The 52071-nt window shown below is 34.5% G+C and overlaps 1 protein-coding gene and 1 pseudogene across 1 annotated transcript; both read right to left on the bottom strand.

The window, feature by feature from the left end:
- Positions 1-36142: 36142 nt before the first annotated feature.
- On the bottom strand, positions 36143-41464 carry LOC131646503 (transmembrane emp24 domain-containing protein p24delta8-like). The gene is made up of 4 exons (XM_058916528.1): positions 41235-41464; positions 40910-41125; positions 36490-36566; positions 36143-36386 (listed from the first exon to the last, which is right to left on the bottom strand). The coding sequence occupies exons 1-4, from the start codon at positions 41460-41462 to the stop codon at positions 36242-36244; spliced, it is 666 nt and encodes a 221-aa protein (XP_058772511.1). The 5' UTR covers positions 41463-41464; the 3' UTR covers positions 36143-36241.
- Positions 41465-47651: 6187 nt separating this feature from the next.
- On the bottom strand, positions 47652-49261 carry LOC131646502 (transmembrane emp24 domain-containing protein p24delta8-like; annotated as a pseudogene).
- Between the last annotated feature and the right edge of the window lie 2810 nt (positions 49262-52071).

Genomic DNA, 52071 nt, shown 5'->3' with positions numbered 1-52071 from the left:
ATTGGCTTACCTAAGATAAAGTTTGTCAAAGATAAACTATGTGATGCTTGTCAAAAGGGAAAGCAAACCAAATCGTCTTTCAAACCAAAGAATGTGGTGACTACAACAAGACCACTTCAATTGTTGCATATGGATTTATTTGGTCCATCAAGGACAAGAAGCTTCGGAGGTAATGTATACGCTTTAGTTATTGTTGATGATTATTCTAGATATTCTTGGACTTTGTTTCTTGTGCAGAAAAGTGATGCTTTTAAAGCCTTTAAGAAGTATGCAAAACAAATCCAAAATGAAAAATCATTAAAGATTGTATCCATAAGAAGTGATCATGGTGGAGAATTTCAAAATGCATCATTTGAAGAATTTTGTGAAGAACATGGTATCTCTCATAATTTTTCAGCACCAAGAACTCCACAACAAAATGGAGTAGTTGAAAGGAAAAATAGGTTTCTAGTGGAACTTGCAAGAACAATGCTTAGTGATGCAAATCTTCCTAAATATTTTTGGGCGGATGCGGTTAGTACGGCATGTTATGTTGGAAATCGAGTAATCATTAGACCTATCTTAAAGAAGACTCCATATGAACTCTTCAAAGGAAGAAAGCCAAACATCGCTCACTTTCACATTTTTGGATGCAAGTGCTTTGTTCTAAACAATGACAAAGACAATCTTGGTAAGTTTGATGAGAAATCCGACGAAGGTATATTTCTTGGTTATTCTCTTTCTAGTAAAGCATATAGAATTTATAATAAAAGAACTTTAACTATTGAAGAATCTATGCATGTATCTTTTGATGAGACTAACACTTCCAAAGAGGAAATAGTTGTTTGTGATGATGATGATCCTTTAGATTTACCCCCAGAAGAACCTTCAAATGATATAATTGTGAAGGCACCGGAAGTACAACAAGAAAGTGTTCAACAAGAAAATGTACAACAAGAATCAAACACCAATGATCTACCAAAAGAATGGAGAACTCATAGAGATCATCCTATTGATAAAGTTATTGGTGATATTAGTCAAGGAGTTGCAACAAGATTAAATCTCAAAGATGCTTGCTTACACATGGCTTTTGTTTCTCAAATTGAACCTTCCAAAGTTGATGAAGCCTTAGGAGACGATCAATGGATAAATGCAATGCAAGAAGAATTAAATCAATTCGAGAGAAATCAAGTTTGGGAACTTGTTCCTAGACCAAGTAATAAACACATCATAGGTACTCGATGGGTGTTTAAGAACAAACTTGATGAGAATGGTATAATTGTTCGAAACAAAGCAAGATTGGTGGCCCAAGGTTACAATCAAGAAGAAGGAATCGACTTTGAAGAAACATTTGCTCCGGTTGCAAGGTTAGAAGCTATTCGTCTTTTACTTGCTTATGCATGTTCATTAAATTTTCAGCTTTATCAAATGGACGTCAAGAGCGCATTCTTGAATGGCTACATCAATGAAGAAGTCTATGTCAAACAACCCCCGGGATTTGAAGACTTCAAGAATCCTTCACATGTCTTTAAGTTGAGAAAGGCTCTTTATGGATTAAAGCAAGCACCTAGAGCATGGTATGATAGACTTAGCAATTTTTTGTGTGAAAAAGGTTTCGAAAAGGGTAAGGTTGATAAAACTTTGTTCATTAAGAAAATCAAGAGTAACACTTTATTGGTTCAAGTCTATGTTGATGATATCATTTTTGGATCGACTAACAAAGAAATGTGTGAGGAATTCTCATTGATGATGCAAGGAGAATTCGAGATGTCTATGATGGGAAAGATGAACTACTTTCTTGGACTACAAATTAAGCAACTCAAAGATGGAATCTTTATCAATCAATCCAAATATTGTAAAGAACTATTAAAGAAGTTTGATATGGACAATTGTAAAGCAATGAATACTCCAATGGGCTCCGGTACATATGTTGATCAAGATGAATCCGGTACTCCAATTGATATTACCAAGTATCGAGGTATGATTGGTTCTTTATTGTATTTGACGGCAAGCCGTCCTGACATAATGTTTAGTGTTTGTCTTTGTGCTCGCTTCCAAGCAAATCCAAAGGAATCACATCTTATGGCGGTTAAAAGAATCATGAAGTATCTCAAAGGAACAACCAACGTTGGCTTATGGTATCCTAAAGGTAGTGTTTGCAATTTAATTGGTTATTCTGACGCGGATTATGCAGGATGTAAAACTGATCGTAAAAGCACAAGTGGTACTTGTCACATTCTTGGAAATGCATTAGTATCATGGGCTTGTAAAAAGCAAGCATGTGTTGCGCTTAGTACGGCCGAAGCAGAATACATAGCAGCGGGTAGTTGTTGTGCACAAATTCTTTGGCTTAAGCAACAACTTCGTGACTACGGACTTGATCTCGGATGTATTCCTCTTCGATGTGACAATACAAGTGCTATAAATATTACAAAGAATCCGGTCATGCATTCAAGAACCAAACACATAGACATTCGACATCATTTTCTTCGTGATCATGTGCTTAAAGGAGATGTTGAAGTCACTTTTGTGGATACTCATAATCAACTTGCGGATATCTTCACCAAGCCTCTCCCAAAAGAATCGTTTTACAAAATTCGACGAGAGCTTGGAATTTTAGACGAAGGTGATGTTTAAAATTTATTCGTCATTTTCACACATCAAAGGTACACGTTTCCAAAATTTTATAAGTTAAAAGTACCTTATAAATGTTCATTCATTATGACTTGGTAAATATGTATGATATGTATGCTTTATATTTCATAAAATAAAAGATTTTGGAAATTTTCAGTCCAGGAACCGGTTCCCATGAAGGGACGAACCGGTTCCCCATACTAATTTCCAGAGGCGTGTTTTCTTTGTGTCTCAGGAACCGGTTCCCATGTAGGGACGAACCGGTTCCCACGTACATTTTTCAGATTTTTGCTTATCTTGTTTGGCTGTACATGAAGGTATGTGTGGTCATTATTGTTTTGCCTTATTTTTTTTATATTATTTATTTTAGTTCAAATATATGTTATATCACTTCACACCACACATTTACACTCATTCACTCACATTTACTCTCATTCAACATTCATCTTCATCTTCTTCAACCTTCCACCTCCATTGTCAACCCAATTCAAAGCTCCACTATCTCACCATAACTATCAAAATTAAATACCCACTACCTCAAAACACTATATAATCCTCCACTCTTTCACACAATTCACTCAAATCCTTCTCCACTCACAAAATCCTAAAATCCCAACTTAAACCCTAACTTTCAACTCCTTTCAACAATGGCACCCAAAGTTTCAAGAAGTGCAAAGGGAAAGAACAAAATGGGAGAAACAAGTGAAGATCCTCAAGAGATCCAACCAACGGTCAAGAGTCGGAGACTCACATTCAAAATTCGGAGTCGAAAACTCCTTGCGGAAAAATACGGTAAACTACCCGATTTCCCTAATCACAGCTTCAATTTTTCGGGTAGACTAGCTAATGCAGGGGTCGCTAATTTTGTACTTGACCATGGTGATTATTATCCGGATTTGGTTAGAGAGTTTTACCACAATCTTAGGATAGTGACCGATGAATTTGATGATTTCACATTATTGTCAAAAGTTTCAAATAAGGATATATGCTTAGATGTTGAGGAATTTGGAAGAGTGTTAGGAATTCCATCTCAAGGCTTAGTGCTCCTTCAAGGGAACATACCGGAGGATTGGCAACCGTATAGTAAGATTGATGTCTTTGTGGATATGTGCCGACCAACTCAACGCGACACAGTTCGCCAACAGCTTGCTATCAAGTTTAATATGTTCGGTTCAAGCTTATCGGTGAGTGATAGGATGCTCCATCTTATCATTGCTTATGTTTTATTTCCAAAGAATTCTAACCATTCCAGGGTCAATGAGTTCGAGTTAATGGTTTTGCTTGCTCTAAGGCGTGGCATTGAAGTCAATTGGGCGCTTTCTATTATGCGCCACATGCAGCTTATGGCTTCCCTTAAAGGAGGCTTACCTTATGCAAGGGCCATCTCTCATATTGTTCGGAATGCTGGTGTTCTCCTCCAACGGGAACCAAAGAAAAATATGGATGAACAAGAGTGTGCTATCACCACCGCTACCGCTCTTAAAAATACAGGAATAGTTACGGATCGTGAAGGTAGATTCGTTTACAAAGTTGATTTTGAGCCAGCCGTGCCACAAGATCCTCAACCTCCCGAAGGTGGATACACAATGGATATGATGTTTGCCAAGCTTTGTTCTATTCAAACATCCATTGATAACAACAAGAGGGAGAATAACTATGAGCATAACCTTATGAGAAGACAAATGCGGGAAATTCAACGAACTCAAAGGCGTATCTTGGCTCATTATGAGGGAGAGGAAGGAAGTGAAGAAGAAGAAGAACAAGAGGATGATGATGAAGAACATATGGATGAAAGTGACTAAATTATGTGCTTTAATTTCTATGTAATGTTTTCTTTCTATTATTCGTTTTTACTTATGTTTTCTAGACAATGTTCCATTTATGTTCGTGATGTTTAGGACTATTTATGTTTTGTGTTGTAATCGTAAAAAACTACGTTTCGTATCGGTTAAATCATGTTATGTTTGTAGTATTTCATTTTTGTGTTATCTTTGTGGTATTTTACATTGTGTTATATTTCATATACTTTTTATCTTTTTCCCCATCCTTTTTGATAATAACAAAGGGGGAGAAGAATATGCATGTGTTTTTGTTGTTGTTTTTGTTTCAAAGAAAAATGCAGGCCATTGTTAAAATTATCAAATGAAACTCATCACCATAAATCAAGGAATCATGGATTTAGGGGGAGTCTCTAACATAGGGGGAGCCTTGCAATGTTCAACATAATTTCAAAGCACAAAACAACTTTTTCAAAACATTTTCAAGACTTGGTTGTCATCATCAAAAAGGGGGAGAATGTAAATGCAAGCTTCTCAAGCATAGTGTGTTTTGATGAAGACAATATGGACATCAAGCTTTTATAAAGGATGTGCAAAAAGAATTTCAAGTATCAAGCAAAAATACATCATTTCAAAGTCTTGAAGAAATTGTGAAGATTCAAGAATCAAGCTAAAGTATCAAAGGTATAAACAATACTCACTTTGACATATAATTGTTCACAAATATATTTCCATGCATATCATAAACATACTACAAAGTGTCATCCTTCAAAAGTTCATTTAAAACCTTTTTCTAAGTTAAAATTCAAAATAAAGGTTTTAGGAACCGGATTGTCCCTATGGGGGAACCGGTTCCCAGCATTCTCAGTTTTCAGCATTCTGTGTTTTACTATGGGGAACCGGGTTGTCCCTAGGCAGGAACCGGTTCCTCAGTTCAAAATTTGAATTTTTCTGCTGTAACGTTCAGCAGGAACCGGGTTGTCCCAGGCAGGAACCGGTTCCTACTGAACCAGTGTGTTTTTTCATTGCATGATCTTATTCAAACGAATCCATTTTCTTACCACTTGATCATTGTATTGTTTCATGGAAAAATAACCATTCAAAGAGGTGTTTGACACATTATAAATACTACATATTTCAAAATCATTATTCACCTTCTTCATTAACAATTCATACTCATAAATTTCATTATTTCCAAGTGTCCACAAACCAGAATTTTTATATGAAACTTTCTACACACATTTTCATAGAGAATTCATTTAAAGTTTCATGCATACATTATTGTGAACACTTATATTCATTTTGAGAATTGTTTATTTGAAGAAGAAGATCAATCCAAGATTGATAGTGCTATACAAACTTCATCTAAATCTCTTGTAAAAATTCAAAGAAAATTATCTCCTTACTATCCAGGATTGTTGGAAGTAAGTGGTGTGTTTGAAGAGGATTGTTCTTCATTCACATTAGTGTTGATTGATCTTAAAGGTGTTAAGAACCTTTGATCACCCTATAGGTTAGATAGTAGGCATAGGCTTGTACAATAATTCTAACTATAGTGAAATCTCTTTCGTGTTTGAAAGGGGACTGGAGTACTCTCGGATTGTGAGGGGAACCAGTATATATCGTTGCGTTCTTTACTTTTCTGCACTTTATTGCATTCATCACCATTACCAAAGAAAAGAAAAGAACCTTACAAAAACCTTCAAACACTTAACCAAAAATAAGTACAAGTATTCTCATAAGACCGATTAAATTTTTGAAAACCTAATTCACCCCCCCTCTTAGGCGCAATCTTATACTTACACGACTTGCTATAACCTCTACCAATACCAAACATGGTTTAAGAAGAGCTTACCATGAACTTTATCGCACACCTACCAAATATGTTTAGTCATACTTTCATATAGATGATCTATGATCGTCTCACTAAGTTTGTAAATTCCATCGCATTACCGACCATGATCTCAGCTAATGACCTTGAATCTCGCAGGATAAAGGTTAGCTAGGAGTGGCTAGAGATAGAAGCAGTTCCATTGAGGCAGAGCCACTCATGTAACACCCCTCTAAATAACCCGCAGCAATTAAACGAATCAATAAATCAGAGTAACATGTAGAGAGGTATCACAATTCAAAAATAACAAAATACACGTCACATAAGTCATGCATCATTGGAACACCTGAAATTCATAACTCATTATCCAAACCATGTTCTACGCAGCGGAAAAATACCACATCAAGTCTACATTATTACTAAATGTATCAGACTTCAACCAAAACAGATAAATATAGAGTTACAATCAAAACCACAAACAAACGTTCCCAGTGTTACAACTACCAGAGCAGGACACCTGACGCTAACTAAAAACACTGACTCATGAGCTAATCCTCACCGAGTCGAACAGCTGCTATCTTCAGTCTGAAAATGACAACATGTAAGGGTGAGTCTCGTCATAATTAACAAATGTTATAAGGTTATAAAGCAATAACACGTCACAGTTGCATCATTCACCCAATTGTTTCATAAACAGACAATCAAAACAAAACAAATAACAACCAACACATCATCAGCATTTACAATACTGGAATTCCTTCAATCATGTCGTAAATCATGCATATGAATGAACTGACACTATGCATGTGGTACCAACGTCATCCAATGGGTATAACCCATGACCGATCTATCATCATCCAGATACGGCCCTGCCAGCACAGATTCCACACAATGGGAATCATGCCCTTCACTGATCCAACACATCCCTTATGGATACAGTATCAACAATGCACATGAATGAATGCAACATATATAACATACTTACATCATCATCAACATCATCCTCAATAATCATCATCATCATTCAAGTATGTTCATATATATTAACATCATTCAACCACAATTCTATCATCATCATGTCGAAAACATGCACATATTTGCTACAATCATCATTATCATCAAGAAATAACAACATATATTATCATCATTCTAAAACCAGTCAAATCATCATCACATAGATCGTTTAATAACGTTCATTTAGCCCAAAACGGCACATCAATTGAACCAACGGTTAGAAAGTTATGCCTCTTTGAACTTTCTTAAAAATATCACAAAACATCAACAGCACGCGGCGCCATCACGCATTCGCGGCGCGGAACGAATCGAAACAACGCCTTCGCGGCGCGTACACATGTTCGCGGCGCGGAACGATTTGGAACAACGCCTTCGCGGCGCGGTCACCTGTTCGCGGCGCGTACTGAACTCAACAAGTCTTCCTGGCCTTACGCCTTCAGGTTCGCGGCGCGTCCCCTATGTACGCGGCGCGAACCGCGATTCTAAAAACCCCAATCTGCAGAGAAGACAGCATTCCATGTATCCCAAACATCCCAACACATACCAGTGCGAACATAGAGAATTAGAATGCACAAACAACACCAATTACGTCTCATAATACACCAAATATTCATCAATTGAGATTATAACAACACATACATCATAGATTCAGAACACAGGGGTCAAATATAATACAATTGACACAATCCCTAAACCTATCATATGACTCAATTGATCCGAATTCTACATCTATTCAGCATTATCAACCCCTAACCCGATAATAGATGATAATCAAGACAAGTCCCCCCTTACCTTAGATAATTCTGGATTCTTGGTCTCTCCCTCTATCGTTCTCCTTCGCGTTCTTCGTTCCTCGGACTTCTTTCTTTCACGCTCTTTCTTTGTTCCCAAATCCAATGTTTATGAAATAATAAAATTAGAAAAAGGTTTTACAGAATCACCCCTCCTTCTTCCTCTATTTCCACATATGGCCCAAAGCCAAAACCCCATTTATTTATTAATTCCACAATTTCTTTAATAATTCTAATTATTAATTCAATAATAAAATTAAATTAATATTAAAATTATACGGGCGTTACAACTCTCCCCCACTAAAAGAGTTTTCGTCCTCGAAAACATACCTCAAGCAAAGAGCTCCGGATATGAATCTTTCATCTGGCTCTCTAGCTCCCAGGTAACATTCCCTTCAGCTGGTCCTCCCCAAGCTACTCTGACTAAAGCTATTTCCTTGCCACGCAATTGCTTCAGTCTTCTATCTTCAATCCTCACAGGCAATGTTTCAACCGTTAAGTTGTCTTTTACCTGCACATCGTCTACTTGGATCACATGGGACGGATCTGAAATGTACTTCCTCAATTGAGACACGTGAAACACGTCGTGCAAGTTTGCAAGCATCGGCGGCAAAGCGACACGATATGCCAATTCTCCCACCTTTTCAGAAATTTGGAACGGTCCAATAAAACGCGGAGTCAACTTCCTTGACTTCAATGCCCGACCAATTCCTGTCATAGGAGTAACTCTCATAAACACATGATCTCCCTCTTGAAACTCAAGTGGCTTCCTTCTTTTATCATAGTAACTCTTCTGACGACTCTGAGAAGCTCTCATCTTCTCCTGAATCATCTTAATCTTCTCCGTAGTCTGTTGTACAATTTCTGGCCCAATCACAGCACTCTCACCAGATTCATACCAACACAACGGCGTCCTACATCTCCTACCATACAAAGCCTCAAACGGAGCCATACCAATACTCGAATGATAACTATTGTTGTAGGTAAACTCAATCAAAGGCAGATAACTATCCCAAGTACCTCCTTTCTCCAGCACACAAGCACGTAACAAATCTTCTAACGACTGTATTGTCCTCTCCGTCTGTCCATCCGTCTGCGGATGATAAGCAGAACTCAACCTCAGTTTAGTACCTAAAGCCTTCTGCAAACCTTCCCAGAACTTAGACGTAAACCTCGGATCTCTGTCTGACACGATACTTGAAGGAATACCGTGAAGACTAACTATCTTCTCGATATACAACTGAGCTAGCTTCTCCATCGGATAATCCATCCTCACCGGTATAAAATGTGCAGATTTCGTCAACCTGTCTACCACGACCCAGATAGCTTCACAATTCTTGCCAGTCCTCGGCAAACCCGACACAAAATCCATTGATATGCTATCCCACTTCCACTCAGGAATAAACATCGGTTGCATAAACCCAGACGGTTTCTGATGCTCAACCTTTGACTTCTGGCAAATTAAACAAGAGTACACAAACTCGGCAATTTCTTTCTTCATTCTCGGCCACCAAAACAACTTTTTCAAATCATGATACATCTTGGTAGCACCAGGATGAATACTCAACCCGCTACGGTGTCCTTCTTCTAAAATACGTTTCCGGAGTTCAACAACATCAGGGACACACACTCGATCACCAAACCTCAGTATACCATTTTCATCAATTCTAAATTCACCACCCTTGCCTTGATTAATCAAAGTCAACTTATCTATTAACTCAACATCATCTTTCTGACCCTCTCTGATCTCTTCAAGAATGCCACTAGTCAACTTCAACATACCCAATTTGACACTAGTAGGAGTACCTTCACATACCAAACTCAAGTCTCTGAATTGTTCAATCAAATCCAATTCCTTCACCATTAGCATAGACATATGCAAGGTTTTCCTACTCAATGCATCAGCAACAACGTTTGCCTTACCCGGATGGTAATTCAAACCAAAATCATAATCTTTCAGGAATTCTAACCATCTTCTCTGCCTCATATTCAACTCTTTCTGGTCAAAGAGATACTTCAGGCTCTTATGATCGCTGAATACCTCAAATCTCGAACCATACAAATAGTGTCGCCACAACTTCAAAACGAACACTACAGCTGCCAACTCCAAATCATGAGTCGGATAATTCCTCTCATGTACTTTAAGTTGTCTCGACGCATAAGCAACTACTTGCTGATTTTGCATTAACACACCACCTAAACCCATTAGTGATGCGTCACAATAAACCACAAATGATTCTGTCGGACTTGGCAAAATCAAGATAGGAGCACTAGTCAATCTCCTCTTGAGCTCTTGGAATCCTTCTTCACACTTTGCATCCCAAATAAAGGCTTGTCCCTTCCTGGTCAGTTTAGTTAACGGCAATGCTAACTTTGCAAATCCTTCAATAAACTTCCTGTAATAACCTGCAAGGCCAAGAAAACTACGAATCTCTGATACTGACTTCGGAGCTTCCCACTGAGACACGGCTTCTATCTTTGTAGGATCAACAGCAATACCATTCTTAGAAATCACATGCCCAAGAAAACTAACTTCTTCTAACCAGAATTCACACTTCGACAGTTTGGCAAAAAGTTGCTTCTCCTTCAACAGTTCTAACACAGTTCTGAGGTGTTCGGCATGTTCTTCCTCATTCTTAGAATATATCAGAATATCGTCGATAAATACCACCACAAACTTGTCGAGATAAGGATGAAATATTCTGTTCATATACTCCATAAAGACACCAGGTGCATTAGTAACTCCAAACGGCATTACAGAATACTCATAATGTCCATACCTCGTTCTAAAAGCAGTCTTCTGAATGTCATCATCTTTCACACGTATCTGGTGATACCCAGACCTCAAATCAATTTTACTAAATACCCGCGCTCCAACCAACTGATCCATCAAATCATCAATCCTCGGCAATGGATACCGATTCTTGATAGTAACCTTGTTCAATTGCCTGTAATCTACGCACAGCCTCATCGAACCCTCTTTCTTCTTTACTAGTAACACAGGCGCACCCCACGGAGAAACACTAGGACGAATAAACTTCTTCTCCAGCAATTCTTCTAACTGCTTCTTCAGTTCGGCTAGCTCAGACGGCGACATACGGTACGGTGCCATCGACACTGGACTGGTTCCCGGAATCAAATCAATAGAAAACTCCACTTCTCTTTCCGGTGGTAATTCATTTACATCTTCAGGAAAAACTTCTGGGAATTCACACACCACAGGTAATTCGCTACTAGCCACCTTTTCTTTCACATTCATCATTGCGAATAACATAAATACTGTTGCACCATCTCCGATAGCCTCATTCACCTGCCTAGCTGTCATTTCCAGATTATCAGCACAACCCTCTTCAGGAAAAGTTACCGTCTTCTCAAAACAGTTGATATGAACACGGTTGAACTCCAACCAGTTCATTCCCAGGATTACATCAAGTTCCTTCAACGGAAGGCACACTAAGTCCATTCCGAATTCTCTACCAAAAATATCAATCGGACAATTCAAGCATGCAGACGAAGTAGTTACTGAACCCGACGCAGGAGTGTCAATAATCATACTTCCATTGATGTCAGATATCTCAAGATTTAACCTCGTAGCACAGTCCAAAGAAATAAAAGAATGAGTTGCTCCAGTATCAATAATCGCAACTAAAGGTGTGCCATGAATAAAACACGTACCTTTAATCAATCTGTCCTCTGGAGTAGTCTCTGACCCGGTCAAAGCAAAAACTTTTCCTCCCGATTGGTTCTTCTTTGGCTTAGGACAATTGGGACTGATGTGACCCTCTTCACCACAGTTGTAACAAGTCACAACCCTCTTCCTACAATCAGCCGCGACATGACCCACTTCCTCACACTTGAAGCACTTCTTCTGGTTCAGCTTACACTCATTCCTACGATGTCCCACCTCACCACAATTGAAGCATCTGATACGAGCACTGGAATCTCCCCCACTGGGTTTCTTCCAATCAACAGGTTTACCTCTACCATATGGTTTACCTCTGTCCATAGGCTTCTTTCCTTTTCTGTCAACCAACTCGCGAGAGTGAGATGACTTCAGCTTGACGCTATCTTCCTCAAAAATTCTGCTACAATCCACCAGATCAACAAATCTCCGGATCCTCTGGTACCTGATACCCTGTTTGATCTCATCACGAAGGCCATTCTCAAACTTGACACATTTCGAGAATTCACTGGCCTCGTCGTTGTTGTAGTGCACATAGTACTTTGCCAGTTCCACAAACTTGGCAGCATACTCTGGTACAGTCATGTTACCTTGAACCAACTCCAAAAATTCTACTTCTTTTCTGCCCCTGACATCCTCAGGAAAATACCTCCTCAAAAACTCTCTTTTGAATATAGCCCAAGTAACCGCTGTACCGCCGGCATCCAGTTCAGCTTTTGTTGTCAACCACCAGTCATCAGCCTCTTCAGACAACATGTGAGTACCAAACCTCACCTTGAGATTCTCAGCACAATCTATGACTCGGAAAATCCTCTCGATCTCTTTGAGCCATTTCTGAGCACCCTCAGGATCGTGCGTGCCTTTGAACAATGGAGGATTGTTCCTCTGAAAATTCCCCAGTTGCCTATCAGCACCAATCCCTGCTCCTACAGTCCCTCCTCCAAGCACACCAGCAATCATGCCCAGAGCCTCAGCAAGAGCATCATCGTTTCTTCCTCCTCTTCCAGCCATTTGTTCTGCTTAAATGCAACAATCTAGTCAGAACAAAGCATCGACAAATAACTCGTATTAGTCGTATACACAGGGAAACTGACACTGACACTAAGACTCTGGTCACAACGACCGACTATGCTCTGATACCACTATTGTAACACCCCTCTAAATAACCCGCAGCAATTAAACGAATCAATAAATCAGAGTAACATGTAGAGAGGTATCACAATTCAAAAATAACAAAATACACGTCACATAAGTCATGCATCATTGGAACACCTGAAATTCATAACTCATTATCCAAACCATGTTCTACGCAGCGGAAAAATACCACATCAAGTCTACATTATTACTAAATGTATCAGACTTCAACCAAAACAGATAAATATAGAGTTACAATCAAAACCACAAACAAACGTTCCCAGTGTTACAACTACCAGAGCAGGACACCTGACGCTAACTAAAAACACTGACTCATGAGCTAATCCTCACCGAGTCGAACAGCTGCTATCTTCAGTCTGAAAATGACAACATGTAAGGGTGAGTCTCGTCATAATTAACAAATGTTATAAGGTTATAAAGCAATAACACGTCACAGTTGCATCATTCACCCAATTGTTTCATAAACAGACAATCAAAACAAAACAAATAACAACCAACACATCATCAGCATTTACAATACTGGAATTCCTTCAATCATGTCGTAAATCATGCATATGAATGAACTGACACTATGCATGTGGTACCAACGTCATCCAATGGGTATAACCCATGACCGATCTATCATCATCCAGATACGGCCCTGCCAGCACAGATTCCACACAATGGGAATCATGCCCTTCACTGATCCAACACATCCCTTATGGATACAGTATCAACAATGCACATGAATGAATGCAACATATATAACATACTTACATCATCATCAACATCATCCTCAATAATCATCATCATCATTCAAGTATGTTCATATATATTAACATCATTCAACCACAATTCTATCATCATCATGTCGAAAACATGCACATATTTGCTACAATCATCATTATCATCAAGAAATAACAACATATATTATCATCATTCTAAAACCAGTCAAATCATCATCACATAGATCGTTTAATAACGTTCATTTAGCCCAAAACGGCACATCAATTGAACCAACGGTTAGAAAGTTATGCCTCTTTGAACTTTCTTAAAAATATCACAAAACATCAACAGCACGCGGCGCCATCACGCATTCGCGGCGCGGAACGAATCGAAACAACGCCTTCGCGGCGCGTACACATGTTCGCGGCGCGGAACGATTTGGAACAACGCCTTCGCGGCGCGGTCACCTGTTCGCGGCGCGTACTGAACTCAACAAGTCTTCCTGGCCTTACGCCTTCAGGTTCGCGGCGCGTCCCCTATGTACGCGGCGCGAACCGCGATTCTAAAAACCCCAATCTGCAGAGAAGACAGCATTCCATGTATCCCAAACATCCCAACACATACCAGTGCGAACATAGAGAATTAGAATGCACAAACAACACCAATTACGTCTCATAATACACCAAATATTCATCAATTGAGATTATAACAACACATACATCATAGATTCAGAACACAGGGGTCAAATATAATACAATTGACACAATCCCTAAACCTATCATATGACTCAATTGATCCGAATTCTACATCTATTCAGCATTATCAACCCCTAACCCGATAATAGATGATAATCAAGACAAGTCCCCCCTTACCTTAGATAATTCTGGATTCTTGGTCTCTCCCTCTATCGTTCTCCTTCGCGTTCTTCGTTCCTCGGACTTCTTTCTTTCACGCTCTTTCTTTGTTCCCAAATCCAATGTTTATGAAATAATAAAATTAGAAAAAGGTTTTACAGAATCACCCCTCCTTCTTCCTCTATTTCCACATATGGCCCAAAGCCAAAACCCCATTTATTTATTAATTCCACAATTTCTTTAATAATTCTAATTATTAATTCAATAATAAAATTAAATTAATATTAAAATTATACGGGCGTTACAACTCAGATATCGCAGGATCCTTTTGACCATGCTCCAATGACTTTGCAGAGGAGTAGCCATGAATTGGAATGCCTTGTTGACACAATATGCAATGTCTGGTCTCGTGAGGGTGATGCATTGTAAAGCTCCCACAACTGATCTGTAGAGATAAGGATCTTCCAAAAAATCAGTACCTAACTTGCTTGGTTTACAACGACTGAGCATAGGAACAGGTACTTCATTTGCAGTTTCCATGTTTACTTTGGAGAGTATATCTTTTATATATTTTGTTTGTATCTGTAATACGGTGGGAGAACTGACTTTTTGAAATGTTGCGGATAGCAAGAGTCACCACCGACTTTTATTTTATCCAATTGGAAAAGCAAAAAGAACAGGAAAGACCTTTGAAAGATTTTGAGTTCGGGGGGGTAGGTTATACAAAGGGAAGGTGTAAATCACCCTTTGTGTCCATGGTTATCCATGGGCTCTTAATTGCTTAGCTCACTTGTTTGTTTGTTTGAAAAGTTTCAAGTGTCGTGTGTGAATAGTAAAAAGATTTGAATAAGGACTTTAGCTTGTAAATAAGCGTAGCCTTTTTGATTTGTTTTGAAAAGGAGGTGTGAAAAGCATTTTGAATTTTGAATTGAATGTGAGCAAGCATTTAAGAACACCTACCCTAAGATTGTCTTTCTTGTTCTTTGAGTCTTTCGGGTGAAAGGGTCTATCCACACCATAAGAGGGCAGGAAGTCTTTCAATTGGATGTTAAGGGTCATCGAGAAATTATCGTTCGCCACAAGACTGTCCCTACCATAAAGAGAGCAGGTAGTCTTGGAGAAGGATATAATAGTACTTTTAGGCAACAGTAAGGATACCTTAGCATTCGAAAGGGACTATCATCATTTATCGAGGCAACATCGAGGGACGAGATCATTTTATTCATAGGAAACTCGGAGGGACTATGATCTTTTATTCCGAGGGACTATGATGATTTGAATTCATAGGCAGCATATGCTAAGGTATCCCTACATCCGAGGGACTTGACTATATTTAGTATAATTAGAGGCAACAGGCAACATATAAGGCAACAAGGCAACCAGAGGGATTACCCTAAAGGTGTGTGGGTGCACAATCACGTGGTTAACTTCGATTACATTTATCTTGTAAAATTATTCATTCTAGATCCAGTTCATGGTTTGCACTCCCTAATTTACTAACCACAACAGTTATAAACAGTTTTAAAAAAATCTACGCTATTACAATAAACACCTGTTAATGCAGAAAAATAAAGGCGGAATTTAAAAGGCAGAAAATAAAAGGCCCTAATTACTATTACATTTAAAACGAATGAGCGACCTATACACATTTTCTAGAATCTTGCGCAATGACATTTGCAGTTAAGAAAATTAGAAGTAAAAGTATAAACCTAAAAATAAAATATTAGCCTAAAAATAAAATATTAGCCTAAAAATAAATAGACGAGAACACAACCCTAATTCATGGACAACATCAAAAAACCTAAGGGTAAAATCCTCGTTGATGGACAATACCTACCTACAACACTTAAGGCTACTAGGGTTTCTAAATTAATTGAGGCTAACTAACCTAAAAATTAATTAATGGTTGGGAACCTAATTAATTTTAAAATCGGCTAATCCTGATTAAATTATTTTTATCAACCCTAATTTGTTTAAATTAACCTAAATGAATTTTACCCTAAATTAGTTCTAATTTAATTTACCTAATTAAAAAACATTGATCCTAATAGTTAAAATGTTAATACTAATAATTAATAATTAAAAGGTTAATCTAATTCAACTAATTAAGTGTTAATCCTAAATTAACAAATTAATTATTGGTTAGTTGTTAAGATAACAAAACAAAACAAACAAAAATAAAAAAAAAGCAAAAACAACAAACAACAAAAAAGAATTTTAAAAAAACCAGGCGTGGATCTTGTGTTGCTAAGCCTTGAGGGAGCACCATGGAGATTCGCTTCTGGGCCGTTTGATCTGGTATTCTGGGAATCCAAGGGTCTGGATCTGAGGGCGCATGATGAACTCTCATGGGGAAACAGCATTGGATCTGCAAGCAAACGTGAACAAACAATTTGTGAAAATAAAGGTACGACGCTGGGGATCGAACCAGCGTCCTTATTGTCAAGGGTACACACTCTATGCCATCTGGGCCACAGTTGTATGTTGTTAATAACATCATAATTAATTAATAAATATAAATAATGGAGAACTAAATGAGATAGTCAAACGTGGGCCCCTGGGGCGTAGACCGGCCAATCAGAGGCGGAGAGAGAGAGTTGACTCTTGACCCACGAATGGGGAACCAACACGCGTATGGCCAATTAGTCAAGCAGTCCACGTGGTCATCTTCTTCCTCTGCCCATGCGGATTCAGCTGTGGAATTAATTGTGTATTTTCCTGCGGAATTGTTCGCGAATTCATCACCTTCCATCTACAAATCTGAAACACATATGAAACATGATCCAAGTTACCATAAACCTGCCCAGATCCACTAAATTGAATGTTACAAATTCAATGGTGCAATCGATTTTTCCTTAAAAGGCCTGGATCTATGGGAATGAGACACGCCCTTCATCATGCCCTAGCAATGGCAGACGGCCGTTTCTACGCCCATGCTTCATAAAAACAATTCAAACTGACCCTAAACATGACAAGAAACATGAATGTACGCATGAAATCGATTTACATGAAGTAATTAAAGAGTTTGAGATTGAAAAAGATGTTACAGCCTTGTGCAGTCGAGGGAATTGATTCTGGAATGCTTCAAGGTTGTGCAATTGCTTGGATCAACTCCTTGGGACCTCAGAAGGATGACTGTGTAACACCCTTCTAAACCCCGCGGAATATTAACATTAATCAGAGTAAAACGTGAAAAAGGGTATTACAACTCCAATAAAATAAATAAATATCCATGTCATGCCATAAAAAGGAACGATAAACCAAAAATTATTCAAGTAGCATGTTAACACAGCGAAAGATTCTTAACAACTGAATAATCAAACATTCGGAGTCGGAGACTCGTAATTCAACCATAAACCATAAACAAAACGGAAGTTTATCAGCCAATCCTAAAATAACGTTCCCGGTGTTACACGACCAGAGCATGACACAGGCCCAACTTGAAGGATAGAAAAACACTTAGAAAGGGGGGGTTTGAATAAGTGTAGCTTTAAAAACTTGACTGATAAAAATAAATTGCACAGTTATTTATATCCTGGTTCGTTGTTAACTAAACTACTCCAGTCCACCCCCGCAGAGATGATTTACCTCAACTGAGGATTTAATCCACTAATCGCACGGATTACAATGGTTCTCCACTTAGTCAGCAACTAAGTCTTCCAGAGTCTTCTGATCACACACTGATCACTCCAGGAACAACTGCTTAGATACCCTCTAAGACTTTCTAGAGTATTCTGATCCACACGATCACTCTAGTTACAACCTGCTTAGATAACCTCTAAGACTTCCTAGAGTATTCTGATCCACACGATCACTCTAGTTCCTTACAACTTAATGTAATCAATTCTAAGAGTATTACAATTGCTTCTTAAAAGCTATAATCACAAACTGTGATATTTCTCTTAACGTTTAAGCTTATTCTCACTAATATATTACAACAGCAATGTAGTGAGCTTTGATGAAGATGAAGATTCTGAGCTTTGAATAGAACAGAGTTTCAGCAAGTTAATATGAGTTGTTTTGTTCAGAATCGTTAACCTTGCTTCTCATCAGAACTTCATATTTATAGGCGTTGGAGAAGATGACCGTTGAGTGCATTTAATGCTTTGCGTGTTCCGTACAGCATCGCATTTAATGTTATACGCTTTTGTCAACTACCTCGAGCCTTGTTCACGCTGTGTCTACTGACGTTGCCTTTAATAGCTTCTAACGTTTCTTTTGTCAGTCAGCGTAGCCTGCCACATGTACTTCCTTCTGATCTGATGTTTGTGAATACAACATTTGAATATCATCAGAGTCAAACAGCTTGGTGCAAAGCATCTTCTGATCTTCTGACCTTGAAGTGCTTCTGAGCGTGATACCATCAGAACTTCAGTGCTTCTGATCTCATGTTCTTCTGATGCTTCCATAGACCCATGTTCTGATTCTGCTTCGACCATCTTCTGATGTCTTGCCAGACCATGTTCTGATGTTGCATGCTGAACCCTTTGAGACAAAGCTTCTGAGCGCTGAATTATGCATACTCTTTATATATTTCCTGAAAAGGAAATTGCATTGGATTAGAGTACCATATTATCTTAAGCAAAATTCATATTATTGTTATCATCAAAACTAAGATAATTGATCAGAACAAATCTTGTTCTAACAATCTCCCCCTTTTTGATGATGACAAAAACATATATAAATGATATGAATTTGCGATCAGAAAGAGCAGACGGCAAAAGACAAATTACACAGCTATAGCATAAGCATGTGAATATATCTCCCCCTGAGATTAACAATCTCCCCCTGAAATAAATACTCGAAGAACTTTAATAAAAGACTTCCCTGATTATTTCGGTAGAGACGATCACATAAGCTTCTGTCTTCAGAGAATTCATAGCTTCTGACTTCTGCTTCCATTGGACAGCTTCAGAACTTGAATTTCTTTAGATCCCTAGAACACTCATAGCTTCTGATTCCTGCTTCCATTTAGGACAGCTTTAGAACTTGAATTTCTTTGATCTTCAGAACATTCACAGCTTCTGATTTCTGCTTCCATTTAGGACAGCTTCAGAACTTGAATTTCTTTGATCTTCAGAACATTCACAGCTTCTGATTTCTGCTTCCCTCGGATAGCTTCAGAGCTTTGAATTTCTACCAACATCACTTCATGCTAGATTTGTATCAGAACATTGTTGAATGTACCAGAGCATCATCAGAGCATCTCTACATCCTGAAATGTTACAGAACAAAAACTAAACGACAAAAGTCAGCATGAACGAGTCAGAACATAAAATGTATATTAGAACACATGATATGTATCAGAGCCATATAGGCTAAAATAATGTATCAGAGCAAATAGAATTTTGTCAGAACAAATAGACAAATATGGATCAAATTCTATTATCAGTGCTTCTGATTCTGAAGCTTGACAGCACTCAGCTTGCTTCAGTTTCCATGAGCTTATTCTTTTTACAGAATAACGCTTCTTATGGTTTTGCTTCTTGTGTGCTTTGAAGATTCTCTTCACTTCTTTATACCTGCAAAACACTTAAACCATATAGAACTTGCAGTTCTTGTTAGTGAAAGCAACTGATTAAATCAAATCATTTATCACATATTTCTCCCCCTTTTTGTCATATCATCAAAAAACAGAAAAGATTCAGAGACAAACAAAAAGAAACACACGGAGGAAGAAGATGATTTCATTGAAGTTCAAACATCAGGTACAGAAGTACATGAAGATAAGTAAGATCAGATGCACAAAAACAGATGCAACGAAAAGAAAGAAACAACACAGACTCAATCTAAGATGGCCCTAGCCTTGACAGGATCTTGGCCAGCATCTCTTGAACCTCATTGTTGTGTCCATCTTGCCTCACCATGAAAGCTCTAAACTCAGCATTGAGTGAGCTTTGCTCATCCTATCTCTTCTGAATTTCTTCCAGAGTCCTTGCAAGACGAGAAGATTCATCAGAAGAAGCTTCACCGCTTTCAACCACAGGAATAGCAACTTAGATCATTTGCAGGGATTTCCTCAACAGGATCTGATTCAGCAACATGATCTTCAACATCTGCTTCTTGCATAGAAGCATCTCCATATTCTGCAGCAGGAATTTCCGAGTCTCCATTCTCAAGTGCCTGAAGAATGGCAGCTAGATTCCTGGGAGCAGAAGGACCTTCAACTTCTGGTGGGTCAACAACTTCTGGAATGACCAAGCTCGGGTCTTTCTCAGAAGGGTTTTCCCTCAGATAGTTAAAGAGAGTCTTGAAATCTCCGAGCAGAACAGGATAATCAGGAATAAAGATAACAATATCCCTGCATGGATTTGCTTCCATTTCAGCAGCCAGTCTTAATTGTTCCATCTCATCCAAGAAGGGCTTCTCTTCCAACAGATGTCTTCCTTTGAGACTAGCAAACCAGAAGTCTTCATAATTCCTCAGAATTCCACGAGGCCGTGGGGCAGCAGCTACACAGGCTTCCTGAAGTTCTAAAAACAGAGCATCTGATTCTCTGCGAAAGATCCTCCAGAAGTTTCGCATAGCAACATCATTCAATCCAGAACTTTCAGCAATTCTGAGATTATCAAAGATACTTCTGAGATTCCTCTTTATTTTTTCAAAAACTACACCAATAGGGTATACAGGGCGGAATTTTATTTGGGTTTTTGAAAAGGCAGGGTTGGAGGTGAAGTACGGATGAGGTTCTCTATCCAACCTATAAGAAGATTCTGCTTCAGTATCAGAATCTAACACTACCACTTCAGCTTCAGGACGAGGCTTGGGAGTGTAGTTGCAATCACGGAGCAGCTGCTCATGTGATGCAGAGGTTGGAAGAGGAGAATCACAAAGGTTGTTTTGAGAGGTGGAGGGAGTATGTTCAAAGGTGGCATTGGGAGAAGGTTGAGATGGAAAGAGAGTTTGAAGGGGTGGTATATCCAGAACAGGATTGATGGTAGGTGGAGAGGAAGGAATGGTTATAGGAGAAGATGGAGGTGTAAGAACATGGACAAAAACAGGTGATTCTGATGTGGCTTTTTCTGGTTCAGGTGTAGGGACAACCTCTATTGGTGCAACTTCTGAACGAACAGCAGGAGCAGAATCAGGTTCAGAAATGCATATACCTTTGGAACCTCTCAGAAGAGCTTTGGCCACATCCTCAGTCTTCTTTTGCTTCTTACTCTTCGGCTCTTCAATAATCTTTGCTTTGCCGCTAGAGATTTCTTTCCTTCTGACATATGCCAGAACTTCTGATTGATTCTCAGCCTCTTGAGAGACATTTTCTTCATCAGACTCTTGAAGAATCAGCTTCCTTTTTCTTGTTTTCTTCTTCTCAACAGCTTCTTTCCCTTTCTTCTCAAACTCATCAGAGACAGACTTAGCAACCTTTGCAATGACCTCTTTAGAAACATCTTGTTTCTTAGAGACAGCAGAAGGATAATCATGCTTTCTTTTAGTCCTTTCTTCCTTCTTCTTATTTATTTTCATTGGAGCACCCTTCTCTTGATTTTTGAGATATTTATTTTCTTCTTGTGATAACAGATACCTAGTTCTGACTACAGGTACCTCACAGTTGAAGAAAGTTTCAAACTCAGCAAGAACAGGTGCTCTTCTGATTCTTGTATCAGCAAAAGGTTGGGGAGTCTTACTGATAGCCTTAATTACTTTCATCTTCTTCAAAGTGAATGCATTCAGACAAGCCCCAGATGTGACAGCAAGGTCTTTCACAATACCTTCAGATTCCAAGCTTTCAACAATCTTTGAATGCACCAAAAGATTTGAAATAATCCTTCCAAAAGGAATGATTGTTCCACCTTTTTCTCTGAAAGCGTTTCTGGAATCCTTTACTGCTTTCCACAAATGGTTGAAGATGATGTAGATCGCATCAACCTTCTTCTTAGTGGCAATGCAATAAAGAATATACCTTTGCTCATTATTGATGAAATCCGAGGCATGTGTTCCTTTCCTATGGTAGAAACACCCAAGAAGGATCTTTGTCCAGATTTTGTAGACGTCTCTCAAATCCTTGACGCTCTTTGTTTTCTTGACATTTGGATAGAGAGTGGATAGAACATCTCCCAAATCTGCCCTTTGATCAATCTCAAAAGCCCCTTCAGGGTTTTTCAGATCAAACATCACTCTTAGGATGTTTTCAGTAATAACAACAAACTTTCCATGGACGAAAGAAAGTATTGATTTTGGAGCAACCACAGCATGTGCCCAGAACTCCTTGACAAGATCCGGATAAACTGGGCCAACGAACTCAGCAAACACCGAGGTCCATCCTTGAAAGATGATGTCTTCTTTAAGATGAAATTCATGTTCTTCAAGGTTGTCAAAATCAACAATAAGTTCACATAGAACTTCTAATTTGTCCTTGGGAATAGAGCATGCAACAACAGGAGTAAGTTGCAAAATTTCTTCTTGGAGATGGTGAGGAACAGATGTATCAACATTTTGGGATGAGAAGGCAGCCATGGATGCAGAATGAACAAAAGACGAACAAGAAAAGAAAACTGGGTTTTCGATTAGGGTTTTAGAAAACGGCTAAGAACTTTTCAAACAAGAGAATGCAAGAATGAAGAGAGACAAGGGAGCGAAAAAGATATATGATTTGATTTGAAAAGAATATAAGGAGACGAATATAAAATAGAGAATGAAAAAGAATAAATAAACAAAATGAATAGTTTCAGAATCAAAAGAAATCATTTTCATTAAATGACGAGTGACGTGAGGAGAGAGATCGTGGTAAAAGAAATGATTTAGAGCAGTTACCTAGGTCGGCGTCTTTTCAACTGCACGCTTCGTACTGACCGTAGAGACACGTGTTCATCATCAGATAATGGATGACAGGTGTGAAATATTCAATAGGCTTTACGCCTTCTGATTCCGATCACTGCTTCTGAATTGATCAAGTTTCTCTTCTGGAAACACTCCTTCTGAAGTGTGCTGATGTAAATCTGAATGATCTTCTGATCCATTATTTCTGATATACACAGCTTCTGGAGATTCACTTCTTTGTTCTGCAGCTTCTAATAAGACAAAACTGTATCTGCAGAAATTCTTAAGCTGCTTTGTTTCATCAGAAACAAGTTTATCATCAAACCAGATATTTATTGATTCGTCCACAATCAATGTTTCAATATTGTATATTCTGTAGCATTTAGAGCATTCAGAATAATCAAGAAGGAAACATCATTGCTTTAGAAACAAACAAAACAGATGGTTCCAAGACTAATAAACTTTCTTTTCTGATCTCCTACGAACATAGTTTCTTCAACAGATTTAAGTACCAGAACTTGGAAGACAGTCCTTCTTCCCTTCAAGTGTTGAGACCAACTTGAGTCCAGGTGACATGACATGTTGACTTTTATCTTCTTTGTCGCCAAGAGAATCTGCAAAAGAAATAGTCTTTTTCTTTGGTACCCACATCTTCTTGGGTCCTTTCTTGTTAGTTCTCCTCAAGTTCTGATTGAACTTGGGTTTAACATTGTAAGCAATAGGAGGAACATCATGATAATTCTTAATATGAGTTTCATGATATTTCCTAGGTTGTGTCACATGCTTCTTAGTGTGTGTAATGTGAAAACTTTGAGCATGTGAAGTGTGCCTAATATCATGGGAGTGGCCATACTTGAACTGATCATACAATGGCTTGTATGTGATTTTCATTTCATCAACAGGTTCAAGTTTGTATGGGGTTTCACCCTCAAAACCAATGCCGACTCTTTTGTTTCCAGACACAGCATATATCATAGAAGCTAGCTGACTTCTTCCAATACTTCTAGATAAGAACTTCCTGAAACTTAAATCATATTCTTTCAGAATATGGTTTAGACTAGGAGTGGATTTTTCTGAATCAGAAGGAGATCCAACATTATTGGATAATTTTAAAAGTTTTTCTTTTAATTCAGAATTCTCCAACTCAAGCTTCTTTGTTTCAAATTCAAATAGCTTTTTCAGCTCTTTGTATTTGAGACTAATCTGAGACTTGAATTCCAGAAGTTCAGTTAGACCGGAAACTAACTCATCTCTAGTAAGTTCAGAAAATACCTCTTCAGAATCTGATTCTGATGTAGATTCTGATCCGTCATCTTCTGTCGCCATCAGCGCACAGTTAGCCTGCTCATCTTCAGAGTCTGAATCATCTTCTGACTCATCCCAGGTTGCCATAAGACCTTTCTTCTTATGAAACTTCTTCTTGGGATTTTCCTTCTGAAGTTTTGGACATTCATTCTTGAAGTGTCCAGGCTCATTGCATTCATAGCACATGACCTTCTTCTTGTCAAATCTTCTGTCATCAGAAGATTCTCCACGTTCAAATTTCTTTGAACTTCTGACGCCTCTGAACTTCCTTTGCTTGTTCTTCCAGAGTTCATTTAGCCTTCTGGAGATCAAGGACAGTTCATCTTCTTCTTCAGATTCTGATTCTTCAGGATCTTCTTCTCTAGCCTGAAAAGCGTTAGTGCATTTCTTGATATTGGATTTTAATGCAATAGACTTACCTTTCTTTTGAGGCTCGTTTGCATCCAGTTCAATTTCATGACTCCTCAGGGCACTGATCAGCTCTTCCAAAGAGACTTCATTTAGATTCTTCGCAATCTTAAATGCAGTCACCATAGGACCCCATCTTCTGGGTAAGCTTCTGATGATCTTCTTTACGTGATCAGCCTTGGTATATCCCTTGTCAAGAACTCTCAATCCAGCAGAAAGAGTTTGAAATCTTGAAAACATCTTTTCAATGTCTTCATCATCCTCCATCTTGAAGGCTTCATATTTCTGGATTAGAGCAAGAGCTTTAGTCTCCTTGACTTGAGCATTTCCTTCATGAGTCATTTTCAAGGACTCATATATGTCATAGGCCATTTCCCTGTTAGATATCTTCTCATACTCAGCATGAGAGATAGCATTCAGCAAAACAGTTCTGCATTTATGATGATTCCTGAAAAGCTTCTTCTGATCATCGCTCATTTCTTGCCTTGTCAGCTTTACGCCACTGGCATTTACCGGATGTTTGTAACCATCCATCAGAAGATCCCATAGATCACCATCTAGACCAAGAAAGTAACTTTCCAGTTTATCTTTCCAGTATTCAAAGTTTTCACCATCAAATACCGGCGGTCTAGTATAACCATTGTTACCGTTGTGTTGCTCAGCAGAGCCAGATGTAGATGTAGACTTTGCAGTTTCATCAGCCATCTTTTACTGAAGCGTTTTTCTCTTCCTGAATCTTTTCTAAACACGGTTAAGTGCTTGCACCTTAGAACCGGCGCTCTGATGCCAATTGAAGGATAGAAAAACACTTAGAAAGGGGGGGTTTGAATAAGTGTAGCTTTAAAAACTTGACTGATAAAAATAAATTGCACAGTTATTTTTATCCTGGTTCGTTGTTAACTAAACTACTGCAGTCCACCCCCGCAGAGATGATTTACCTCAACTGAGGATTTAATCCACTAATCGCACGGATTACAATGGTTCTCCACTTAGTCAGCAACTAAGTCTTCCAGAGTCTTCTGATCACACACTGATCACTCCAGGAACAACTGCTTAGATACCCTCTAAGACTTTCTAGAGTATTCTGATCCACACGATCACTCTAGTTACAACCTGCTTAGATAACCTCTAAGACTTCCTAGAGTATTCTGATCCACACGATCACTCTAGTTCCTTACAACTTAATGTAATCAATTCTAAGAGTATTACAATTGCTTCTTAAAAGCTATAATCACAAACTGTGATATTTCTCTTAACGTTTAAGCTTATTCTCACTAATATATTACAACAGCAATGTAGTGAGCTTTGATGAAGATGAAGATTCTGAGCTTTGAATAGAACAGAGTTTCAGCAAGTTAATATGAGTTGTTTTGTTCAGAATCGTTAACCTTGCTTCTCATCAGAACTTCATATTTATAGGCGTTGGAGAAGATGACCGTTGAGTGCATTTAATGCTTTGCGTGTTCCGTACAGCATCGCATTTAATGTTATACGCTTTTGTCAACTACCTCGAGCCTTGTTCACGCTGTGTCTACTGACGTTGCCTTTAATAGCTTCTAACGTTCCTTTTGTCAGTCAGCGTAGCCTGCCACATGTACTTCCTTCTGATCTGATGTTTGTGAATACAACGTTTGAATATCATCAGAGTCAAACAGCTTGGTGCAAAGCATCTTCTGATCTTCTGACCTTGAAGTGCTTCTGAGCGTGATACCATCAGAACTTCAGTGCTTCTGATCTCATGTTCTTCTGATGCTTCCATAGACCCATGTTCTGATTCTGCTTCGACCATCTTCTGATGTCTTGCCAGACCATGTTCTGATGTTGCATGCTGAACCCTTTGAGACAAAGCTTCTGAGCGCTGAATTATGCATACTCTTTATATATTTCCTGAAAAGGAAATTGCATTGGATTAGAGTACCATATTATCTTAAGCAAAATTCATATTATTGTTATCATCAAAACTAAGATAATTGATCAGAACAAATCTTGTTCTAACACAACTGACTCTAACGAACTACTTGACGAGCTAATCCTCACCAAGTACACAAGTTACTCCTCAATCTGAAAAATATCAACAGTAAGGGTGAGTTTCATTCGCATTAACAAATGTTATAGGAATATAAACAATACAACTTCATCCATACATTATTCACCCAAATCAATTATATTCAGATAGCATAGCAACATTTATCAAATACAGTCATTCATACCAAAGCACGCACAAATTGCAACATTGGACAACTGCCATTCATGTTACAATTATACACGACAACCTAATGCAATGCGACTAAATGCATGTGGTACCAAACATGGGATAACCCATCTCACCGATCCACCACCATAAAGATTCGGCTACTTCTCTCACTAATTCCACACAATGGGAATTAGCTACCGCTGTCCCACCACCATAAGGGATACAGCCCACAACATGATTATGAAATGCATGCATCAACCACGACATGCTCATCATCAACATTCACCAACAATTCATAATCATTATTTCACAACATACAAGCATAATAATATCACAACCATTTGATATTCACCACAACATAATACATTTAATCACAACAATATATTATCATCTCAGCAATCATACTAGCTAAAACACCGCATAGCATGTTCGTACCATTACTCAATCTACTATCAAATACCAATTCACAAAACCAACAAAATGATCTTTCAATTATAATCCCCTAATATACACCATAAAATATGGAATTAATTCATCTACCATGTCCTCGAAACGGCGTACAAAAAGGATTAACGGTTTAGAAGTTACGGATTTTTAAAATAAATATTTTTCCAAAAAGCTTCGGTGGTAACCGGTTACCTAAATGATGTAACCGGTTACATCACTGACAGTAACTTTTATTTTTCAATTTCGCCCAGTGGTAACTGGTTACCTAAATGATGTAACCGGTTACATCATCGCGAAATGCAGTTCTTCGCCTATTTGAGACCATGTAATCGGTTATCTCCCTCATGTAACCGGTTACATTACTGATATAGCAGAAAAATCACTTTTCTGCAGCACTGTTTTCATCCCAAGTGCGAACCCAATCATTCCAAAACGTCCAAAATCTCATCACAATACGAAAATGCACATTTATACATACTTCTAACAGGTATTAACATCAGTAACCAACATCAAACATCATTCACAACAACTCAATTGCATCATACATCATAAATTGAACCTAAGGTCCTACAACCCCAAAACCCCAAACACCGACATATAATCCAATTCAGAATCCTAACATACGAATTCAATCGAATCATTCATAATACCCATAATAGAGGTTAATGAGAAGAATCCCCCCTTACCTCGATGTCGAATTCTTGGATGCTCTTGCCCTTCGCACTTGTTCTTCTCCCAATTTCACGTTCAATCTTCTCTTCTCCTTTTTGGTCCTCCTTTCACAATATTTTCCTCTTTTCTATTTTATGAAAAATAGAACCTTAGTTTAGTAAAAGGCTTTGCAACTGACACCCCCCCCCCCCCCAATTGCTACTTGCGACACTGGCCCATTAGCCTCATCAATTCATATTTCTCAAATAATTCAATTAATTATAATATTTAATAAAAAATTAATTAAATTAAATAAAGAAATTTATGGGGTGTTACAGACTGGATGCTTCGAAATCATTGAAAGTTGCTGGAGAAGCCTACGGCTCATGCCCTAGTTTGTTGGAAAAATTATCAACTTGAAACCCTAGCCTTTCTCTCAATTTTTTTGTCCCCCTCTCATTAGGATTTGCTTGTGAATATATAGAGAGATATTTAGGGTTGAATCCTTGGAGAAAAAGTCTTGTGATTTAATGATGTAAAAATAAAAAGATTTTCAATAGAATCTTTCTATTTTGATCACCATGCTATTTCATGCCAATTTTATTTTTAATCTCATCCATTGGATTGTATTTGATCTGAATAAATCAAGGGAAAAATATGGTGTATCAATCATATAATTATTTGATGATTTTTATTTGATTTTACTTGACTTTTAAATGATAAAAATTGAATAAAAACAAAATAAATATCATAATAATAATATAAGTTGACCATTGGGCCTCCTTTGGACTCAAGATCACGTGGTCAAGACAGATGTTAAGGCCCATTACTTAAAAATACAAAATTCCTCACTTAGGCTTTCATGCATTTTCTCAAAAATCGACCAACTTGTGCGAGCCATAACTCATTCAATATTTATCATATGGAGATGATCTTGGACTTTTTGGAAAGCCCAAGATGTCCTCTAAAAGCCACTTTGGAACATATTTTCCATTTGGATATTTTATCTTGATGATATGGCTCCTGACAAAAAAAACAGCTTTCTGCAATCCTTTAGAAGGACCTGTAATGTTTTGGCTCATATCTCCCAAATGGTGCATTTCTGGCTTTGGCTTATGAGAGACAAAGTTGTAGATAATTCAATTTCCTTCAAGATAGGCTTTGGATCGAGAATTTCTGATGTTCTATGTGAAAGTTATGGCTGGTCAAAGTTGGGTTGACTTTCTCCTTAAAAACCCTAATTTAGAAACTTAGGTTTTTGATGATTTTGGAGCTTTTCTTGATGAATCATGATCAATCCTTGATCAAATGATGAATGATACTTCATAATTAGGATGTTGACCAAAAATCAGAAGTTTCGACTGTGGTTTGACCATAGTTTGACTTTTAGGTCAACCAGTCGATTATTGATCGTTTGGGCCATTAGGTGAGCAATCTTTTGAATCAAAGCTTGAAAATTGGCATGAGGATCCTTTGAGGCATATAAGAGGTTATGAGGTCCACTTGAATTGTCATAACTTGATTTTTCTTGAGGAGAAGCAAAAACCTAGTTGTGGGTTGTTTGTTTAGGAGAGTGTGCATCCACTTAGATCTTGAGCTGTTGATACTTGGATGAGCTTGAGTATAAAAATGTGGTGGGAAAATTTTGGGGTATGACAGTATCAATACAAAGGTGTCATTGCTTCTATAGAGAACTTCCAGCCCTAGGAAATATTCAGGCTTGCCAAGCTTCTTTAGAGTAAAATGTCATCAACATATACAAGAACATATAGAGTAATACCTTGATGATTGTAGATGAACAATGAATGATCACACTTGCTAGAAACAAACCCAAAATGAATGAGTGTTTGATGTAGTTTTTCATACCAAGACCTAGGTGCCTGCTTTAGAATATACAAAGCTCTATTCAGTTTACAAACTAGAGCTTTATTTTCATGTTCAAAGTCACGTGGTTGTTGCATATAGATTTCCTCATGGAAGACTCTATTGAGAAAGACATTATTTATGTCTATTTGTGGATAACCTTGATGGTGGCTGGTTTTACCAATGGACTGAAGGTTTCATGGAAATCAAGACCATATTGTTGGTTAAAACCTTTTGGCCACAAGTATGGCTTTGTCTTTATTGATGGTGTTATCAGAATTTTCTTTAAGTTTGAACACCCATCTACAGCCCATGGCCTTTCTATGGGAGGGTACAGAAGTTAGTGTCCAGGTGTTTTTGGCTAAAATGGAATTATACTCTTGTTGCATAGCTTCAACCCATTTTGGTTCAGCTTAAGCTTGCTTAAGGTTAGCTGGTTCACATACAGCTAGAAAGGTTTTAGGCTTGAGATTTCCTGATTTTCCGCTAGTAACCATAGAGTGTGTTAGTGACTAGGGAAAAAGCAAGAAGATTATATGGAATAGAAGAAGTACTGGAAGCATGTTGTAAAGGTTGAGTATGAACTGAAGGATTTAAAGAATCATTATTTAGGCTTAAAGTGTGATTCTGATTGGAGAGCCATGTAGGTTATGAGGAGAAACCAAGGTCTGTTCAGTGGGGACAGACTGGTCATGTTGCAGACTAGGAAAGGGATTGTTCATACTGAGGTTGACTAGAGTAGTAGAAATTGAATTAGTAGGATCAGAATGATTTCCACTAGGTGATGTATTGTCACTTTCAACTGTGATATTTTTTTACTTTATAGAGAGAGGAATAGACTTAGGGAGGGATGAGATACACTGCTGGTTTTTGTCTAGTTGCATAGTGGAGTAGGGAAAGACTTTTTCATTGAAAATGACATCTTTGGAAATGTACAACCTACCTTCTTTGCTGAGACATTTATACCCTTTATGTTAGGGGGAAATACCAAGATACACACATTCAGTACTTCTTAATTGTAGTTTATTTTTGTTATAGGGCCTTAGATGTGGGAAACAAGAGCAGCCAAAATCTCTAAGAGTTGAATAGTCAGGGACTTTGTGAAACAAGGCCTGGAAGGGGGATATAGACTTAGGAAGTGTAGTGGTAGGGAGCCTGTTAATGAGGTGAATAGAGGCAGTAAAGGCATGATCCCAGTAATCAATGGGCATACTTGCATGAGCAAGTAAGTGAGGCCCATTTCAACTATGCTCCTATGTTTTCTCTCAACAGTACCATTTTGGTGTGAGGTGTGAGGGCACGTTAACCTGTGAATAATACCTAACTCATTGAGGAATTTAGTAAAGGGTCTGTATTCACCTCCAAAATCAGAATGTATGGCCTTAATGTTAGTATGAAATTGTGTCTTAACAAAAGTCAAAAACTGTTTGAAAGTACCTAAGGCATCAAAATTTTGTTTAAGGAAGTACACCCAAGTGTATTTGGTGTACACATCTACAAAGGCTATGTAGTAGTGAACAAAGTGTTACCAATGCGACTTGGGGATCAGAGAGTCAGATGTGAAACTCGCGTTAAGAGTTGTAGTATCGAATGGATTTTTGAGGACAAAAATATTCTAAGTGGGGGAAGAGTTGTAACACCCGTTAATTTAATTAATTATTTAATTAAATTATTTTCAAATTATTTGTTGAAATATTGTGAAATATTGTGATAAGTTGTTATGTTTCTATTAGTTGATTATTTAGTTGATTTGTAGTAGCCATAATATTGGAATAATTATGAGATTAATTGTTGGGCTTGTTTAAGTGGTTGGTTGTAGTAAAGGTGGGGTGTGGAATTTAGGTTCAGTGAAAATAATAAAATTATAAGGTTTAGTTAAATAAAGAGAATTAGGTTAATTAGAAAGTGGAAGGAGAAAGAAGGGAAGAAAAGTTGGAACGTGAGAAGCTGCAAGGTTGAGAGAAGAGGCAAAAAGTTAAGTTTCAACCGAAGAGTTATAGAGCGGTCCCCAATCCAAGGTAAGGGTGAGGTTCTGATTCTATAATGGGAATTATGATGGATATTATGTAGGAATGGGGTTAGATTGCCATAGTTTTCTTTTGTCGAATATTGTTCATGATTGTGTTATGGTGTTGTAATAGATTGAATGATGTTTGTTGCAATTGATGAATTATTGATGTGGTTGCACTATATGATGTGAAATTGATGTGAATTATAGGTTATAAAACATGTATTATGTTGCTATGGACTGTTGTTGATGTTTGATTGGGACCCTATAGTCTAAACAAGGTTTTTGAATGTATTTTTGGGAATTTTACGTGATGAGTCGACACATGAGGTTTTGCGTCAACACATACTATGTAGTTTTATAAAACAGAAGTCTTAAAGTTGTATGCATCGATACGTAAGCCTATGCGTCGATACATGTTTTAAAAAATTTTGTTATGTGTCGACACATGAGATTTTGCGTCGACAGATACTATATAGTTTTATAAAAATAGAAGTTTGAAAGTTGTATGTATCGATACGTAAGCCTATGCGTAGATACATGTTGTGTTTAAAAATCAAATTTTTGAATTATGAGTCGACACATGAGGTTTCCTGTCGACACATACTGTTACGAAACTAAAAATATTTTCATACATTGTTTGGGGCATATCTTCGCGATCGTAACTCCGATTTAACTGTCGTTCAAAGTGTTGGAAAGCTAATATAATGAACTTTACCATGATAGAATGAAATGATTAATAAGATGTAATTTCATAGTGTTTGTTATTTTTTTTATATAGGCTTATGACAGTGTTGAACTGTTGTGGTTGTTATTGTTGTTTGTTGTAGGCTTATGCTAGTGTTGAACTGTTGCCGTGGTTGTTGCGTTGATGTTTTCGTTGATAATTTTTGCTATTGTTGGTATGTTGTGGTTGTTGATAATTGTTGATGTTGTTGTTTTACCTCTATCAATTGTCAAAGAATTCAAGTTGTAGGCTTATGCCAAAGTTGATTCGTTGTTATGTTGTTGTCGTTGTATGTTGTAGGATTATGGCCAATGTTGATGTTGTTGTTATGTTGTTGTTGTTGTGTTGTTATTGTCGCATTCATTATTGTGGCATACATATCATATCAATTTGGAGCTGATGCTCCGTAAGTTGGCCTGGATTGGCAAATATTAAGTTGGAGGGTTATGCCTTGTTTTAAAGTTGAAGGCTTATGCCTTGTTAACGCCTCTATTAACTGGCGGTTTCTAAGTTGGGAGTTTTGCACTATTGGTACCACTTGCATGTGCATTGTATGAGTCACATTCTGAGTTGCATCTCTGAGTTGTCGTGATGATGAAATAGTTAATATACTGTGTTGATGATATTATTGTGAAGCTGGAATAGTTGATATGTTTTGTTGATAATTTTGTGATGATAAATGTTATTTAACAAGCTGTGAAGTGGTGATTTTGTATGAACTGATTCTAATATAGTATTTATCATACGTTCGATTATAATGTTTGATATCTCACCCCTTCTGTTTGAATGTTACCCATATGTTAGTAACGTGCAGGTAATCCAGAGTGAAGGTTGTTTACCTTCATTAGTTCGAGTCGGTGATGTCGCTCTGATATGTAACACTCGGGGGATGAACGCTTGTGTTTTATCGTTGTGAATTGATTTAGTTGCTGGATTTTAAGTAGAACTTATTAAAGTATATCTTGCTGTCTTTGAAGTTGTTTTCAGTTGAACAAGATGATATGTCATTTAAGTTAAAATTGTGATTCTGCTGCTTAACTAATGAAAGTTGCTATTATGTTTAAAGATAAAGAATTATGTTGTTATCGGTTCATCTAAGTTTTAAGTGTTATGTATTTGTTTTGTATGGGATTATATGCCGTGTTGTTTTAAGAAGTAAAATGTAGCATCCTGTTTGCATGTTGAAATTTTATAACTCTGATTTTTATAATATTTGCCAGGTAGAAATGGGGTGTTACAGGGAAAGAGGATTGATTCTAACTGGGAGCCCAAGGTACTTGAAAAGGAGGGACTCATTCTTACATGGAGGAAATCACGGCAAGATCTAAGAAGCCTGATCAGAATTGACCCTAATAAGAGAGATCTTGGAAAAATTCACACGAAGGATTGAGGCAAGCTCAAAACCATGAACAATAGCCTTGATGATCCATAGGTTATCAATAGTAGTATCAGCCAGGATAATCGCGTCGTTCGCATACTGAAGGTGGGAGACCACCAAGTCCGAGGACCCAACTCTAATATAAAAAAAGTAGCAGCTCTACTGCCCTAGAAATGAGACCATTCAAGTATTCACCCACCAAGTGGAAAAAGAAGGAAGCTAGGGAGTTAGCTTGGTGCAGTCCACTTTGAATACTAATCGCTTGGGTCGGGTAACCATTAACCAAGACTGCAATATTACCAACAAACACACATGCTCTAATCCAACTCTTCCACTTGTCATTAAACCCAAATCGACAAAGCATATAGTTAAGCAAAGACCAGCTAATAGAATCATAGGCTTTCTCAAAATCAACTTTAAAGAGAGGACAAGATTTCCTACTATGTTTAACAAGATCCATAAGTTCATCCACAACAACCACCCTGTCCACTAGGAGTCTACCTTTGAGAAAGGCAAACTAATTAGGGCAGATGAGATTATCCATGACACTAGAGAGCCTAGAAACCAAGACCTTGGAAACAATCTCATAGAGAGACCCAACTAAAGAAATAGGCTTAAAATCCTCAAATTGAGAAACGGAACCAACCTTTGGAATCAAAGTAACAAAGAAAGAGGAAAAATTACAGGGAAGAGTGGCAAATTGATGGAACTAAGCAAACATGATACCGAGGTCTTCTCTGAGAAATAACCAAAATCTCTTAAAAGGATAAATTCAACCTATCAGGGCCATGACTCTTGTTACCATCATAAAAGATCAATCGCTCGATCAATCTTAGATAAGAGGAAATGCGCAGTTAGGTTAGCACTATCCTTTGCATAGATAGAAAGGAATGAGATCCCATCTAACCGAGGTCGATCGCCATAGGGTTCCCTAAATTGATTAGAGAAATGATCTACCACAAACTAGTGAATCCCTGAGACCCTTTCAACCCAAATAACCCCAACTTTGAGAGCTAGGATAACACTCCTCATACTCTTACTCATAATACAGGCATGGAAAAATCTTGTATTGACATTTCTTTCCTTGAGCTTCCTAGCCCTAGACCTTTGAACAAAAAGGGAATCTTTAATTCGAAGGAGGGACTAAAGGTCCAAAGAAGCCTTACTCCTCACAACCACCTACTCCTAAAAAATACATCCCTGCTCAATTCTCAAATCAAGATAGTTCACCCCCACCTTAAGGGACTTAATATAGGAGTCAAGAATACTAAGCACTTCATTGTTCCAAGCTTTCAAGGCCCATTTGAGGGCTTTAAGTTTCTCATTATGGACAGAGGATTTCCACCTAGAGGACAAAGAGGTATACCAACTATCAAAGACCATTTCAGTTAATAGAGGATGAGTGAGCCAATGGTTATTAAAGTGGAAAGGTTTTGGTCCTCAAAACTGGTTGGAATACCTGAGAATGATCAGTCTCCCTCGAATCCTCAAAAATAAGAATCCTATCAAAACAACTAGCAAGCCTACATTTAGGCTAGAACCAAGTAAAGTTCCTTCCTATAAGTGGAAGATCCCATAACTCCATATGAGAGATGAAATTATAAAACTCAACACAGAGCGAATCCCTGACCCGCTGCTCAGAAGAGAAACAAACAAAATTAAAATCATCCGGAACACACCACACATTTTCTTCAAGAGACGCTTTCATAAGAAGTAAGTCTCTCGAAAGAGTCCTCATCTCACTAAAACTGCACTTGGAATAAACATTAACGACCATACACTTAGTTTTAGAAATTCCATTCCAGATAAACTCCAAAGTAACTCCATTGATCACCTATTTTTCTTTTATTGTGTTTTATGTTCATAACTCCGAGGTTTTAGATTTCAATTTCAGATAAAATATTCAATTTAACAATGTCAACATATTATTTCTCATAAGACTATTTATTCATTAATTAGAAAACGATAATCTAATACAAATATTTCATTTATGCTTTATCCAATAAATTGACACAAGTATTTTATTGAGCACATAAGAAAATTAAGATGCACAATTGATCAAAAATCATAAAAATTATATGAGTTTCTTTTTCCGAAAAAAGGTCCTCAAGTGCCATAGTTGTAAACCTGTTACCGAGAAGGTGACAAAATATGACACAAAAATCCACAAGAACATTCTATTGTCAGTTATCCAATTGAGCTCTAACATTTCTGTATTTCTGAAAAATAAAATCAAAATAAAATTGGTTAAATAAAGTAAGCATCCTAGGGCTAAAAATTGAATTAATAGTTTAAAATAGACAAACAAATATATACACTTACCTATGTCGAAGATAAGACATCTCTTCTTGAATAGATAATGCAGTTTCATGTAAATTTTGTACCTCGTAGACCATTCTCTGTCCCATGTTAAAGAAAATCAAATTAATCCTTTTTTTTTTCATGACACAAATGTTATACTTAACGAAAATGTTTTTTTTTTCAAACTTATAAAAATAAATAGTCATGATAGATGTTTAATTATGAATTTCTTATTAACTAAAAGTATATTAAATAAGAGAAAAAAGAGATATGCACGTGTAAAATATTTTTACACTGTCAACCAATCACAACCATATATTTAATTAAAACACAATTTAGTTTAAAAAAACTAATATGACAATGCAAGTGTAAGGATTTGATTGATTGTATATGTAAAATTATTTTCACTATCAATGCACTATCTTTAAATTCATTAAATAAATATGAATATATTAATTTATTAAATCATTATATAGTCTAAACATAAAAAAAATAAAACAAAATTGAAACTTTAAGGGCCCGTTTGGTGCACAGGATAAGAGACGGGATAGGATATCTGTATCATATCCTATCTCAATTCAGTGTTTGCTGACACAACATGATAGGATAAGTTAATCCTGAAACTTATCCTATCCTGCCTCAGTAGTTCAAATTGTTATCCTGAATATGAGCTGGGTTAGAATCCGGCAGGATAAGATAAGAAAATGATTCACTAATTTACCCCTATAAAATATAATTTAAAATAAAAAATTAAATATGACAAAATATAAATAAAAATTAATTTGATATTAAATTAAAAATATTAATATTAATTTAATAAAATACAAAAATTAAAATATTTAAAATAAATAAATTATTAAAATTTTAAAAATATAAATACTAATTTTATTTTTTATCAAATTAAATATATGTTCTTGCAAGGGTAATTTTGTCATTTACATACTTTATATATATATATATATATATATATATATATATATATATATATATATATATATATATATATATATATATATATATATATATATATATATATATATATGCTAGAATTCATGATTTTTTTAAGAAAAATTGAAATTATTTACTCAATAATGACAATGAATTTTTTTTAATTATAAAAGAATTTTTTTAACCAATTTATAAATTTTAAAATATTTTATAAAATAATTTTTAAAATTTTTACAAGGGTATATATATACTATCTGGTATCGTGTGTGAATCAAACACATGATAGGATAAGTCTTATCATGTCTGTATCATATCCTATCCTTACCCTGCTTCATATTCTATCATGTCTCTATCATATCCTGCGCATCAAACGGGCCCTAAAAGTCAGTCCCTAAATTTACCTTAAAAGACTTTGGTGACACAATATTGTAATGTGTTGAAATTGTACTTAAAATAGTTATTTTGATTCGTAAGTATATATCAGAACGTGTTGTTTGTTGTAACTCTGTTTTTTTTATAATTAATATCATAAGAAATGCTAGCAACACTCTCTTTTCAACACTCTCTCCAACACTCACTTTTTTATTGATTCAAATATGTGTGGGTCCTACCACTTTATGTGGGATCCATTTCTAATGTGAAAAACCCACACATGTTCTAACCAATAAAAAATTGAGTGTTGGAGAAAGTGTTGAAAAGAGAACTTAATATCATTACTTATTTTAAAAAGAAATAAAAAAATTATTTGTTTTTTGTTAATTAAATTAATTCATAAAATTTTAAAAAATAAAGAATACGCAATTTTGTGATATTCAAAGAATACAATAATAAAACACATTGATAGATCAGAATAATTATTTACTCTTTCTATATGTTTCTATAATACATCTCCTTTCTCCAAAACTTCTAATAAAATATTATATAACAATAAAAGTCAAGAGTATATATATATATATATATATATATATATATATATATATATATATATATATATATATATATATATATATATATATATATATATATATATATATATATATATATATATATATATATATATATATATATATAAGAGGAGGGATATTCTTACTCCAGGAGTAAGTTTAAATCACTTACTTCAAATCTTAACCCTTGATTTTTATTAGTCTAACGACTTTAAGTGATTATAAATATTTCTAAAAATAATTAGATTAAATGATCAATTAAAGCTATTAGATTAATGAAAATCAAGGGTTAAGATTTGGAGTAAGTGTTTTAAACTTAATATATATATATATATATATATATATATATATATATATATATATATATATATATATATATATATATATATATATATATATATATGGTTGAGAGGAATTTTTTTTGGCTTTAGGGTGAGAGGGATTTTAGTTACAACTATATTTGATTCACATATTTACCGTTCATTAATGAAATATGAGTGTTCAATTAAAAAATAAAAGATTTTATTACATTAAAAGAAAAATGTAATAATAATGATATGCAATTTAAAAAATTATCAAATACAATAAAATCTAAAAAAAATAATATAAAAAATTGTTAAAATAATTAAAAATTAATACAAAAAATTAAAAATATAAAATAAATTTAAATACATTCAATAAATAATAAAATTTTAAAAATTAGAGAGAAATAAATTTCTTTTCAAATAAAACTTTCAAGATTTTTAATAATTTAAGTTTATGTTTAAATAAATAAATATTTGATTAATATGAAATAGTTTCATTTTTCCTTCAAATTTCTCTAAATCAGGAGGAAGAAAAAGTGGTTTTGGAGGGGGTTTCACACCTTCTTCCTCCTAAATATTGAACAAAATTCATCTAATATTAAATATCATCTCCTATACCTTCAGCTCCATTTACTTGATCAAAGGGGCTTTTATAATTTGTTTGGTTGATAATTTTTAAATAGGAGAAAAGAAAATATTGAATATAAATAATGTTTGGTTCAATATTTTACGAGCCGAGAGGAGAAAGATTAAAATTCTTTGTAGAATTATATTTTGTTCATCTCAAATTGAAATTTTTTAGAGATGAAAAGGATGTTAAAATATAATTTACTATATTTACAAAATTAATATCAATTTTTTATTAAAATTATAATTTATCTTTAAAAAATATTTAAATTCTAAGTTTTTAATCCAATTTTTTTTTATGTTCAAATTTTCTCTTTTATGGTTAAAAATTTGTTCCTACCTCAAGTCAACTTCATATTTTATTTTTTAAATTCTAAAATCACTTTTTAATTATTTTGAAATTTTTTTATATAATAATTTTTTTAATTTTATTATATTCGATAATCTTTTTAAATTATATATTAATATCATTTATGTTTTTATAAAATATTTGATGTTTTTTAATTTAATATTGATATTTTAATAACTATGAACAATAAATATTAGTGGTGACATGGCCGCAGTCCCGTTTAGGCTCATTTCGCAATAGCCGACAAAAAATAGGGCATGCATAGTTAAGAGTGCTGACATAACATCTTGACCCATCCCGCAAAAAGATGAGGGTTGGGTAGGGAATGTCTGCCGGTTTAACACTTTTTAGGCTTAAAAATGTAAAATTTTATGTAAATGTTTGTGTCCGCAAAAGCCCGTAAAAAATGAAACGGGCATATTTGAGGTTGCGAGTTTAAAATCTTAGTTTGTGTGAAATTTTGATTTGTCCAAAAAAAAATATAGCAAAACGAGGATGTCCAACAGATCAGACCCGTTTTGCCACTCCTAGTAAATATCATAAGTCTTATGGTAAAACTATATGAATAACAAAATAAATTGGTTTTAAAATATTTCCTTCCTCCCATGTGAACCAAACATATTTGTAATTAAGATTTTATCCTCCTTTCTCATCTTCTTTCATATTTTGAACCAAACATATTTGTAATTAAAATTTCTCTCCACCTTATTCCTCACATCTATTCTCTCTAATCAAAATATATTCCCTTCTCTCATTTGAAATAAATAGACTCTCAACTTAAAGTAAAAAAATAAAGATATTTTTATCAAATGGAGGAAATAGTGGAGAGAAATTTTAATTATAAATATGTTTGGTTCAATTTACTATTAAAATGAGTGAATAAATTTTAATTACAAATATGATTTGCTCACAAGAGATGAAATGTATTTTGAAACTAATTTACATTTTTTTTATCTTTATTTTTTTTATAATACTCATGATATTTACTATTCTTATTTCAAAAATAATTTTTTTCATCAAAATATAAGTATTCAAATAGAGAACTTCATAAATGTTTTATGAAAAATATAACAATAATAATATATAATTAAAAAAGATTAACAAATAAAACTATCGTAAAAAAAATTGAAATAATTATAAAGTGACATAAAATTTAAGAAATAAAATAAAATAAATTTAAATACATATAATGAATAATAAGACAAAGATAAAAAAATGAAAATAAAACTTATATAAAAATAGATTGCCACAAAATTTGAGAAACTTACGTCAATGTTGCTTCTCTTTGCAATATTAGGCCTACCCAATGTAGTGACTCCAGTTCTAATATCAAAATCAATAGACAACTTCACTTTGTAATCCTCAGTTGTCCCCATAAAACAAACCAAGTACTGTTCAGTTTCATATGCCGTAAATGCAAACTGCCCTAGTTGAATATCATCTGCACGATAAATTATTGCGTTCGTAACTCCATGCGTAGACACCTAATCAACATCAACAATTAAAAAAAAAACATCAACAATTAAAATCACAAATAATAACACAATAATCATCTTCACATTTGTAGTAGCATAATGGTTTTTGAATCAATACCTGAACAGCGATAGTGTGGTTAGGTGGCAAAGGTTGATCCTTGTTATGATTAACGATGGAGTAGTTTCCAACTATCATAGAGTTCTTGATTAACTCTTCGGAGAAACATCTTGCGTCTTTGCCATGTGATAACTCAAATCTGATGGATTGAACTGAATATGAAAAGAGTACTATGGTTGCAAGAAGAGGGAGATAGGATTGGTGTGTGTTTAATCCAAACATATTCATGATTGGTGTTGAGAGGAGTTGAGGAAAGTTGAGGATTATTACTACTAATTTATAGGAGATTTATGAGACATATGTGCAAAATTTATGCTATGTGTTAAAAGAAATTGTAGTAGTAATTAAATATGATTGACTAAATATCAAACATTGACTACATCGTCTAATATTTAATTATAAATATTATTTTAAAGAAAAAGAGTAGAAAATTAACATAATGAGAATTTTCTGATAAGTGTATTTTCTAAAAGAGAAAAGAAAATTAAAGAAAAACTTTACATTATGTTTTTTTGATAAATTATTTTTTGATAAATGTTGACTACATTGTATAATAATTAATTATAAATGTATTTTTTTTATAAATGTTTTTTTTACTAAAATACAATTCAACTTTACATTATCTTTTCTTTTAATGACAAGTGTAATTATTTATAAATATATAGAAAAAAGAAAGGGAAAAAACAAAGATAACCACAAAATTAGGGGTGGCAAAGCGGGAGGTCCCGTTTAGGATCATCTCATTTAAGTCGATTTAAAAGTGAGTGGAGCGGAGCGGACCAACTTAGATGTACGAGTTTAAAAGTCAAGTCTGTCTCGTTTACAAATGAGTTGGCGGGTTGATGGACCAGCCTACCATTTTTTTATTTTTTTTTGCTTAAATAGTCTTTTGGTCCCTGTAACTGTAAGTTGGCGTGTTTTTTATTTTCCTCCCTTTATCTTATTTTTCTTGAAAATGATCCCTGAATATTAAAATCCTTTTGATTTTAGTCCCTAAAGTTAAAATCCGCAGGAAAATCTGCAGGTTTCTTGCGGATTTTCCTTTGAATTTTCCTGCAGGTTTAAATTTTAGGGACTAAAACCTAAATGGTTTTAACATTCAGGGACCATTTCCAAAAAAAAAAAAGATATAAAAAAGAAAATAAAAAACATGTCAACTTACAAGGGACCAAAAGACTATTTAAGCATTTTTTTTTCAATTTAACTTACTTTTCTTTATAACTTTTTATAGTTTATCACTTTATTTTTAATTTATTAAAGTAATTTAATAATTTACTATATTTATTATTTTTTTAGACATATGTCATAACCATTCAAATAATAATACACATTTTTAAGAATTATTAAATAATAAAATATATAAAAAAATTATAGTATTTTACTAAACAATAATAAAAAAAGTTTACCATTCCATTACTTCTAGAATTTGTAATTCCTATCTCATAAATTATTGAGTTTTATGGTTGCAACTTGCATCCACTGTCAATGTAATTGAAACAATAAGAAAAGAAAACAAGTTTTCTAATTTATGACGACGTTAGAGGTAAGTATTCGATTTCATTTTTATCAATAAAAAATAGTGAATTGACTCCTCAATGCACTATCCAATTTTTATTCTAAGTATAAAAAAGTTTAAAGAAAAAACTCGCGGGAAAAACCCGCTCTGCCCCGTCCCCATCCCGCTTTTAATGTGGGTTAGACGGGGTAGGCCAACTTAATTTGAGACACCGAGCCGAAAATCTCAGCTCGGCCCGCCAAAAATGATGGGTTAAACGAGTCAACCCAGTGGGCTCAGCCCGTTTTGCCACCCTACACAAAACTAACAAAAACAAAATGAGAATTAGACGAAAACTACAAAACACCGTAATCAAGAAATAAGAAAAACCTCACATGGGGAGAAAATACCAACCGAAACACCAACAAAAACCAGTAGAATAAAAATGCCAAAATACGAAGAATCCAAATAGCCACATGAAAGAACCGATTGGGAAGAGACAAGGAACGTACAAACAAAATCAGAGAGGCATCCAACTAAGAAACACATGTCTATATGCCCAAGCTCAAGAATGTATTTTTCTCAAGTCTCGAAGAGCGAGGGCTAGTCTAGGGAAACGAGAACGAATTCACTCTCAAGAGTGAGAAATTATAGTTTTTAACCGTCAATCTTTCACTGCAAAAAAAATAATTTTCTTACGCATACTTTGGATAGTTCAAACTGTTGCGTGTCAAATTGTGGCTAAGCTTACCAACTCTCTATTATCTTTATTTAACCTTCGACTGTGAGGTGTGCGTGTGTGTGGTCTAGCGGTGAAACGCTTGGGTATTGAGAGTGTGCTCCTCTCAAGGTCTCAGGTTTAAATCCTGCTAGATACAAATTGCCTATTAAAAAAAACCTCTGACTGTGAGATAGGCAACGACCTTCCCACTAATTTAAAAACCCTATAACACATCAACAACAACACACCGTCACACTGAACGAATAAATGATCCACACATTCAATCTATCATCATATTTTATTTAATAAAATCATATAATAATATTATAGGTGAATGGGCTATTTAAGTAATAATTTTATAAAAAATATTAAATACTATAATAATATAATACCTTATATTAAATTTAAAATAATAATAATTTGTGTAAATAATAAATTATATTTGGTGTAATATTTAAATAAAGAATTTATTAAAGGTGAGAAGATAATGTGTGTGACGACCCAAATTTATTAGTGAGGATCCTTCATTGGACATGACCCAAATACTGGCCATGGTGGAGGGGTTGCGACAGTAGAATGAGAACCTACAAGATAACATCCAAACATTACAAACCCAAATAGTGCGTGACGACGGTTTTGAGGAGGAGCCCTTAGACCTACAGCCTTTGCTAGAAGCTGTTTGGGAAGATGAGGTTCCAGAGAATTTCAAACTACCCACCTTGGCATCCTTTGATGGCAAGAGCGACCCCCAGGAGCACATCATTTTTGTCAATAGCCATATGGCCATAGTCGAAGTCTCTAACTCGTTGAAGTGTAAGTTTATAGTAGGAACGTTCAAAGATGTTGCTTTGTGCTGGTACATGAGACTGTTAAGGTCCTCGATCGTCGGGTACCAAGACTTAACGCGCAAAATAGTGCAGCATTTAGCGGCCATCAAACACAAAAGGTGTCAACCACTATTTTGTTTAATATACAATAGAGTCTTTTCAAATCTCTGTGCGAATACATGGCGAGGTTTAATGAGGAGACCATAAAAGTTTCTCACCCAAATCAGGAGATGTTCGTAAGGGCTTTCCAGAATGGCCTAAGAGCAGGTCATTTCAATGAGTCCTGGCTCAAAACCGACTTCCAACATGGATGAGGTGATGAATCGGGCCAAATGCTACATTATGGGTGAGGAAAGTAATATGGAGAAGCGACACTGGGATGCCAAGGAAAAACCTCAGACCAGGTCGGAGAGGGGTACTTCCAGAAAGGAAAAATAGCAGCACCTGGCCCGGGATCGGAGTTTAACACGCCCGAGCTAGAGTCCATTTGATAGTCCCTCGGAGTCCTTTACCCCACTCAACACAAGAAGAGCAAACATACTACGTGAACTAGACCACCTTGGACTAATAGCCAGACCGCCCCAAAACAGCCTTCATGATTGGTAGGAGAAATTATTACTATGAGGCAATGCTATTTGGTCTCAAGAATGCATGGGCAACTTATCAACGATTTATGGACATGGTATTTGCCTCCCAAATCGGGAAAAACTTAGAAGTTTACATGGATGATATGATGTTCAAGACACCGAATGGGAAAAGTCACCTTGACGACTTGGAAGAAACATTTAGATCGGTATGAAAGTTCAACATGAGGCTCAAGCCGGGAAATGTACTTTCAGGGTGCAAGCAGGCAAATTCTTAGAGTTTATGCTTGCTCACAAGAAAATAGAGGCTAATCCAGACAAATGTCATAGTGTTCTTCATAAAAATTGATATGACCATAGTTTCTTAAGGGCTATAAAAACTTATTTAAAAAAGCATTTAATCCTCTTATGTCTTACTTTAAAAATCCTCCTACTTAATACATCCCATGTAAGGAATGTATCAAGTAAAAGACTTTTAAATTTATAATATTCACTACTACAAATAATACATTTTATCACAAAGCTTTCACCTTAGCCAAAATAAAATTGAGGTATAATGCCAAGGCACGCCATGTTTTATTTTTAAAAAAATCACATATTCCCTTGATTTTTAATAAAACCTAGGGAAAAAATAATTTATGGCATTCTTCGAATCTCAGCTATTGTTGTTCATATTTTTATTTGTTTATAAGTGTATACTAAATTATCTATCCTTTTGATTCTCGTAACAACTGAAGGATAAAATAATCAGATTTTGCTATAAACCACTTGTTAAACAGATTTTACCCTAATCCTGACTTATATGTAGTCGTCCTTAACTCATATGCATCATTCTTTGGGATGGATTGCAAGACAAAAAATCTTCAATGTTCTTTTATCCTTGAACAAAACATTATTTCTGCCCTTGCAATATATCTCACATAATGGTGTTGATTTTGTTGTTGTATTTTTGGAAATCCGTTTAATTGAAAAAGGTTGGAAAATAATTAAAATGTAGAATTTGTCCTCGGTTTTTTAATAACCGAGGGGTAAAGTGACATATTTTTATGACGTCATTCGTTATCTCGCATTTGTATTCCATGTTAAATGTATTTCGCGTCTGAGGTGAAACGTGTTATTTGTAGTAGTGATTGTAATTGTAATTTATTATAAATGTTGGGTCTAGTTTATAATTTGTGATAAATATTAAGGCCTAGTTAGAAATATATGTTAGTGTATAAATGTAAGTTTATTTTTTACATATGACTTGAATAATAGGTCACCCATAATCAATCATAGTCAATAAAATTAATTATTAGTAAATGAGTGGTGGTTTTTAAATTCATTCTATTAATAAACCAATAAATTTAGTTCACCGTGTTAACTTTCACCTAACTAAAAATCATAAAAGAAAGACACCACCAAAAAAAAGTCATACTTATCCCACCCCTAAGAAACTTTGGTTAGATCTCAAGCCGCATGACCACCATCAACTTAACATAGACCACCAAAAGAAGCACTAAAACTACATAACCAAGAATCAGAACAAAACACTCCATTTATTATTTGTTAAGATAAACTATATTTTTTTTAATAAGCAATGATTAAAACAAAATCAAAGATTGTTTACCAGAAGTACACCAATCTGACAAATACAACACAAATTAACCTCCCTTCATAAGCAGAGAAGAGGCATAGTGCTCAAAATAGAAAAGTTACAAAAAAAAAAAACATAGAAAATTCTAATAGCTTTAAAAACTATAGTTGACATGCATTCTATGAAACTAAATATCAATCATAGTCGATATAATTCTTAAACCAATGAGAGAAATAATATGAGTTCATCCTAAATATTTACTTAAAACCCAATATTGATAAACCTCAAAAAACTTTTTTTTTTTATATTCACACATAAAACTATAAATATTGTTTTAAGATTTTAACTTTAGAAACTCAATACGAAGATATTTGGCTGACTATAACTTGGAGCATATGGCTTCTTAGGAACGGTATTCTTTTTCGAAAAGACCGTTGGAATATTCTGAATAAGGTGTGGGAGATTAAAACCTTGGTGTGGAGGTGATCTTTCATTAGAGAGATTACTTATCCCAATTGTACTTTCTACGAATCTAGTAGGGATCCTTTACTATTTCTTTCTTAGTTTCAATTGGTCTGTAATTTTCTTTTCTTTTGTTCGAATTATTTTTGTTTTTAGTGTTTAAACTTTTGAGAACCCTTAGTTCTCTTTTCAATATATCTTGATTACACTCAAACAAAAAAAACACGAAGATATTTAAGAATAACAGATATATAATTAGCCATGAAACTATTTATCCACTATCTAAAAATAGATAATCTGATCGAAAATATTTCATTTATTCTTATCTAATAAATTGAAACATATATACTAAGGTGTATAGTTACGCAATAACTATTGAAGAGTAGTTCATATTTAGAAGATGAGCATCAGAAGTTCTGATGTGGGTGATCTTCTGATGGTTACTCAAAAGATAGTGTTGACCAGAAGTTTTACCTTCTGGGTCCAGATAGCGTAGCTGTTTATTTAAAGGGTACTTTAGTATTTGTTAGTTTTGTATTGTTTGTACTTTAAACTTGTTCACTAAGTTTAGTCTATTAGGACTTATGTGACAAATTTCTTTTGTATAAATAGCCTTGTAGTAGCTATCATTTATTAACAACAGTAATAGAGAACACAACAATTATTCTCTCATTCTTTTTGCGTCGTTATTCTTTCGTTCATTCTCTTTGTTATCATCTTTCATTCTTGTGCACCAACAATAACTAACAAAATTATATGAGTTTCTTTTTCCTAAAAAAGGTCTTCAAATGCCATTGTTGTAATCCGGTAACTAAGAAGGTGACAAAAAATGAAATGAAAATCCACGAGATCATTCTATGTCCTGTTATCCAGTTAAGCTCTAGCATTTCTGTATTTCTGAAAGAAATTATTTTGATAAATTAAGATAAGAATCGTATCACTAAAAGTTGGATTAAAAATAGAAAAACAAGTGTAAATGTTTACCGTTGCAAAAGATAAGACATCTCCTCATATATGAATAATGCAGTTTCGTGTAAAATTTGTATGTCACGTGTCATTCCCTATCACATTTTTTTTAATTAATAACAAAATAGTAAAATATATAAAATATGATAAAGCGTGCAACAAAATACAAAGAAAATTACAATTGTATAAGCAAAATAATTATGTACTCACTTCATATTTTAATAATATGAGACACAATATATACTTGACTGTCATCATATATTAATGTATTGTATGATTTGTTATTATTATTATTAATGAATTTTAATTATTCTTTATTATTGATATAAATAATTTTATAATAATGTCCAATTAGACCTTATATTTTTTTAATATATAATAATATAATTTCTAAAAATACATATAAATATAAAAATATATAAGGTATGATGCGATTCAATATATGCATAGATTATTTTATACTATTCCATACAAATTAATTTATTAGACTCCACAATTAATACCTTTTGGATCTGTCCAGGGTGGGTGGTAATGACACATTTCCCATTTTTTAATTTATTTTCTCTTCAGCCACAAATAATAATAAAACATAGAGTATCAACATAATTGATTAATTGCAATATATAAAGTGATATTATTTTATGTAAATATTACACTAAAAATTTGAAAAACTTACATCAATTTGATTTCTCTTCAAAATATTGAGCGGATCCAAGGTTTTGACTCCAGTTTTCATCTCAAAATCAATAGACAGTCTCACTTTAGGATCATTAATTGTAGGGTTAAATAAGTTTTTGCTCTCTATAAATATTGCAGTTTTTATTTTTAGTCTCTCCCTGCCTTTAGGCAGCGATTTTTACAAAAATATCGTTGCCAAAACTAGCTAAAACTGTTGCCAAAATCCAAGAGGGACTAAAAATGAAACTACAATATTTATAGGGACCAAAAACTTATTTAACTCTTAATTGTATCCATAAAACATACAAAGTATGGTTCACTTGTATAGGCTGTAAATGAAAATTGCCCTAATTGAACATTCTCTGCAAAATGAAATATTTCTAGCCTATCTCCATGAGTAGACACCTAAATAAACATCAACAATTAAATCACAAATAATAACCTAATAATCAAATTAACATAGCTAGCATAAAATTTTAAATTGATACCTCAACAAAGATAGTGTAGTTAGGAGGCAACTTGTTATGATCGACGATGGAGTACTTTCCAACTACCATCGAATTCTTGTTTATTTCTTCGGTGAAGCATCTTGCAGATTTATATTTACAATATTGTAATTCAAATCTCATGGAATGAACTGAATATGAAAATACTCCTATAGATACAAAAAGAAGAAAAAAAAATATGATTGGTGTCTGTTTAATCCAAACATATTCATGATTGATATTGAAAGGAGGAGAAGAAGAAAGTGAAAGAATCGATTAGTGGAGTTTGTTGAGAAAAATTATTATTAAATTTATAGAAGATTTATAACGGATATGTGCAAACCTCTAAGGTATCTGTTAAAAAAATTACTAACAAATAAATGTAATATTTTTGGACAAAATGTAAATGTAATCGAATACATTGAATAATGACTACATCTAACTATAGTTAATGGTGAATTATTTTTTATAAAAATATACAGAAAATTAAGATAAGGCTTAAAGATAATAAAATAATATTACTTTTTATAAAATAATTTTATTTTTAAATACAACAATTTATAACTAATTATTTCACTCACAACCAACCAACTCCATATATCTAACCAAGTCATACTTCAAATTTTAAAATACCTTAATAATTTAAAAATTCATTTTGTTTTAAAACAGTGTACAATTATTTTACAATATCAGCGCATATCCATTACACTCAATTAATATTTATACATTGAAAAAAAATTTACACATATATTTAAGTACAATTTCAAAAATAATATTTCCACCATACTTTAATTAGATGTATTTGAAAGGAAAATTTGATTTTATATATATATATATATATATATATATATATATATATATATATATATATATATATATATATATATATATTATATATATATATATATATATATATATATATATATATATATATATATATATATATATATATATATATATATATATATATTTATATTGAGAAAGTTTTTACACATATATTTGAGTACAATTTCAAAAATAATATTTCCACCATACTTTAATTAGATGTATTTGAAATGAAAGAAAATTACAAAAGTTTCCAAACAAGATTACAAAAGTTCTCAAGCAAAATTACAAAAAAATCATTTTTTTTGGAACAACGTTGTATTTTTGGAACAACGTTCAATTGAAAAAGGTTGGAAAAGTTCTCTATGATAGATTGCAAGTGTAGAAAATCATTTTTGCTTCAAGTTAAACAAAGAAGGGAGTTCAACCTTTGAAAAGATTAGAAGTTGGATGCATACAAGATATGCAACAAAATCTTGAATTACAACAACGATAATGAATATGAATTTGTTTAATATTCCGTGTAAACAATGTAATGTTTAAAAAAAATTACCTCAATTTTTTCTTAAACCAAGGGGTAAACATATTTTACTTCAGTTTTTATCAAAATCGATGGGATAATTTTGGCGTGATTATTGAGGATATTGATCATCATCCTTAAACAAATCTTTGTTGCCCATTTCATAAGTATCAACGCTCAGGACTAAACTACCATTAGTGATCCGCATGAAACATAAAAAACTTCTATTGTAAAAGCATTATGAATATCAAAAAGTGAGTGAAGTATCATTAAGCGCTTGAAACTATCTACATCCACCACTTTAAAGTTTGCAATAGCATTTATCATGAAAAGATCTCTACGATGGATTGGAAGAGCATAAAATTATTTGAGTTTAAGGTTTGTGTTTTTATATATTTATTTGAGCATAAAATCATTAATTTATCTAACCATTTTTTTTGTTTTATATAAAAAAACAAATGCATAAGTAATTGAAAATATCCTGCACCCAATATTTTCTCTTCCCCAAAATTTTATGATTCGAAGATCTAACATCTAGATCTTCAGGAAAAATTAATTTTTACGTTAATATTTTGTATACAAAATTTAATATTTTGGATAAACAATATAGTTTGTAAACAAATTAATTTAATAATATTTTGTGTAAACAATTTAACGATTTTAAAAATAAAAAACAATATATCTTACCCTTCAGTTTTATTGATAAATCGAGAGGTATGATGCGCTAGTTTTGAAAATAATTAAAATGTAGAATCTGTCCTCGGTTTTTTAATAATGTATCGAGGGGTAAAGTGACATATTTTTATGACGTCATTCGTTATCTCGCATTTGTATTCGATGTTAAATGTATTTCGCGTCTGAGGTGAAACGTGTTATTTGTAGTAGTGATTGTAATTGTAATTTATTATAAATGTTGGGTCTAGTTTATAATTTGTGATAAATATTAAGGCCTAGTTAGAAATATATGTTAGTGTATAAATGTAAATTTATTTTTTACATATGAATTGAATAATAGGTCACCCATAATCAATCATAGCCAATAAAATTAATTATTATTAAATGAGTGGTGATTTTTAAATTCATTCTAATAGACCAATAAATTTAGTTCACCGTGTTAACTTTCACCTAACTAAAAATCATAAAAGAAAGACACCACCAAAAAAAAAAGTCATACTTATCCCACCCCTAAGAAACTTTGGTTAGATCTCAAGCCGCATGACCACCATCAACTTAACATAGACCACCAAAAGAAGCACTAAAACTACATAACCAAGAATCAAAACAAAACACTCCATTTATTATTTGTTAAGATAAACTATATATTTTTTTAATAAGCAATGATTAAAAGAAAATCAAAGATTGGTTACCAGAAGTACACCAATCTGATAAATACAACACAAATTAACCTCTCTTCATAAGCAGAGAAGAGGCATAGTGCTCAAAATAGAAAAAGTTACAAAAAAAAAACATAGAAAATTCTAATAGCTTTAAACCATTTCCAAGACATAAAAACTATAGTTGACATGCATTCTATGAAACTAAATATTAATCATAGTCAATATAATTCTTAAACCAATGAGAGAAATAATATGAGTTCACCCTAAATATTTACTTAAAACCCAATATTGATAAACCTCAAAAACAGTTTTTTTTTTTATATTCACACATAAAACTATAAATATTGTTTTAAGATTTCAA

Source organism: Vicia villosa, linkage group LG2 (assembly GCF_029867415.1).
Source record: "Vicia villosa cultivar HV-30 ecotype Madison, WI linkage group LG2, Vvil1.0, whole genome shotgun sequence".
Lineage (NCBI taxonomy): Eukaryota > Viridiplantae > Streptophyta > Magnoliopsida > Fabales > Fabaceae > Vicia > Vicia villosa.
The sequence above is the reverse complement of the archived record's forward strand: the minus strand, read 5'-3'. Positions and strand labels throughout refer to the sequence as shown.

Excerpts from the sequence above, each read along its gene's own strand:
- LOC131646503 (XM_058916528.1), bottom strand. The coding sequence starts at position 41,462 with ATGAATATGTTTGGATTAAACACACACCAATCCTATCTCCCTCTTCTT. Across the intron at positions 41,126-41,234 it reads ACCACACTATCGCTGTTCAG|GTGTCTACGCATGGAGTTAC; the intron begins GTATTGATTCAA and ends GATGTTGATTAG. Across the intron at positions 36,387-36,489 it reads ATGTCTTATCTTCGACATAG|AAATACAGAAATGTTAGAGC; the intron begins GTAAGTGTATAT and ends TTTATTTTTCAG.